The 72,089-nt window shown below is 37.3% G+C and overlaps 4 protein-coding genes and 1 non-coding gene across 6 annotated transcripts; 3 read left to right on the top strand and 2 right to left on the bottom strand.

Annotated features, from left to right (window-relative positions):
- Positions 1 to 9,280: 9,280 nt before the first annotated feature.
- On the bottom strand, positions 9,281 to 9,388 carry LOC112753741 (small nucleolar RNA R71). Its single transcript, XR_003178111.1, has one exon. It is a non-coding gene; the product is annotated as a small nucleolar RNA R71 (small nucleolar RNA).
- A 37,025-nt stretch (positions 9,389 to 46,413) lies between these two features.
- Positions 46,414 to 47,034, top strand: LOC112748372 (uncharacterized). The gene is made up of 2 exons (XM_025796600.1): positions 46,414 to 46,623; positions 46,675 to 47,034. Exons 1-2 carry the CDS (start codon positions 46,414 to 46,416, stop codon positions 47,032 to 47,034), a joined length of 570 nt encoding a protein of 189 aa, XP_025652385.1.
- A 1,555-nt stretch (positions 47,035 to 48,589) lies between these two features.
- LOC112748371 (uncharacterized) lies at positions 48,590 to 49,264 on the top strand. The gene has a single exon (XM_025796599.1). It carries the CDS (start codon positions 48,590 to 48,592, stop codon positions 49,262 to 49,264), a length of 675 nt encoding a protein of 224 aa, XP_025652384.1.
- Positions 49,265 to 50,041: 777 nt separating this feature from the next.
- On the top strand, positions 50,042 to 52,254 carry LOC112748370 (eukaryotic translation initiation factor 5A). The gene is made up of 5 exons (XM_029293073.2): positions 50,042 to 50,233; positions 50,672 to 50,794; positions 50,939 to 50,995; positions 51,683 to 51,757; positions 52,017 to 52,254. Exons 1-5 carry the CDS (start codon positions 50,111 to 50,113, stop codon positions 52,116 to 52,118), a joined length of 480 nt encoding a protein of 159 aa, XP_029148906.1. The 5' UTR covers positions 50,042 to 50,110; the 3' UTR covers positions 52,119 to 52,254.
- A 172-nt stretch (positions 52,255 to 52,426) lies between these two features.
- On the bottom strand, positions 52,427 to 57,680 carry LOC112750238 (isopentenyl phosphate kinase). 2 transcript variants are annotated; one of them, XM_025798864.3, is made up of 11 exons: positions 57,112 to 57,680; positions 56,648 to 56,745; positions 55,777 to 55,819; positions 54,793 to 54,854; positions 54,648 to 54,704; positions 54,101 to 54,136; positions 53,944 to 54,021; positions 53,513 to 53,579; positions 53,371 to 53,424; positions 52,978 to 53,081; positions 52,427 to 52,876 (listed from the first exon to the last, which is right to left on the bottom strand). In XM_025798864.3, exons 1-11 carry the CDS (start codon positions 57,407 to 57,409, stop codon positions 52,781 to 52,783), a joined length of 993 nt encoding a protein of 330 aa, XP_025654649.1. In that variant the 5' UTR covers positions 57,410 to 57,680; the 3' UTR covers positions 52,427 to 52,780. The 2 variants fall into 2 exon arrangements, with proteins under 2 accessions (XP_025654649.1, XP_029148905.1); XM_029293072.2 differs by lacking the exons at positions 55,777 to 55,819; positions 56,648 to 56,745 and having other exon boundaries at positions 57,112 to 57,649.
- Positions 57,681 to 72,089: the final 14,409 nt, after the last annotated feature.

Raw genomic sequence — 72,089 nt, 5'->3', positions numbered from 1 at the left:
CTAAACGTTAACACCCCTAACATCTTGAGCTAAAGTCTCTGCCCACTTCACACTTTCTCTCTGCAAGTAAAGCCAAGCCCAAATAAAGAAGAGAACTGCTTCAAACTCAAGATCCAAAGGCCCAAGACTTGAAGAGTCAACTAGAAGCTGAGAAAAGTAGTATATATAGGAGTAGCTTTGAATTGTTGAGGGGTTCAAAAAGTTGGAAAAGAGAACTACTCTCTGTATTTTACCTTCTCTACATTTTCTAGTTTTATGATGTATTCTCCTTCTTTGTTTTCATTTTCTAGAGCTATGAACAACTAAATCCCTTTCATTGGGTTAGGGAGCTCTGTTGTAATTTGATGGATCAATACTAATTTTCATTATTCTTCTTCTATCTTTTCTCTTGATTTTACTTGAAAGCTTTCGATCTTCATCCAATTGGGTAGTTATCTTGGAAAAGAATCTATTCAAACTTGGATCTCTTTTGAACCTTGAAAGAGGAATGAAGAGATCAAGCTAGAAATGCTTTCTCATGCTGGACCAAATTGGGTTTGGATGGGTATGTGACTATAACCCTCTCAATACTTGATTTGGGAAATGCATGTGGTATAATCAGTGACCATACTTCATCTCTTCTCATGAGCAATTGACCAAGGAATTGGCTATTAATCAAGATTTGAGAGATTGAATTTGTAATTCAATCAATTAAGATTGCCAAGGAGATCAATGAGTGCATTGATTGAGGAAGAGATGAAAATGAACTTGATCCGGAGGATTGCGATATCTCCTAAGCCCAATGAACTCCCCATCTCTGATCTTACCCATTCTCTTTAATTTTTGCCATTTACTTTTATGAGCAAATCCCCCATTCCCATTTACGATTCTGCAATTTACTTTCAGTCATTTACTTCCAGTCCTTTAATTTTAGCATTTACTTTTCTGTTATTTATATTCCCGCCATTTTATTTTCTGCAACTCTCAACCCAAATTCTGGATTCGCTCAACTAGAACATTCTTCTAATTAAAGTTGCTTGATCAATCAATCCCTGTGGGATTCGACCTCACTCTATTGTGAGTTTTTACTTGACAACAAATTCGGTACACTTGCCGAAGGAAATTTGTTGAGAGACAGTTTCCACCCGCATCAAGTTTATGGCGCCGTTGCTGGGGATTGATTGTGCATCAATAATGATTAAATTGGAAGATCACTAGATTGAGCATTTTTATTTTGTGAATTTCATTTTCTGTTTGAGTGATTTACTTTCTGTTTTAGTTAAACTTCTTCCCTTCCCCCTCTACTCTTTTGTTTTTCTTTGTTATTTTCAATTCTGTTTGCTAACCCACTAACTGTTTGATATATTGCATCACCCACAACTAACAGTAATTCTGACAAAAAATACTTTCTGCACCTAGTGAATTACCTCACTCCAACAATGTATGCTTCCTTGCTTTTGTGTTTTCTTATCTTATGGTGTTCTTTTCTATTTTTCATGATTGATGCACCGCAAGCAAAAATAGCAGTGGAAGAAAGAACACGCAGCAAACCGGTTGATCTACCAGCTGAAGGTAGCAATCCAGAGAGTCACCGTACCCCCTTGCTCATCTTTGAGTGCACCGAGGACGGTGCAAACTTTTAAGTGTGGGGAGGTCGTCTGACCGATCGGCGATTTTGGGTAATAAAATTCTAATCCCAACACTTTTGCATTTCATTTTAGGTTTTTAGGATTTTCTATTTCATTTTCTTATTTTTGCATATATATACATAAAAAGCTTAGTCAAAATAATGAAATTTTTCAAGCATTTCTATCTATAGGGCACCAATTAATTTGAGTGAAAACTTTTCATAAAACTTGCTTAAATCATATATATATTATGGAACATGATTTTTGAGCTAAGAACACAAGCTTGTGAGATTTGAGCCTAATGGTGTGGTTACATCTTATAACCACTTATTTTCCATTCTTGTGTGTAATTGTTCTCTTTCTATGATTGTAATATTTGATTTGTTTGATTCTCTGTGTCCATTATTTTGTGTATTCATGCATTTATATGATTGAGACCATCATTTCATTTAGCTCACTTACCCAAATAGCCTTACCTTTTATCTTCCATTGTTAGCCACTGTGAGCCTACGATTAACCCATTTGTTCTTAATTTAGCACATTACAAGCCTTAAAGCGGAAAACAATAAAAGTCCTTATTTGGATCTTTGATTAGCTTAGGCTAGTGTGTGTGTAACATTCAAGTGTGGGAAAACTTGGGACATTGGTTGAGAAAAGGGGTGGTTTTGTATTTTTGTTGTAAATATTGGGAATTGGGTGCATGCTCATGTATTGATCAAAAGTAAAACCTTATGCATTGATGTTCTTGTATATAGTTTGAAAGAAAGAAAAAAATGAGAAAAACAAAAGAGAAAGAAAGAAAAAGAAAAAAAATAATATAGAAAAGAAAAGAAAAAATTAAAAAAGGGAAAGAAAGAAAAAAAAGAAAAGAAATAAAAAGGGGATAAAATGCCCCCAAAGCAAAGCTCAATAAGGGTCAATGCATAAGAGTTGTGAAATGAAAAGAAAAGGCATGAGTATGTTAAAAAGTGAAAAATGGATAGTTAGGTTAGTTTGAATTGTATAGGATGTCATAGGTTAGATGGGAAGTCTAAGCTTATCAAAGATTCAAATTTCAAGCTCACTTGACCAAATATGCATCCTACCTTGACCCTAGCCCCATTACAACCAATGAAAAGACCTCATGATAGGTGTATGCATGTATGAAATAAATATTGATTGTTAGAAGAAAAACAAATCTTGGAAAGCATGATTAGGGGAGAATTAAGTGAATCAACCCTAAACACTTGAGCAAATAGAGTGTAAACACTACCGGTGAGGGTTCGATTGCTCAATTACATGTTTTTCACCTATGATCATTAATCTTCATGCAAGTTTGTAAAAATATTTAATAGCTCAATTCAATTATGGTTTGGCATGGTTGTTAATACTCTTAGCCCTTGTGCATATATGTATTCTTGGGAATTGACTTATTTTGACCAAGCAATTGCATTCATGTAGATAGTTGCATATAGGTAGGGTGCATTTAGTTAGATTTCATTGAATAAATGTTGATATCCTTTGCTTTCTCTTGGTTTAAGCATGAGGACATGCTTAGTTTAAGTGTGGGGAGGTTGATAAACCCCATTTGTAGGGTTTATCTTGTGTTGAATTTAGAGGATTTTATCATCTTTTTCCACATTTATTCAATGAAATAGCATGGTTTTATAACTTCTCCTTTAATTGTGCTTAAGAGTGAAAACATGCTTTTTAGGTCTTACAATAGCTAAATTTAATTTATCTTGATTCCATTAGATGCCTTGATATATTTGTTAAGTGATTTCAGATTTAGGAGGCAAAGATTGGATCAAGGGAATGAAGGAAAAGCATGTAAAAATGGAGAACTCATGAAGAAATGAAGGAATCGCAAAAGCTGTCAAGCTGACCTCTTCGCACTCAATTGACCATAACTTGAGCTACAGAGATCCAAATGATACGGTTCTAGTTGCATTGGAAAGCTAACATCTGGAGCTTCAAAGTGATATAAGATTTGCTATAGTTGCATCGTGGATAGAGGCGCGCACGCGCACGGTACGCGTACGTGCCGATTTGCATGTGATTCATTAAATGCAAATTCGTGGCCAGCGAATTCTAAAGCCTTGTGGGCCCAATCCAACTCATTTCTGATGCTATTTAAGCCAAGGATTGAAAGGGAATTGACATACTTTACATACTTTTGATCATTAGTCATAGTTTAAGCTTTAGGAGTAGTTAGAGTTAGTTTCTAGAGAGAGAAGCTCTCACTTCTCTCTAGAATTAGGATTAGGTTTTAGATCTAGATCTAGTTCTTCTTCTCTCTTCTAATTTTCCTTTCCTTTCCTTAATTATTCTCTTGTAGTTGTAGAATTCTTCTTCTCTTGTAATTCATTTGTATTGTTAGTTGTAGTTTATGAACTTTCTTTTGTAGATCTATACTTCTTCTTCAATGCAAGTGGTAAGTTCTTTGTTGTTTCATGATTGTTTTCCTTTTCTATTGTTGATCTCTTGCTATTCTAGTTAGATCTCTCTTTAATTCTTACAATTCATGTTGTTTACTTTTATTGTCTTCTATGTGTTTGTTAAAATGCTTCTTTTAGTTATGAGTTTACTTTTCTATTGTTTTGCCTTTCTATTGTTAATCTCTTACTTTTGTAGTTGTAGATTCCTTTAATTCTTGCTATTTACTTTGCTTTTCTTTTCTGCCTTCCAAGTGTTTGATAAAATGCTTGGTTGGATTCTAGAGTAGAATTTTATGCTCTTGGCTTGGGAAGGTGACTTAGGAACTCTTGAGTTACTAATGTCCAAGTGATTGACGATTGGGAGCCATTAACTCTAGATCTCACTAATTGATTTGATGGAGAACTAGGACTTATGGACTTGGATTGATATAGCTCACTTGACTTTCCTCTACTATTAGTTAGAGGTTGACTTAGTGGGATTGATCCTTGCCAATTCTCATGCTGTGGTTAGTGATAGGGATAGAGATCCTTGACCACCAAACCTTGCCAGGACCTTTTTAGCTATTAGTTTACTTCCTTGTCATTTATCTTTCATGTCTCTTATCAAAAACCCCCCAAAACATACCTCATAACCAATAAAAAGGCACTTCATTGTAATTTCTAGGGAGAACGACCCGAGGTTCAATACTTTGGTTTATAAATTTAGGGGTTTGTTACTTGTGACAAACAATTTTTTGCATGAAAGGACTATTGTTGGTTTAGAAACTATACTTGCAACGAGAATTTATTGTGAACTTCTAAACCGTCAAAAGTCCATCTCATCAGTCCTCCAAGAGGAAGACCTCTAGCTCTTTGTGTTCCTTCATCTTCTCACCATGATAAAGCTTTAAGTGATGTCCATTGACCTTGATGAAATTGGAACTTGAAGGATGACTCAGGTGGAAGACTCCATATGGCTCTGCTTTCTCCACTCTGTAGGGACCTTCCCATCTAGATCTCAGCTTGCCTGGCATGAGTCTCAGACAAGAGTTGTAAAGGAGATCCAGATCTCCAGGTCTGAACTCTCTTCTCTTGATATGCTTGTCATGCACAGCCTTCACCTTCTCTTTGTATAATCTGGAGTTGTCATAAGCTTCGAGTCGAAGGGTCTCCAATTCTGCTAGTTGCAGCTTGATGAGTGGATAATTTATACACTTTTTGGCATTATTTTTCTATGATTTCAGGTATTTTCTGGCTGAAATTGAGGGACTTGAGCAAAAATCAGATTCAGAGGTTGAAGAAGGACTGCAGATGCTGTTAGATTCTGACCTCCCTGCACTCAAAGTGGATTTTCTAGAGCTACAGAACTCCAAATGGCGCGCTCTTAATTGCGTTGGAAAGTAGACATCCAGGGCTTTCCAGCAATATATAATAGTCCATACTTTGCCCGAGTTTAGACAACACAAACTGGCATTCAACGCCAGTTCCATGTTGCATTCTGGAGTTAAACGCCAGAAACAGGTTGCAAAGTGGAGTTAAACGCCAAAAACAGGTTACAAACTGGCGTTCAACTCCAAGAGAAGCCTCTACACGTGTAAAGCTCAATGCTCAGCCCAAGCACACACCAAGTGGGCCCCAGAAGTAGATTTCTGCATCATTTACTCATTTCTGTAAATCCTAGTAACTAGTTTAGTATAAATAGGACTTTTTACTATTGTATTTACATCTTCGGATCATCTTTGATCAGTTTTATGCTATCTTAGACCTTTATGAGGGCTGGCCACTCGGCCATGCCTGGACCTTGCTCTTATGTATTTTCAACGGTAGAGTTTCTACACACCATAGATTAAGGTGTGGAGCTCTGCTGTTCCTCGTGAATTAATACAAAATACTATCATTTTTCTATTCAATTCAAGCTTATTCCGATTTTAAGATATTCATTTGCACTTCAATATGAATGTGATGATCGTGACAGTCATCATCATTCCCAACCTATGAACGCGTGCCTGACAACCACTTCCGTTCTACCTTAGATTAAATGAATATCTCTGGGATTCCTTAATCAGAGTCTTCGTGGTATAAGTTAGAATCCATGGACGGCCATTCTTGAGATCCGGAAAGTCTAAACCTTGTCTGTGGTATTTCGAGTAGGATCTAGGAAGGGATGGCTGCGACGAGCTTCAAACTCGCGAGTGCTGGGCGTAGTGACAGACGCAAAAGGATCAATGGATCCTATTCCAGTATGATCGAGAACCGACAGATGATTAGCCATGCAGTAACAGTGCATTGGACCATTTTTACTGAGAGGACAGGATGTAGCCATTGACAACGGTGATGCCTAACATACAGCTTGCCATAGAAAGGAGTATGAATGATTGGATGAAGACAATAGGAAAGCAGAGGTTCACGAGGAACGAACGCATCTCTATACGCTTATCTGAAATTCTCACCAATGAATTACATTAGTATCTCTATCTTTAATTTACATTTTATTTATATTATAATCATATTTTAATTATCAAATATCTATAACCATATGAATCTGCCTGACTGAGATTTGCAAGATGACCATAGCTTGCTTCAAGCCGACAATCTCCGTGGGATCGACCCTTACTCACGTAAGGTTTATTACTTGGACGACCCAGTGCACTTGTTGGTTAGTTGTGCGAAGTTGTGATAAAGAACTAAGATTATGAACGTGCGTATTAAGTTTTTAGCGCCGTTACCAAGGAATGAACCGTCACGATTTCTGCGCACCAAGTTTTTGGAGCGTTGCGGGGGATTGTTCGAGTTTGGACAACTGACGGTTCATCTTGTCGCTCAGATTAGGTAACTTTATTTTAATTTTAACCTTTTTGTTTTTATTATTCTTATTTTCGAAAAAAATCAAAAAAAATAAAAATATTTAAATATTTTCAAAAATATATTTTTATTCTAAATTTTTAAGAATGAATTCTAGTGTTTCATGATGATCTGTTGAATCCTGGCTGGCTGTAAGACATGTCTAATCTTTTGGACCGGGGTTTCAACTTATCATCACAAGAGCTTGTTGATCTTCAACTATTTGGCAGTTACACACATAGCTGTTGTATACATGGGAGGTATCAATATCTGCTGAAGCTTGGCTGGCCATTGGCCATGTCTAGTGTTTTGGACCGGAGCTTTCACTGAAAGCTTGGCTGGCTAGTAAGCCATGTCTAATTCCTGGACTGGAGCTTTAGACTAACATTGTAAGATTCCTGGAATTCCTATTAAAAATTTTTGAAATCCTTATTTTCCTTTTCAAAATAATTTTCGAAAAAATATCCAAAAAAATTAATAAAATCATAAAACCAAAAATAATTTTATGTTTCTTGTTTAAGTCTTGTGTTAGTTTTTAGGTTTGGTGTCAATTGCATGTTTACATCTTTCTTGCAATTTTCAAAAATTCATGCATTGCATTCTTCATGATCTTCAAGTTGTTCTTGACAAATCTTCTTGTTTGATCTTCATATTTTCATGTTTTGTGTCTTTTCTTGTTTTTTATATGCATTTTCAATTTGTTAGTGTCCATACATGAAAAAAATTTTAAGTTTGGTTTCTTGCATGTTTTTCTTTTCTTAAAAATTTTCAAAAATAAGTTCTTGGTGTTCATCTTGACATTCAAAGTGTTCTTGGTGTTCATCTTGACATTCATAGTGTTCTTGCATGCATCATGTGTTTTGATTCATAATCTTCATATTTTGAGTCTTTTTGTTGTTTTTCTCTCTCTTCATTAAAAATTCAAAAATCAAAAAAATATCTTTCCCTTATTTCACTCATAATTTTCGAAAACTTGATTTGATTTAGTCAAAATTTTTAAAAATTTAGTTGCTTCTTATGAGTCAAATTCAAATTTTCAATTTAAAAATTCTATCTTTTCAAATCTTTTTCAAAAATCAAATCTTTTTCATTTTTTTCTTAATATTTTCGAAAATTTCAATTTGATTTTCAAAATATTTTTCTTATTTCTATTTCATATTTTCAAATTTTTTTACTAACAATTAATGTGATTGATTCAAAAATGTTAAGTTGTTACTTGCCTATTAAGAAAGGTTCAATCTTTAAATTTTAAAATCATGTCTTTTTAGTTTCTTGTTAGTCAAGTAATCAACTTTGATTTCAAAAATCAAATCTTTTTGAATTTTCTTTTCAAATCTTTTTCAAATTAAATTTTCAATCATATCTTTTCAATCATATCTTTTTCAAACAAATCTCTTTTAATCATATCTTTTTAACATGTGATTTCAAAATCTTTTCTAACTTCTTATCTTTTCAAAATTAATTTTCAAATCTTTTTCAATTAATCCTATCTTTTTGTTTCAATCATATCTTTTTCAAAACTACCTAACTAACTCTCTATCTCTAATTTTCGAAAATCACCTTCCTCTTTTTCAAAAATTCCTTTTTAATTAATTAATTGTTTTAAATTTAATTTAATTTAATTTTTCTTTTTAATTTTTGAATTTTAATTTTAATTTTAAATTAAAAACATAAATATTTTTCTTTTCTTTTCAATTATTTTCGAAATTCTCTCATCTCTCATCCCCTTCTGTTTATTTATCCATCTACTAACACTTCTCTTCCACCCAAAATTCGAACACCATCTTCCTCTCTGTGTTCGAGTTTTTCTCTTCCCATTCTTTTATTCTTCTCTTCTACTCACATAAAGGAATCTCTATACTGTGACATAGAGGATTCCATATTTTCTGTTCTCTTCTTTTTCATATGAGTAGGAACAAGGATAAGAACATTCTTGTTGAAGCTGATCCTGAACCTGAAAGGACTCTGAAGAAGAAGCTAAGGGAAGCTAAAGCACAACTCTCTGGAGAAAATCTGACAGAAATTTTTGAAAAAGAAGGAGACATGGCCGAAAATAATAACAATGCAAGGAAGATGCTTGGTGACTTCACTGCACCAAATTCTAATTTACATGAAAGAAGCATCTCAATCCCTGCCATTGGAGCAAATAACTTTGAGCTGAAACCTCAATTAGTTTCTCTGATGCAACAGAACTGCAAGTTTTATGGACTTCCATCAGAAGATCCTTTTCAGTTCTTAACTGAATTCTTACAAATCTGTGATACTGTTAAGACCAATGGGGTTGATCCCGAGGTCTACAGGCTCATACTTTTCCCGTTTGCTGTAAGAGACAGAGCTAGAATATGGTTGGACTCTCAACCTAAGGATAGCCTAAACTCTTGGGATAAGCTGGTCACGGCTTTCTTAGCCAAGTTCTTTCCTCTTCAAAAGCTTAGCAAGCTTAGAGTGGATGTTTAAACTTTCAGACAGAAAGAAGGTGAATCCCTCTATGAAGCTTGGGAGAGATACAAGGAACTGACCAAAAAGTGTCCTTCTGACATGCTTTCAGAATGGACCATCCTGGATATATTCCATGATGGTCTGTCTAAATTATCTAAAATGTCATTGGACCATTTTGCAGGTGGATCCATTCACCTAAAGAAAATGCCTGCAGAAGCTCAAGAACTCATTGACATGGTTGCTAATAACCAGTTCATGTACACTTCTAAAAGGAATCCTGTGAGTAATGGGATGCCTCAGAGGAAGAGAGTTCTTGAAATTGATACTCTGAATGCCATATTGGCTCAGAATAAAATATTGACTCAGGAAGTCAATATGATCTCTCAGAGTCTGAATGGATTGAAGGAATCATCCAACAGTACTAAAGAGGTATCTTCTGAAGAAGAAGCTTATGATCCTGAGAACCCTGCAATAGCATAGGTGAATTACATGGGTGAACCCTATGGAAACACCTATAATCCCTCATGGAGAAATCATCCAAATTTCTCATGGAAGGATCAACAAAAGCCTCAACAAGGCTTTAATAATGGTGGAAGAAACAGGTTTAGCAATAGCAAACCTTTTCCATCATCCACTCAGCAACAGACAGAAAATTCTGAGCAGAACCCATCTAGCTTAGCAAATATAGTCTCTGATCTATCTAAGGCCACTGTGAGTTTCATGAATGAAACAAGGTCCTTCATTAGGAATTTGGAAGCACAAGTGGGCCAGCTGAGTAAAAGAGTCACTGAAATCCCTCCTAGTACTCTCCCAAGAAATACAGAAGAAAATCCAAAAAGAGAGTACAATGCCATAGCCTTACATGGTGTGGCCGAACCCAAAGAGGAAGAGGAGGATGTGAATCCTAGTGAGGAAGACCTCCTGGGACGTTCAGTGAGCAATAAGGAGTATCCCTTTGAGGAACCAAATGAATCTGAGGCTCATCTAGAGACCATAGAGATTCCATTGAACCTCCTTCTGCCCTTCATGAGCTCTGATGAGTATTCTTCCTCTGAAGAGGATGAAGACATTACTGAAGAGCAAGTTGCTAAATACCTTGGTGCAATCATGAAGCTAAATGCCAAGCTATTTGGTAATGAGACTTGGGAAGATGAACCTCCCTTGCTCACCAATGAACTAAATGCATTGGATAGGCAGAAATTGCCTCAAAAGAAACAGGATCCTGGCAAATTCTTAATACCCTGTACTATAGGCACCATGACCTTTGAGAAGGCTCTATGTGACATGGGGTCAGGAATAAACTTAATGCCACTCTCTGTAATGGAGAAACTTGGGATCTTTGAGGTGCAAGCTGCCAAAATCTTATTAGAGATGGCAGACAACTCAAGAAAACAGGCTTATGGACAAGTAGAGGATGTGTTAATAAAGGTTGAAGGCCTTTACATCCCTGCTGATTTCATAATCCTAGACACTGGAAAGGATGAGGATGAATCCATCATCCTTGGAAGACCCTTCCTAGCCACAGCAAGAGTTGTGATTGATGTGGACAGAGGAGAGTTGGTCCTCCAACTGAATGAGAACAACCTTGTGTTTAAAACTCAAGGATCTCCTTCTGTAACCATGGAGAGGAAGCATGAAAAGTTTCTCTCACTGCAGAGTCAACCAAAGCCCCCACAGTCAAACTCTAAGTTTGGTGTTGGGAAGCCACAACAAAACTCTAAGTTTGGTGTTGAACCCCCACATTCAAACTCTAAGTTTGGTGTTGGGAGGTTCCAACCTTGCTCTGATTATCTATAAGGCTCCATGAGAGCTCACTGTCAAGCTATTGACATTAAAGAAGTACTTGTTGGGAGGCAACCCAATGATATTTAATCATATCTATTTTATTTTCTTTTTGTTATTTCGTGTTTTATTAGGTTGATGATCATGTGAAGTCATAAAAACTACTGAAAAATCAAAAATAGAATGAAAAACAGCATTGAAAATAGCACACCCTGGAGAAGAGCAGTCTGGCGTTTAAACGCCAGAAACAGGCACCAAGCTGGCGTTTAACGCCAGAAACAAGCATCTGTCTGGCGTTAAACGCCAGAAACAGGCTATATTTGGGCGTTTAACGCCAGAAATAAGCAACAATCTGGCGTTAAATGCCAGGATTGCACAGCAAGGGCGTTTTACACGCTTAATTGGAGCAGGGATGTTAAGTCCTTGACCCCACTTGATCTGTGGACCCCACAGGATCCCCACATCTTCTTCTCTCCTCTTCACACCTTTTCATAACTCTCTTCCCCAAATACCCTTCACCAATCACCTCAATCACTCTTTCCTATCACTTCTTCACCACTCACATCCATCCTCTCTTCCTCATAAACCCCACCTACCTTCAAAATTTAAACTAATTTCCCTCCCAAACCCAACCCTAATGGCCGAACCCTACACCCCCCCCCTCACTCCTATATAAACACCTCACTCCTTCTTCATTTTCACACAACACAACCCTCTCTTCTTCTCCTTGGCCAAATACATCTTCTTCCTCCATCTCCTCCATTTTCTTCTTCTTCTACTACTTTCTTTCTTCTTTCGCTCGAGGACGAGCAAACATTTTAAGTTTGGTGTGCTAAAAGCATAGCTTTTTGTTTTTCTATAACCATTTATGGCACCTAAGGCCAGAGAAACCTCTAGAAAGAGGAAAGAGAAAGCAATTGCTTCCACCTCTGAGTCATGGGAGATGGAGAGATTCATCTCAAAGGTCCATCAAGACCACTTCTATGAAGTTGTGGCTAAGAAGAAAGTGATCCCTGAGGTTCCTTTCAAGCTCAAAAAGAATGAGTATCCAGAGATCCGACATGAGATCAGAAGAAGAGGTTGGGAAGTTCTCACCAACCCCATTCAACAAGTCAGGATCTTAATGGTCCAAGATTTCTATGCAAACGCATGGATCACTAGGAACCATGATCAAAGTGTGAACCCGAATCCAAAGCATTGGCTCACCATGGTTCGGGGGAAATACTTAGACTTCAGTCCGGAAAATGTAAGGCTAGCGTTCAACTTGCCAATGATGGAAGAGAACGCACGCCCCTACACAAGAAGGGTCAACTTTGATCAAAGGTTGGACCAAGTCCTCATAGACATATGTGAGGAAGGAGCTCAATGGAAAATTGACTCAAGAGGCAAGCCGGTTCAATTAAGAAGGCATGACCTCAAACCAGTGGCTAGGGGATGGCTAAAGTTCATTCAACGCTCAATCATTCCTACTAGTAACCGGTCTGAAGTTACTATAGACCGGGCCATCATGATCCATAGTATCAGGATTGGAGAGGAGGTGGAAGTTCATGAGATTATACCTCAAGAACTTTACAAGGTGGCTGACAAGTCCTCCACTTGGGTAAGGTTAGCCTTTCCTCACCTCATATGCCACCTCTGCAATTCGGCTGGAATTGACATAGAGGGAGACATCCTCATTGAAGAGGACAAGCCCATCACTAAGAAAAGGATGGAACAAACAAGAGATCATGGACCTCAACAAGAGTATGAGGAAATTCTTTACCATGAAATCCCTGAGATGCCTCAAGGGATGCACTTTTCTCCACAAAAGTATTGGGAGAAAATCAACACCTCCCTAGGAGAATTAAGTTTCAATATGGGACAACTAAAGGTGGAGCACCAAGAGCATTCCATCATCCTCCATGAAATTAGAGAAGATCAAAGAGCTATGAGGGAGGAGCAACAAAGACAAGGAAGAGACATAGAGGAGCTCAAAAGCACCATTGGTTCTTCAAGAAGAGGAAGACGCCACCCTCACTAAGGTGGACTCATTCCTTAATCTCCTTGTCTATTTATTTTACTGTTTTTCGATTTTTGAGCTTTATGTTTTATTTATGTTTGTGTCTTTACTAGATGATCAGTAGTGTTTAAGTGTCTATGTCTTAAAGCTATGAATGTCTTATGACTCCATCACCTCTCTTAAATGAAAACTGTTTTAAAAACAAAAGAACAAGAAGTACAGGGTTTTGAATTCATCCTTGGAACTAGTTTAATTATTTTGATGTGGTGACAATACTTTTTGTTTTCTGAATGAATGCTTGAACAGTGCATATGTCTTTTGAAGTTGATGTTTATGAATGTTAAATATGTTGGCTCTTGAAAGAATGATGAAAAGAAGAAATGTTATTTGCTGATCTAAAAAATCATAAAAATGATTCTTGAAGCAAGAAAAAGCAGTGAATACAAAAGCTTGCAGAAAAAAAAAGAGAGAAAAGAAAAAAAATGGCGAAAAAAAAAGCAAGTAGAAAAAAGCCAATAGCCCTTAAAACCAAAAGGTAAGGGTAAATAAAAAGGATCCAAGGCTTTGAGCATTAGTGGATAGGAGGGCCTAAAGGAATAAAATCCTGGCCTAAGCGGCTGAACCAAGCTGTCCCTAACCATGTGCTTGTGGCACGAAGGTGTCAAGTGAAAACTTGAGACTGAGCGGTTAAAGTCAAGGTCCAAAGCAAAAAAAGAGTGTGCTTAAGAACCCTGGACACCTCTAATTGGAGACTTTAGCAAAGCTAAGTCACAATCTGAAAAGGTTCACCCAGTTATGTGTCTGTGGCATTTATGTATCCGGTGGTAATACTGGAAAACAAAGTGCTTAGGGCCACGGCCAAGACTCATAAAGTAGTTGTATTCAAGAATCAACATACTGAACTAGGAGAATCAATAACACTATCTGAACTCTGAGTTCCTATAGATGCCAATCATTCTGAACTTCAATGGATAAAGTGAGATGCCAAAACTATTCAAAAGGCAAAAAGCTACAAGTCCCGCTCATCTGATTGGAGCTAAGTTTCATTGATATTTTGGAATTTATAGTATACTCTCTTCTTTTTATCCTATTTGATTTTTAGTTGCTTGGGGACAAGCAACAATTTAAGTTTGGTGTTGTGATGAGCGGATAATTTATACGCTTTTTGGCATTGTTTTTACATAGTTTTTAGTATGATTTAGTTAGTTTTTAGTATATTTTTATTAGTTTTTAAATAAAAATCACATTTCTGGACTTTATTATGAGTTTATGTATTTTTCTATGATTTCAGGTATTTTCTGGCTGAAATTGAGGGACTTGAGCAAAAATCAGATTCAGAGGTTGAAGAAGGACTGCAGATGCTGTTGGATTCTGACCTCCCTGCACTCAAAGTGGATTTTCTGGAGCTACAAAACTTAAAATGGCACGCTCTCAACTGCGTTGGAAAGTAGACATCCAGGGCTTTCCAGCAATATATAATACTCCATACTTTGCCCAAGTTTAGACGACACAAACTGGCGTTCAACACTAGTTCCATGTTGCATTCTAGAGTTAAACGCCAGAAACAGGTTGCAAAGTGGAGTTAAACGCTAGAAACAGGTTACAAACTGGCGTTCAACTCCAAGAGAAGCCTCTACACGTGTGAAGCTCAATGCTCAGCCCAAGCACACACCAAGTGGGCTCCAGAAGTGGATTTCTGCATCATTTACTCATTTCTGTAAACCCTAGTAACTAGTTTAGTATAAATAGGACTTTTTACTATTGTATTTACATCTTCGGATCATCTTTGATCAGTTTTATGCTATTTTAGACCTTTATGGGGGCTGGCCACTCGGCCATGCCTGGATCTTGCTCTTATGTATTTTCAACGGTAGAGTTTCTACACACCATAGATTAAGGTGTGGAGCTCTGCTGTTCCTCATGAATTAATACAAAGTACTATCATTTTTCTATTCAATTCAAGCTTATTCCGATTCTAAGATATTCATTCGCACTTCAATATGAATGTGATGATCGTGATAGTCATCATCATTCCCAACCTATGAACGCGTGCCTGACAACCACTTCCGTTCTACCTTAGATTGAATGAATATCTCTGGGATTCCTTAATCAGAGTCTTCGTGGTATAAGTTAGAATCCATGGATGGCCATTCTTGAGATCCGGAAAGTCTAAACCTTGTCTGTGGTCTTCCGAGTAGGATCTGGGAAGGGATGGCTACGACGAGCTTCAAACTCGCGAGTGCTGGGCGTAGTGACAGACGCAAAAGGATCAACGGATCCTATTCTAGTATGATCGAGAACCGACAGATGATTAGCCATGCAGTGACAGCGCATTGGACCATTTTCACTGAGAGGACAGGATGTAGCCATTGACAACGGTGATGCCTAACATACAGCTTGCCATAGAAAGGAGTATGAATGATTGGATGAAGACAATAGGAAAGCAGAGGTTCAAGAGGAACGAACGCATCTTTATACGCTTATCTGAAATTCTTACCAATGAATTACATAAGTATCTCTATCTTTAATTTACGTTTTATTTATATTTTAATCATATTTTAATTATCAAATATCTATAACCATATGAATCTGCCTGACTGAGATTTGCAAGATGACCATAGCTTACTTCAAGCCGACAATCTCCGTGGGATCAACCCTTACTCACGTAAGGTTTATTACTTAGATGACCCAGTGCACTTGCTGGTTAGTTGTGCGAAGTTATGATAAAGAACTAAGATTATGAACGTGTGTATTAAGTTTTTAGCGCCGTTACCAAGGAATGAACCATCACGATTTCTGCGCACCACAGGTTCCTTTCAGCGCCAGCTTTCTCAAATCCCATGTTGCACTCCCTCACATCCCAGAAAGCCTTGTGTTCCACCTCCACCGGGAGGTGACAAGCCTTTCCGTATACTAAGTGGAAGGGACTCATCCCAATGGGTGTCTTGTACGCTGTCCGATAAGCCCAAAGCGCATCGGCAAGTCTGGTGCTCCAGTCCTTCCTATGAGGTTTTACTATCTTCTCCAGAATGCACCTTATTTCTCTGTTAAACATCTCTGCTTGCCTATTGGTTTGGGGATGGTAAGCTGTTGCCACTTTGTGAACAATCCCATGCTTCTTCAGTAAACCTGCTAATCTCCTGTTACAAAAGTGAGTGCCTTGATCACTCACGATTGCTCATGGTGATCCAAAACGACAGATAATATGGTTTCTAACAAAGGAGACAATAGTGTTAGCATCATCAGTGTGGGTAGGAATTGCTTCCGCCCATTTAGAAATATAATCTACAGCTAACAGTATATATAAGAAACCACCAGAGTTTGGGAATGGACCCATGAAGTCAATGCCCCAAATATCAAAAATTTCACAGAACAGCATAATCTGTTGGGACATCTAATCCCTCTTAGATATATTTCCAAACCTTTGGCATGGGGTACAAGATTTACAAAAGGCAGCAGTATCTTTAAAAATAGTAGGCCACCAGAATCCACAGTCTAAAATTTTTCTAGCTGTTCTTTGAGGGCCAAAATGTCCTCCACTCTCAGAAGAGTGGCAGGCCTCTAAAATGGACTGGAATTCTGATTGGGGCACACACCTTCTAATTACCTGGTCAGCACCACACCTCTATAAACATGGGTCATCCCATATATAATGTTTGGATTTGCTTTTTAGCTTGTCTCTTTGATGCTTAGTAAAATTAGGAGGGAAAGTATGGCTAACTAGATAATTAGCTACAGGTGCATACCAAGGAACTACTGCAGATACTGCATGCAAGCTATCAAATGGAAAAGCATCATTGATAGGAGTGGAGTCATCCTTGATGTGCTCAAAGTGACTCAAGTGGTCTGCCACTAAATTCTGGGAACCACTCCTATCCTTAATTTCTAAATCAAATTCTTGTTGCAACAGTATCCAATGTATTAGCCTTGGTTTGGACTCTTTTTTAGCTAATAAATACTTTAGAGCTGCATGGTCCGAGTATACTACCACCTTAGGACCAAGTAAATAGGCTCAGAATATATCCAGAGCAAAAACAATAGCTAGAAGCTCTTTTTCAGTGGTAGTGTAATTAGACTGAGCAGCGTCTAAGGTCTTAGAAGCATAAGAAATTATGAAAGGATCCTTACCTTCGCGCTGAGCCAGCGCCGCTCCTACTGCATGGTTGGAGGCATCACACATAATCTCAAATGGCTGGCTCCAGTCTGGTCTTCTCACAATCGGAGCTTGAGTTAAGGCGATCTTCAGCTGATCAAATGCAATCATGCAATCCTTACTCAGCTCGAACTCGACATCTTTCTGTAGCAGTCTAGATAAAGGCAATGCTACCTTACTGAAGTCCTTGATAAATCTCCTGTAGAAACCTGCATGGCCAAGGAACGAACGGACTTCCCTCACAGAGGAGGGGTAAGATAAACTAGAAATGACATCTACCTTTGTTGGATCTACAGAAATACCAGTATTAGAAACAACATGTCCTAGTACAACACCGTGTTTTACAATAAAGTGACATTTTTCAAAATTTAAAACAAGGTTTGAACTAACACACCTGTCTAATACTCTAGCTAAACTATCCAAGCAAAGGCTAAATGAATCACCATATACGCTAAAATCATCCATGAAAACTTCCATACAGTTCTCAATAAGATCTGAGAAGATACTCATCATGCATCTTTGGAAAGTAGCCGATGCATTACATAAGCCAAAAGGCATCCTTTTGTATGCATACATTCCAAAGGGACATGTAAAAGTAGTCTTCTCCTGATCTTCAGGAGATGAATTTAAAAATAGCATGTATAACCATCTAAAAAGTAGTAATGTGATTTACCTAACAGGCGATCAAGCATCTGATCAATAAATGGCAAGGGGTAATGATCCTTGTAAGTAGCTTGGTTGAGACGCTTGTAATCAATGCAAACTCTCCATGAATTCTGCACTCTAGTTGTCAGGAGCTCTCCATGCTCATTCTTTACTGTTGTGACTCCAGACTTCTTGGACACCACTTGTACTGGACTGACCCATTCACTATCTGAGATGGGGTAGATGATATCTGCTTCAAGTAGCCTGGTCACCTCTTTCTTGACAACTTCTAAGATGGTGGGATTTAGTCTCCTTTGAGGTTGACGGATAGGCCTTACTCCCTCTTCTAAAAATATCCTATGCTCACAAACTTGAGGGCTGATGCCTACTATATCCGCCAAGTTCCACCCAATTACTTTCTTGTGTCTTCTCAGCACACTGAGCAGCTGCTCCTCCTGTTGGGAAGTGAGTTCCCTTGCAATGATAACTGGGAGCTTCTAATTATCCTAAAGGTAAGCATACTTGAGATGAGGTGGAAGGGGCTATAATTCTAATTTCTGCTCATGGCGAGGCACTTGATCATCTGGAGCTAGTGATGGTTGTAACGTGTCTTCATCTTGTCCAGGGGATGTCCCCACACTTGCATCTTGTTGCATGTGCCTCTCTTCTACTTCCTCCTGGTGAACTACAGCTACCGTCTCATCAATGATGTCGCACTGGAAGATGGAATGATCTTCAGGAGGATGCTTCACAGCTTCATCCAGATTGAAGCTCACTACTCTGCCATCTATCTCAAAAGAGTAATTTCCTAAGAAGGCATCCAGCTTGAACTTTGAAGTCTTCAGGAATGGCCTTCCAAGCAGGATGGATGATGGTCTTCCTGAGTATTAGGGGGCATCTCCAAAATATAGAAGTCAATAGGAAATGTGAGCCCCTTAATGCTCACCAGCACGTCCTCAGCAATTCCAACCACAGAGATAATGCTTTTATCTGCTAAAACAAAATGAGCTACCGACCTTTTTAAGGGAGGGAGCCTCAAAGCATCATATACAGATGACGAGAGGATTTTTGCCAGTAAAGAATGTCATAAAAACAGTCGCGTTGTAGATATAGTCTCTAAACCGAAAGAAATCCCTTCGTACAAACATTTTGGTTGTCACAAGTAACAAATCCCTAAATAAATTGATAACCGAAGTATTCAAACCTCGGGTCGTCTTCTCAAGGATTTGCAGGGAAGTATGTTCTTATTATTGGTTATGGAGATTGTAAATTGGGGTTTTGAGAAAGAGGAATAATTATGAAAGATAAATTAATAATAAAAATAAACTCTTGGCAAGGTATGAGAAATTGGAAGTCCAGTCTAGTTATCCTTATCAATGATGATGAAAATTGAATCTTAATTCCACTTAGTCAACCTTTACTAAAGTAAAGGAAATTCAAGGGATTAATTAGTTTGATCTTCGAATCCTATTTATTTTCTAAGAAAAGATTGGGATTATTGAAGTTCAATTCAATTGGTAAGATAACAATTATCAATTATGCTGTTGAATTGGATAACTCCTGAGTTACTGATTTCTTAACCAAAACCAAGAATGTAAAAAGCTAAATATAAATCACAAATCTGAAAATACCTTAATTGCATTAATAAAGAAAATCATAACATGAAAGCCATAAGCCAATTATTCAAAAGATAAATATCAATTAAAGTACTAAGGTGAATAAAAATGGAAACGAAATTAAACAGAAAAGAACATTAAACCTGGGATCGAGAGTTACTCCTAAAACTAAGAGAAGTCCTAAATCCTAATCCTAAGAGAGAGAGAGAGGAGAGAACCTCTCTCTCTAAAACTACATCTAAAACATGAAAAGTGAATTATGAGAGCCTCCCTATGAATGGATGCAATCCCCCACTTTATAGACTCTAATCTGTGTTTTCTGGACCGCAAACTAGGTCAGAAACAGCCCAGAATTCGCTGGATAAGAATTCAAACACGCTGATTTCCGTCACTGCGATGCGGCCGCATGGAGCACGTGGTCGCATCACCTAGCGTCAGAGTAACTATAGCATATTATATATCAAATCGAAGCCCCGGACGTTAGCTTTCCAACTCAACTGGAACCGCGTCATTTGGATCTCTGTAGCTAAAGTTATAGCTATTTGAGTGCAAAGAGGTCAGGCTGGACAGCTTAGCAATTTCTCCAACTTCTTGTATTCCTTCCACTTTTGCATGCTTCCTTTCTATCCTCTGAGCCATTCCTGCCCTATAATATCTGAAATCACTTAACACACATATCAAGGTATCTAATGGTAATAAGAGAGGATTAATAATAAGCAAATATAAGATCAAAGAAGCATGTTTTCAATCATAGCACAAAACCAGGAAGGAAAATGTAAAACATGCAAATAGTATGAATAAGTGGGTAAAGAGTTGATAAAAACCACTCAATTGAGTACAAGATAAACCATGAAATAGTGGTTTATCAACAGACAATGGCATTATACTAACACACGCTCCTAAATCACACATACGGTTAAAAAATTTCACACCATCTATAGTAATAGTAACCATGCATGGACCTGGGTCACTACATTTTTCAGGTATATCACCCACTAAAGCAGAAATGGAACTACCTAGAGGAATAGTTTCTAAATTCTGTAATTTATCTTTATGCATGCATAAATCCTTTAGAAACTTAGCATATCTAGGTACCTGCTGAATGGCATCAAAAAGTGGAATGGTTACCTCAACCTTTTTGAATATTTCTACCATTTTAGGGTCTAGTTCCATCTGCTTTCTAGGCTTCCTAGCAAGGTGTGAAAATGGAATAGGAATGGCGCCACTTGCAGCTTCTACGTCCCTTGGTGCTTCATTCCTTGGCTGAGCTGCTTCTTCTTCAACCATGTCTTGTACTTCATCTTTCTCTTCAACATCCTCCACTTCAACCATGTCCTCAACTGGGGCATTTCCTTGCAAGCTTGGCTCCTCATGATTCCTCTCTTGTAGTGTGGTTCCGGACCTCAAAGTGATGGCATTGATTCCACCTTTGGGGTTGGGTATAGGTTGAGAAGGAATTCCACTGGAGCTTGAAGGCTGATTATTGGAAGTATTCATTGATCCAATCTGTGAGGCGAGAGCTTGTACAGTAGAGGTCAGACCGTTTAAGGTGGAGCTAAGTTTACTCTGCATGTCTTGCTGTCCTTGTGCAAGAGAATGAAATATCTCATCGGTAGAAGAGGAAGGGGGTAAGTGATTTGAGGGGTCTGCTGTTGGTTGTTCTGAGGCGCTTGGGACTGCCTTTGGTGAGGTGCTCTGTAAGGCTGGTTTTGGTTCTGCTGTCTGTTGTTGTTCCACCTCTGATTTCCATTGTTGTTTTTGCCTCCTCTGTTGTAGTTGTCCCTCCATCCTTGGTTGGAATTATCTCTCCATCTCTGGTTGGAATTATCTCTCCACCCCTGGTTGGAGTTGTCTTGCCAACCTTGATTGTGGTTTCCACCTTGGTTGTAATTGCCGCCTTGTTGATTGTATCCTTGATTCGGGCGGTCATAGAAATTATGAGTAACTGCCAAGGTGTTGTCTTCTTGTTGGAGCTGCGGACACTCATCAGTGTAATGAGTGTAATCAGCACATATTCCGCATACTCTTTGAGGAATCAACTGTTGACTTTGTTGTGGTGAGGGAGGCTGAGGTTGTTGCTGATTTAGCTGTATCTGCTTCAGTAGGTTGGTCATCTCACATATAGCCTGTGTGAAGGCAGTAGTCTCACTACTAGAGAAAACCTCTGCAACAGCCTTGGGGTGGTTGTTCCTGTGCCTGTGATTCCGAGTGGACTCAGCTAGGTCGCTGATCAGTTTCCACGCTTCATCTGCGGTCTTGTACTTTTTTAGAGAACCATTACTTGCACCATCCAATATAGTCTTATCCCGAGGCTTCATGCCTTGAGTGAAGTAGCTGATCAACACCAACTTATCAATCATGTGATAGGGGCATGCGTCCAGAAGATTCTTGAAGCGCTCCCAATACACATGAAGAGTCTCTGATTCGTCTTGAATAATGCAGGAGATCTCTTTCCTCAGTCTATCTGTAACTTCAGTTGGAAAGTATTTTTCCAAGAATTCTCTCCTGAGCGTATCCCAGTTGGTAACAACTGCTTCAGGTTGAGTGTAGTACCACTCCCTTGCCTTTCCCTCAAGAGAAAATAGGAAGGCGGTTAGCAGAATAGAAGTTTCATCTGTACCATGACGCCTAACAGTAGAACAGGCTGTCTGAAAATCCTTGAGGTGATTGATAGGCTCCTGAGCAGGTAAGCCATGAAACTTAGGCATTAAGTTGATTAGCGCATTCTTTAGTTCAAAATCTGCAGCCAGATTTGGGTGACGTACTTGATACGGTTACAGAGTAAAGTCTGGAGCTCCAACTTCCTGGATAGTAATCCTCCTGGGCTCCACCATGTTACCTGCACGTAAATCAATAGTATCAGTAGAAAAGGAGCTTGTTTCTTCCTCAGATGGCGCTTCAGACTTGCCTTCAGAAGATACTGGTGAATTGGTAGTAACCAGTTCACCCCCCTTAGAGGCTAACCGACGCCGAGCTTGCCTAATATATGAAAGAGTTCTTTCAATTTCAGGATCAAATGCGGCTAAGCTCAGATCAGGCAGTGAACGCATCATTCAACGAAAGAAACATATAGCTCATGGTAATAAAATAACATAAAATATGCAAAAATTAAAAATATATACACCAACTAATAATTTAGCACGCTATTCCAACTCCCCAACAATGGCGCCAAAAATTGATGCGGGCGAAAATTGGCCGATTAAGAAATTATAGTAAGAAATACGTTGCGAGTACAGTTCTTAACCAGCAAAAATCCGCTTATCAATTTAGAAAGGTTGTCACAAAATTAGAATAAAAATACTGGGAGTATGAATCCCAGGTCGTCTCCCAACGAGTTGACAAAAGGGTGCTATCTTATTAATCAGGAGTTTTCTGAGAAATTTTGAGAGTTGAAAAATAGGAATATAAAGGATTGTGAATTAAAGCAATGCAAATTAAAAGAGATTTATGTATTCGGAATAAAAAAAGCCTTGACCGGGGGTATGCTTAATTGGAAGTTCTATCCTTGTTGGATTTTCTCAAGTGTAGTATCAAGAGGTTGTTATTTTCACTTAGTTAACCCTTACTAAATAAAGGAAAGTCAAGTGATTGAGCTAACTCTTTTCGCAAATCCTAATCCTCTCCCTTGGGAAGGACTAGCGTTAGTAAATAGAGAATTAGCCAACAACTTCCAATTTAACTAATCACTTGAGCATTCCAACTCTAGGGTCTCCATTTAATCAACCCCCAAGTCAAGTTGGGAGTCTACTCTGTCAACATGAATACCATCTTCGTGGTCTTATAAGAGAGGTAAAAGGGAACATGGTAATTAAAACCACTTGGAAGCAATTAAACAAATAATAAAATTTAAATGGAAAATACTTCTTGCATTAATGAATTCTAAAAATAATCCAATTGTAACTCTGAACAAAGATTAAGGATATGGAAGAGTAAGAGAATAAGAAAACAAACTAGAATAGCAAATTCAATAGAGGTAATGACTCTTCTCAATATCCAAAGCAAAAGCATAAGCTATAAAACTATGAATGTGTAGAAAACCTAGAGGAAGAGTGATTTTTCTCTAAGATTCCCATCTAAAATTCTAAACTATGCTAAATGAGAATGTGTCTTGAGTCTCTACTCATCCCCTGGCTCTAGTCTGTGTTTCTGGGCCGGAAACTGGGTCCAAAATCGGCCCAAAATCGCCCCCATCATTTTTTGCCATTTCTACGGATCGCGCATGTCACGCGTACGCGTCAGTCACGTGTGCGTGTCGTTTGGCGATTTTCCTTGTCACGCGTACGTGTCAGGCACGCGCACGCGTCGTTGTTTGAACTCCAATTCACACGCACGCGTGAGCCACGCGTGCGCATCGCTCTTTGCTGATTGTCTCCTTTATTTCTTGTGCTCCTTCCATTTTTGCAAGCTTCCTCTCCATCCTCTAAGCCATTCCTGCCCTATAAAGCCTGAAACACTGAACACACAGATCACGGCATCAAATGGTATAAAGAGGGATTAAAATACACAAATTAAAGGTTTAGGAAGCAAGTTTTTAACCATAGAACAACACTAGGAAGGAATTGTAAAACCATGCAATTTGTATGAATAAGTGTGCAAAGACTTGATGAAACCATTCAATTGAGCACAAGATAAATCATAAAATAGTGGTTTATCACTCCACATCAATTATAGCCCTTGTTGTGGCTAAAAAGGGTCTCCCCAAGATGATTGAATTGTGTCCTTCTTCTTCCATGTCTAAAATGACAAAATCAGCAGGAAATATGAATTCTCTTACTTTCACTAATAGATTTTCCACAATTCCATTAGGTATTTTAAGTGATCTATCATCCATTTGTAGTGACATTCTGGTGGGTTTGACTTCCTCTATTGCAAGCTTTTTCATTAGTGAGAGGGACATCAAATTGATGCTGGCTCCTAAATCACAGAGAGCTTTTTCCAGGGTCATGTTGCCTATGGTGCAAGATATGATGAAACTTCCAGGATCTTTGAGTTTTGGAGGGAGGCCTCTTTGAATCACTGCACTGCACTCTTGTGTTAAGATCACAGTTTCCTTCTCATTCCAGCTTCTTTTTTTGTTGATGAGCTCCTTGAGAAATTTAGCTTATAGAGGCATCTGCTCCAATGCTTCAGTAAGAGGGATATTAATTTTCAGCTTCTTAAAAACTTCCAGGAATTTGGGAAACTATTGATCCTTGAGCTCTCTTTGCAATCTCTGAGGGTATGGCAAAGGAGGGATGTAGTGTTTAACTTCCTTCCTCTGTTCGTGTGGAGGCTCTATCATGATTTGTTTTCCCTTCTTTGAAGCTTGTGACTCTTCATCCTTCTTTTAAAGTTCTTCCTGGTCCTTTTCTTTAGTTGTCACTTCTTCCTTGACATTGGCCTTATCATCCTCTACTGGCTTCTTGTTAGCTTCTTTGTTATTCTCCAATGTCTTTCCACTCCTAAGCTGAATTGCTTTACATTCTTCCTTGGGGTTGGGAATAGTGTCACTTGGCAAGGCATTGGTTGCTCTTTCATCTACTATTTGCTTGGATAGTTGTCCAATTTGTCTTTCCAGATTTCTCAGGGAAGCTTCATGGTTCTTGTTGGCCAATTCTTGATGCTTGATCATTTTCTCCATCATCATCTCCAAGTTGGAGATTCTTTGAGATTCTTAGGGTGGTTGTGGCTGAGTGTGAGATGTAGATGGGGATGAAAGTTGTTTTGGTTGGTTGATGGGTTATTGGGTGGATAGAAGTTGGGTTGTGGTTGATTGTTTTGTGGTTTTCTGTATGAATTTTGGTTAGTGTTTTGATGGTTTTGGTTGTTTGTGTTGCGAAGGTTATTTTGGTTGGAGTTTATCTGCCAAGGTTGCTGGTTCTGGTTCTCTCCCTATTTCAGATTGGGATGGTTTCTCCAAGATGAGTTGTAAGTGTCTCCATGGAAGTCATTTGGTCCAGAACCTTGATTGTGCATGTACTGCACTTGTTCAAGCTGCTGTTCTTCATAGCTTTCCTCCTGCTGTTCCCACACCACTGATGGTTGGTTAGTTGTGCTCACTGCTGCAAGTTGTAATCCATCCATCCTCTTTGTCATCATTTCAATTTGCTGTTGAAGTTGTTGGTGCATGAGTTTGTTCTGAGCTAATATTGTATCAACTCCTTCAAGCTCAAATACACCTTTCTTTGAAGCTGCTTGTCTTTCAGAGGAGTAAAAGTACTCATTGTTGGCCACCATGTCTAAAAGATCATATGCCTCTTGAGCAGTTTTCATCATTTGTAAAGATCCCCCTGAAGAATAATCCAAATCTTTCCTTGAAGGTAATGACAAGCCTTCATAGAAATTCTACAACTCCACCCATTCACTGAACATTTCTTCTGGACACCTTCTGATCAAAGCCTTATACCTCTCCCGTGCTTCATACAATGATTCTCCTTCTAGCTGTCTGAAGGTTTGCACATCAGTTTTTAGCTTAATGACTCTCTTGGGTGGATAGAATTTGGCTAGAAATTTGCTAACCAAATCATCCCAATTGGTGATGCTTTCTTTAGGGAAGGTTTCTAACCAATGTGTGGCTTTGTCTCTCAGTGAAAATAGGAATAACAAGAGTTTGTATATGTTAGGGTGGACTCCATTGGTTTTGACAGTGTCACAAATTCTCAAAAACACAGAGAGGTGTTGGTTTGGATCTTCAGCAGCACTTCCTCCATACTGACAATTGTTTTGAACCAGGGTAATCAATTGAGGCTTGAGTTCGAAGTTATTGGCATGGACATTGGGGGTTAAGATACTGCTCCCACAATTCCTTGGGTTGGGGATAGTGTAAAAGGCTAAAACTCTTCTCTGAGGTTGGCCATTGTTGTTAGCCACATCCTCAGGTGGATTTGGGATGTTACCCTCCATTTCTTGATCCTCTTCTTCTGATTCTTCTTCTCCTACAACTCCCTTTTCTCTTGCTTCTCTTCTCAATCTCAGAAGTGTTCTTTCTGGCTCAGAATCAAAAGAGGTAAGTGCACCTCTTCTTTCTCCTGGCATACAACACAAACAAAATCAGAAAACTAAAATAAAACACTCTACTGCTAGAGTGTGGTTAAGGTTAGTTGAAACAAAATCTCAAAGAAAAAGTGCTTAATCTAGATTATCACCTACTTAATCATTGTCAGTCTAAATCAATCTCCGGTAATGGTGCCAACAACTTGATGAGGGAAAAATGATTCCACACAAACTCACCGGCAAGTGTACTGGGTCGCATCAAGTAGTAATAACTCACAGGAGTGAGGTCAATCCCACAGGAATTGATGGATTGAGCAACTTTAGTTTGGTGACGAATTTAGTTAAGAAAATAGTTGATGATTTGAGTGAAATTCGGTTAACAGAAGTGAATTTGCAAGTAAACTAAAGAGCAGAAAGGAAATTTGAAGAATCTTAAATGCAGAAGAAGTAAAATTGCAGAAACTTAAAGTGCAAGAAATTAAAAGAGCTGAAACTTAAATTGCAAGAAAAGTAAATAACTGAAACTTAAAGTGCAAGTAATGTAAATTACTGAATCTAAACTGCTGAGAAACTTAAATTGCATGAATAGTAAAGGATTTTGGTGTTGGGAATCAAAACAGAACTGGAAAAAGTAAATTGCAGTAAACTATAGAATGCTCAGATGAAGAAATTTAGAAAACAGATTAGTTAGGATTTTAGTACCAAAATAGAAATGGAAACAGAAGAGTCAAAGCAGAATGAAAACTTAGATCGATTCTAAAATCTTAAAAGAGAAATTGACAACTCCAGAAAAATAACAAAACAGAAAACAGGAAATTGCAAATGAAATAAAAGTGGAAGGAAAGCTAAGATCAGATCTCCAATTCTTCAAAATACAAAAAGGAAAAGTAAAAGATAACTTCAAATTGAAGGAATTCAGAAGAATTCTCCAATCCAAGTTCTCATATCCAAAATAGAAAGTAAAAAGTTGTAGAAGAGAAAACGAAAACGGAAAGCAAAATTCAGATCTGATCTCAATTCTAAAATTCTAACATGAAAACTAAAAGAGAGAGCCTCCTATTAAATCAAATTCCTATCTATTTATACACTTTCCAATTGAAGCATCCAGTACTTGGAGTGGGCTTTTTGGCCTATGAAGAAGTGGATCAAAATGGCTCCTGATTGCTACTCCCAGTGGAACGTTGCGTTCTCTAAGTCAACGAAGCGTTCATTCATCCACGCGTGCGCGTCTCAGATGCGTGTTCGCATCTTTTTTCCTCTTTGCTCACCGACGCGTGCACGTCATGTACGCGTGCGCATTACTGATAAACCCATATTTCCTGATATATTTTGTGCCCAATTTAGGTGATTTACTCAATCCTTCACTCACTTATTCATGTAAATTGCATGGTTTTACTTTCCCTTCCTTATTATGTGATATATGTAAAAAACATGTTTCCTATGCTTTAAAAATAATTATTTTAATTACCTTTTATTACCATTCGATGTCGTGATTTGTGTGTTGAGATCTTCTAAGGCAGGAATGATTTAAAGGATGGAAAGGAAACATACAAAAATGGAAGGAAAGCACAAAATGGAGTTTTTGAAGAAACTGGAAGCGACGCGAACGCATGGACGACGCGGCCGCATGCCCAGCGCGAAAAGGCTGTGACACGAACGCGTGACTGACATGGACGCGTGCCTTGAGCAGAACGCAGATGATGCGTACACATGACCGAATCGAACGCGTGACAAGGAAAACTCCCAGATGACGCAACCGCGTGACCCACGCGGACGCATGACAGACGCCACGTGCAGAAACTGCAGAAAACGCTACCAGCAATTTCTGAACCCCTTTTTAGCCCAGATCCATGTCCAGAAAGCACAGATTAGAGGTTATAAAGTGGGAGAATGCATCCATTCAGGGGGAGGTCTCCAATTATTCACTTTTCATGATTTAGATGTAGTTTTTAGAGAGAGGTTCTCTCATCTCTCTTAGGTTTTAGGATTAGGATTTCAACTCTTCATCAGGTTCAATATTTCTTTTATTTTATATTTCTCTTTTACTTTCGGATACTTTAATGCTCTCCTTTAATTACTTATGTTGCCAAATTGGCTTATGAACTCTTTATGTTTAGATTGATTTTCTCTTATTAATGCAATTGAGGTATTTCAGATTTATGATTCTTATTTAGCTTTTTATATTCTTGGCTTTAATAGATTAACTGGAGGCTCTTGATTTATCAAACTTATCGTGATTGTTAATTGTTATTTTTGCTAATTGAATTGAATTCCACTAACTCTAGTCTTTCCTTAGGAGTTGGCTAGGACTTGGGGATCTAACTAATTAGTCCACTTGACTTTCCCTTGCTTTCGTAAAGGTTAACTAAGTGGGATTAAACTCAATTCTCATAAGGATAACTAGGATAGGACTTTCGAATTTTCATACCTTGTCAAGAGTTTATTTTACAGTTATTTATTTATTTTACTTGTCATTTAAATTACTTGTTCCTTACTTTCAAAACCCCCAATTTACAAAACTCATAACCAATAATAAGAACACCTCCCTGCAGTTCCTTGAGAAGATGACCTGAGGTTTAAATACTTCGGTTATCAATTTTAAAGGGGTTTGTTACTTGTGACAACCAAAACGTTTGTAAGAAAGGACTTTTGTTAGTTTAGAAGCTATACCTACAACGAGGATTTATCTGCGAATTTCTAGACCATGCAAAAGTTCTCTCTTCAAAATGGCACCGTTGCCAGGGAATTACAAACGTGTGCCTTATTATTGGTTATTGTAAATATTTTTCTTTTAATTGTTTATTTGTTTTTGTTTTCCCCTTTTATTTCTATTAGCTACTATGAATTCTCACCCCTCTCGCTTTGAGTTTGGTTCTAATATTGTTGAAGGGAACGAAAGCTATAGCAGGAACATGCATCAAGGTCAGAGCAATCAAAGATGGAAGGAGCCACGAGGACTTGATCAACCCTTTAGGCAACAACACCCTCCAAGATATCATGGGCAAGGACCACCCTACAATGCATACCAAGTTGATAGATATGGTGGACCCCCTTGTAATTACTGACAAGCCCCACCCTGTGCTTATAGACCATCCTCTCAACGTAGCTTTGGACCACCACACTCACAAGTTCCTTTTCACCATTCACCACCGTATGACCCTTATCCACCACAATCTCAATCCAATTACTCCTAGGAACCACCACATTCTTATTACGAACCCTCTCTCCCAACCAATGAACCCTCATACCCACCCCAACCTCCAATAAATGACAAACTTCGTGTTCTTCTTCAAGGGCAAGCAAGGATGCAAAAGGGCATACTGGAACTCACTACTGCCTTAACTGAGGTAGTAAATATAATAGCTTCCCGACATCTGAGCGCTCAAAATACTCCCATGGCTACATGTGTAGAATCTAGAGAAGAGCGTAGCATGAAGGAGACACTAGAAACTTCAGTAGACAATGAGGAGCATGGCTTTATATTGGAACAAGTGGAGGAAGCCATGATAGTTGTAGAGGAAGAAGTGGTTGAAGATTTAGGAGATACTGAACCTCCATGGGAATCAAGAACTGTAAAGAATTCCGCTGAGAAGTTCGAGATTAATGCCAAAGAGGATAGTGCACAACCTCCAAAGCATATACCTTGTGAAAAATTGGACGGAACAGACCAAGAAGTTGATTCCATAGGCAGTGATGATCATGAATCAAGCTCTCCTAGTCATGAACTTACATCCGCAACTGAACTCCGTGAGCCTGAAGAACCTTATCCAAGTGAATACGAAGATGATGTCGAGGTAGATTTCTCTCAACCTCCAACGTATGACTTGAGTGACGAGGAAGACATAGAAGACTTTGATCAGGACGCAGTTGCAGTTGAGGAATTTTGCAAAGAAGTGGAGGAATTCACAGAAGAATACAAGGGAGTAGAGCTTACAGAACCACTGAAAATACCTATCCCAAGGCCATTACCACCTAATACAAGCTTCAAGTGGGTACAATCCTTAACCTTTATCTTTACTTTTCCACTTGAATATGGTTTGCTTGAAACAGATGGCCAGCTTAGAGCTCTCTGCGGCTTTAAGAGTAAGAGGAAAATGGCTCGTACTCAGAGCTGGTGTGCAAGATTCAATAAGGTTCCACGCTTCAATTCGAAGAGCACGGATTGGTATCATGTTCAATTGAATGGGTCTCGAAAAACGTTTGGTCATCTTGGTGAGAATCCAATTTCTAAACCACCCAGATGGAAGAATATAGATCAAGACGAAGGTGGATTTAAAAGCAAAGTTTGGGATCTGGAATCAATTCTGACATTCGTCACCCCAGGAGCCTGAGAATCTGTTTGAAGCTACTCAGAAGCTTTACATGCCTAGTTTGGGACCCCGGAGGCTGTTGGCATTCCAAACATTGGTGGAGATTTCTGGATGAATTTAAGCATAAGCCACCATAACAGGAAGCTCATCCAATGTCCAACTTAAGGACTTTAACTAAAAGTGCTAGGTGGGAGACAACCCACCATGGTATGATCGTTCCTGTTTCAGTTTTATTTCATTTTGTTTATTTTTACATTGTTTTATTTTCATTGAACCTAGATATTATTCGTAGCATTTGCATTAGCATTGCATACTGCATAATTGCATAAAAAAATGCACGCGATGCGTAAGCGTCGCTGACGCGTCCACGTCACAAGTGCATTAGGAAAAAAAGGAAAGTCCACAGAAAGTCACGTGAAAGCATGGCTGGAGGCATGCCTTTCGCACGAATTGTTCCACACTGACGCGTTCGCGTCAGTTGCGAAAAATACCTCCCACGCGTCCGCGTCACTCACGCGAACGCGTGATCTGGAAATCGGTGTAAAAATCCAACGCCCAGAAATCTGGGCTAAAATCGTGTGCCTGGTGTGCGTTTAGCACAAAACGGCCCACGCGTTCGCATCCCTGACGCAAAAGCGTGAGCGACGCGTCCGCGTCGCATGGATATTATGGTCCCCTAAATGGAGATAGAGAGTTGCGTTGAAACGACGCTGGAATTGTGCGTCTAGCACAATTTCAAGCGACGCGGCCGTGTGCCTTACACGTCCGCGTCATCCATCTTTTACCCATTCCATGCGTTCACGTCAACCACGCGATCGCGTCAACCCCATTTCGCCCTAGCCACGCGATCGCGTGCTCCACGCGTTCGCGTGGATTCAAAATCACTAACCCCCTATCACGCGATACCCTACCCGTCGCGCCCCCCGTACCCCCTTCTTCTTCCTCTCTTCTCTGCAACCCTCCCCCCTCCACCACCCAACCACTAGCACTTCCAGCCACCACCGCCGACCACCGCACCACCCCCACCATCACACCCCATCGCCAAAAACCACCCCCTCTCTCCTTCTCTTCTTTCTTTTCTTCCTCCGCCACTGCCCCTCCACCGCGCCGGCCAGCCACCACCACCACGCTACCAGCGCAGTCCCTCCCTCCCATTCCAACCCCCTCCAACCCATAACCCTCGTCGTCCCTCCCACCATCACAACCCCTCACCTAACCCAAACCCCACCCTCCAACCCAACCTGCTCCACCACCACGCCGCCCTGTTCCGCCACCGCGCCGCCGTGCCCCCTCCCAGCACTGCCACTTCACCACCACCATCTCTCTAATCCCTACCTTAGTTCATACGCATACCAGGTTTCGCCGAACGCCACTTTTCTTTCATTCATAGTTAGTTGCATATTTTTCAGTTTATGTTCAAAATTAGGCTAATTAGAGATGCATGTTGTAGTGGATTCTAAGTGGTTAGGTAGCTAGGATGTGGTTAGTGGATTTAAGCCTGATACTTGCACTGTACTTGTTGCTTGTTTTACCTATTCTGCAATTTTGGTCTGGTTGTGATGTTATTACTGTTCATATGCTGTTCTTTACTGTTTCATGCTGCTGTTACACTGTTCTTTCATGTTCATATTACTTTTGTGTATTTGCAGCTTTATTTTAATTTATATGAACTGTTTTGCTTGTTGTTTATTTCTGGGATCATCCAAATTTTAGCCAGAATGCTGCCCATTTTTTTTGCAAATTGTTTTCATGTATTGAGTTTGGTAATTTACTATTTTGCCTTACTTGGCTACAACCAAACCAATTCATGCCTAACCGGGCCAGCATTCTTATTCCTTTTGATCCCCTAGTTAATAACTTGCACTATTGATGATTTCATGTTAGTTTTGCAACTTTTCTATCCTTCTAACTTATCATCAATACACTGAAATTTTTGCTTGAATTTGAGTTTATTATCCTTTAAATTTATGAATTTCTTTTTACCTAGGGAACATTTATCATGCCACTCACTTTAATTTTCTAACTCACTGATTTCTACTTTCTAACCTCTTTTCACTTTTAACCACTTTTAACTTTCTGACTTCTCCCTTTGCTTTTTAACTAACCCCTTCAACTTTTTAACTCATGGCATGTTTATTGTTTCTCCTAATTAACAGGTATTCTACCTATAATATATTTTGGATTGTGATTTCTCATCTCAGATTTTTAACTCCGAAACAATCCAAAATGCACATTTATTTAACTCATTTCATTATTCTACTGCTCCTTTACCACTATGTTCCTATATTGTTTTTATTCTATTTGCCTACTTATTTTCCTGTTTTTATTCTGCAATTATATCCTGGAATCTCTACTTTTCAGGATGTCTGACCCTCAGCGCAAAGGAAAGGGCAAAGCAACCACTGGCAAAAGGAAAAGAGGCGAATCCTCTATGTCTATCCTGGACATTATGCATGATGACTCCTGGAGGGAAAAGTACTTTACCCCGCAGGAGAAGGCTGACCAGCTCCTCACTGCCACAAATCCAGTAAAATTTGCAAACAGATACTGTGAGCTTAAGTATCCCGTGTTTGCCACCTCCAGAAACCTGTACCTGGAGAGATCTCTGAAAATTCCAGAGGAACTACAGCAGTACACCTCCGATCAGATCAAACAGAGAGGCTGGTTCTTCTTGGAGAGAAACTTGACAGAGGTCAATGCTTCCTGGGTAAGAGAGTTTTACTGCAACTATTTCAAGACTTTCCTGGATGCAGTGCACCTCAGAGGGAAACAGATACTGGTCACTGAGGAAGCCATTTAGGATATTCTGCAGCTTCAGCCTAAGTCAGATCAGTCTGACGGTTACCAAAAGGCTGAAAAGGATATGCGTTTTTTGAGATTTGACTGGGATGCTGTCAAGCAGAGGATAGCCCTTGATCCTACTTTCCCATGGGTCATGGGGAAGAACACAGCGATGCCTAAGGGTATCAAGCTGATGTATCTGAATGATGAGGCTCGGCTCTGGCACCAGATCCTGAGCAACTTTGTTATGCCGAGCACTCATGAGACGGAGCTGCCTGCTGCTATGATCACCCTCCTCTGGTGTGTGATGGAGGGTAAGGACCTGTATCTTCCATGATTCATCCAGCACTATATGGCCAGGGTCCATGTCAGAGGCACTCTCCCTTTCCCTTATCTTGTTACCCAGCTCGGCCGTCGAGCTGATGTGCCTTGGGACCTTGCTGATGAGAAGCCACCTGCTGCAGATTGCAAGAAGATTATCCCTTACAGCAGGAAGTTTCAAGCTTTGGGTTACAGACCCCCATTCCTCACCGCTTCTGATGAGACAGCCATACCTTCAGCCGCCCCTTCTTCATCTACTGCTGCCCCAGCTACCACCACTGCACCTCCGCCTGTCCCTGAGCCCATTTATCACTTGGTGCATCGACTCTTCGCCCGCTTGGATTGTATGGAGCGTCACAACAAGCGAAGCTATGAGCACTTCAAGTTGATGATCCGATCCGGCGGCGACATCCCCTCTGAGCCTGACACACCATCAGAGCCATCTGAGGAGGAGGCGGACGAGCATGCGGATGAGACACATGCACAGAGAGAGGCTGAGCAAGCAGGACCAAAGCAGGCTGCGCCACAGCAGAAGGAGCCACACCAGATTCAGGCCGCAGACCCAGAGATTCCTATTCAGTCAGAGCCTCCCCTCCAGCAGACAGATCCTCCTACCCTCATCCATTCTGCAGACCTTCAAGCCACCTCAGAGACTCTAGCAGCCCATCCTTCCGGTGATGACACTCCTTCACACCCAGCTTGAGTGAGCATCGAGGACGATGCTTTATTTTAAGTGTGGGGAGGTCGCCATCCCTGGCGTAAATTTTTGGTGAACCACTACAAACTCCTTTTTATCTTATTTTGTTTACTTTTCTGTATTTTTATCTTTATTTTTATTTTTCAGTACTTGCACATTGTTCTTTTGCTATATTTTTACTTTATTTCCACATTTTGCACTTTAGTTCATATTTTAGCCATTTAGTTTTGTTTGCAATTCTAAACTTATTAATTATAGAATATGTGGATTAATTAGTATAGTTTATCTCTTTAGCATATAATAGTTTGGTTCAATTGAAAATAAAAGGAGTAAACTAGAAATCTTAGTAAATTAAAACAATCCACACACCTTGTATATATAGCATTACATGTTAGTTAGTTAAACAACATTTCATCAAGGAACAACACTAAGATTTTAAAGGCCACCCTAAGATTTACATTGAGAATAATGGGAAATCTTAATTTTTACTTGCATGACATGTATGACTGATATAGGATTTTTGAGCTGGAGAACACACAGCCTGTGAGTTTTGAGCTTAATTGTATGGTTGCATTTAAACCATAAAATTTATTCCTGTGTGTTTTACCCTTCTTTTTCATTCTGATGTTCTTTACTTTGTTTTAATCTATATGTCCAATATAGAATATAGATACATACTAAAGAAATGATTGAGGCCATCATTTGAATTTTTCCTCACTTATCCCAAATTAGCCTACCTTTTACATCGCCCTTGTTAGCCCCTTTGAGCTTTTTAATCCCCTCTTGTTCTATAAACCACATTACTAGCCTTAAGCAGAAAAACAAAATAAAAATCCCAAGTTGAATCCTTGGTTAGCTTAAGATAGATATTGTGTACAATTTAAGTGTGGGAAATTTTATGGGAACATGGGATGATAGAAACAAAGTAGGAATTTAAAAAAGAATAAGATGTTTCAAAATAAAAATTTGGGAAGCATGCTCATGTGAAATCAAAACAATTGAATTACCATGTGCATTGAAAATAAAATAAAATAAAATTTTTCAAGTATTTAAATAAAGGGAATACAAAAATTCCCCAATTGCAAAATAAAAAGAATCAATACACATGGGACAAAATTAAAGTTAATGCATGAGCTTGCAATACAAAGTGGAAAATTTTGGGCAAATAGGTTAAAGAAGCTTTGATTTATAAAGTATGTATGTTAGGTGAGATCTTAGACTAATCAAGGATTCACTTATTAGCTCACTTAGCCCTATACATATACCCTTACCTTTACCTTGGCCCCATTACAACCTTGGAAAAGACCTCATGATTTTTGTATGTCTGTATTCCATATTTGTTGATTGGTTAGATGAAAACAAAGTTATAGAAAGTAAGGATAGAAAAAGAATAGAGTGATTAACCCAATAAACACTGAGTGACTAGAGAGTAAACACAAAATCCAGTGAGGGTTCAATAGCTCATCACCATATATATCTGCTTAATTGTTAATTGTCTTGCAAGTTTGTGAAATACTTTTACCCATCTCAATTGTAAAGGTGCTTTAACATTATCTAGGGTTTGGCTATGTATATATGATTCCTTGATGATATGAATTAATTTGACCACATGTAAGCTTTATATACAAGTGAATAATAATTAGAATTGCATGATTTATTAGGTAGTTGCAGTTAGAATAGAATGCATTGCATGAGATTCCACCACTTTAACCTTACCTTATTCTTTATCTTGGATTTAGCATGAGGACATGCTATTGTTTAAGTGTGGGGAGGTTGATAAACTCATATTTCATGATATAATTCGTGCTCAATTTAGGTGATTTACTCAATCCTTCACTCACTTATTCATGTAAATTGCATGATTTTACTTTCCTTTCCTTATTATGTGATATATGTGAAAAACATGTTTCCTATACTTTAAAAATAATTATTTTAATTACCTTTTATTACCATTCGATGCCGTGATTTGTGTGTTGAGATCTCCTAAGGCAGGAATGATTTAAAAGATGGAAATAAAACATACAAAAATGGAAGGAAAGCACAAAATGGAGTTTTTGAAGAAACTGGCAGCGACGCGAATGCATGGACGACGCGGCCGCATGCCCAGCGCGAAAAGGCTGTGACGTGAACGCGTGACTGACGCGGACGCGTGCCTTGAGCAGAACGCAGATGATGCGTACGCGTGACCGAAGCGAACGCGTGACAAGGAAAACTCCTAGAAGACACGACCGCGTGACCCACGCGGATACATGACAGACGCCACGTGCAGAAACTGCAGAAAACGCTACCAGTGATTTTTGAACCCCTTTTTGGCCCGAATCCAAGTCCAGAAAGCACAGATTAGAGGTTATAAAGTGGGGGAATGCATCCATTCAGGGGGAGGTCTCCAATTATTCACTTTTCATGATTTAGATGTAGTTTTTAGAGAGAGGTTCTCTCCTCTCTCTTAGGTTTTAGGATTAGGATTCCTCTTAAAGGATTTTGGATTTCAACTCTTCATCGGGTTCAATATTTCTTTTATTTTATATTTCTCTTTTACTTTTGGATACTTTAATGCTCTCATTTAATTACTTATATTGCCAAATTGGCTTATGAACTCTTTATGTTTAGATTGATTTTCTCTTATTAATGCAATTGAGGTATTTCAGATTTATGATTCTTATTTAGCTTTTTATATTCTTGGCTTTAATAGATTAACTGGAGGCTCTTGAGTTATCAAACTTATCGTAATTGTTAATTGTTATTTTTGCTAATTGAATTGAATTCCACTAACTTTAGTCTTTCCTTAGGAGTTGGCTAGGACTTAGGGATCTAACTAATTAGTCCACTTGACTTTCCCTTGCTTTCGTAAAGGTTAACTAAGTGGGATTAAACTCAATTCTCATAAGGATAACTAGGATAGGACTTTCGAATTTTCATACCTTGCCAAGAGTTTATTTTACAGTTATTTATTTATTTTACTTGTCATTTAAATTACTTGTTCCTTACTTTCAAAACCCCCAATTTACAAAACTCATAACCAATAATCAGAACACCTCACTGCAGTTCCTTGAGAAGACGACCCAAGGTTTAAATACTTTGGTTATCAATTTTAAAGGGGTTTGTTACTTGTTACAACCAAAACATTTGTAAGAAAGGACTTTTGTTGGTTTAGAAGCTATACCTGCAACGAGAATTTATCTGCGAATTTCTAGACCACGCAAAAGTTCTCTCTTCAGTCACTATCAGTCTTCAGCTCCAGCATGCTCGTGCGCTTTCTTCCACACGTACGCGTCATTGATAGCGTTAACTTAGTGAGCACTACGTTGGCTTAGTGAACGCTGCCCACGCGTGCGCATCCTCTGCGCGTGCGAATGGGTAGCAAAATCTCAATTCTGGCTTCAGCACCAGCCTCGCGTGCGCGTGCTTCATACCAGGTGACCCATCGACATGTGCGCGTCGATTTCAAAACTTTGCCTCCAATTTTGAATTTTGCCCGAAAGCGCTGAGTAAGTGAACGTAGCGCTCTCTTTTGAAACGAGCGCCAAACACTTCCACGCGTACGTGTGGGTCTTCGAGTTTTGCCCCTGATGCGTAAGCGTACAATACGCGTGCGCGTCGCTGATAAACCACTATTTTATGGTTTATATTGTATTTAATTGTGTGGTTTTATCATGATCCTTACCCACTTATTCATTAAATTAGCATGCGTTTAGATTTCCTTCCTGAATTTATTACATGTTTGAAAACTGCTTCCTAGAGACTTTAATTATTTATTTTTAATTCTCCTTTATTCCATTCGATGCCGTGATCTGTATGTTAAGTGTTTCAGACTTTATAGGGCATGAATGAGTTGGAGATTGGAGAGGAAGCTAGCAAAAATGGAAGGAACACAAGAATTTGAGGAGATAACCAGCGAGAAGTGACGCGGTCGCATGGCTCACGCGACCGCGCGAAGGAGCGCAAATCGCAGTGACGCGGTCGCATGGCTTGCACGGCCGCGCGGACTGGAAAGCGCAAGCGACGCGGTAGCGTGGACGACGCGAACGCGTGGAGAGGAAAAAAGCGCAAGCGACGCGTCCGCATGGATGACGCGATCGCGTGACATGTGCGATCTGCATAATCTGCAGAATTCGTTGGGGGCAATTTTGGACCTTATTTCGGCCCAGTTTTCGGCCTGGAACAGCAGACTAGAGTCAAAGAATATGCAGAAACAACACACACATTCATTGATTTTAGATCTAGTTTTTTTTCACTCTCTTAGTTTTTTTTTCCTCTCTAGTTTTTAGAATTTTGATTTTCAATTGGTCTTAGCATTGGAACATTGAGAAGAGTTATTTCCTCATCGAGACTTCATCATTCTAGTTTGTTCTCTTAACTTGGTTTTATTCTTCCATGTTCTTTGTTATGTTCAATTTTGTCATTCAGATACTTTTATGATTAATTAATGCAAGGATTATTTCTTTTTAATTCAATTTCAATTCCAATAATCATGTCTTCTTTTAATTCCCTTTCATGTGCTATGGATTCTTTATTTACAATGCGTGAGTAGTTTCATTACTTGATGGGGATTGGTTAAAAAGGAACTCTTGAGTTAGAAGGATTGAAGGAGAAATTTGTAGTTGGGTTAAATGTTGGATTGCTATCCTGTCACCAACGCCAATCCCTTTGAACTAAGTGGGTTGCAACTCGTGAACAGATCTGGCATTCCAACTTGTTTGACTTTCCCTTACCTAGTAAAGGATAACCAAACAGAGTAACCGTTAATTATAAATCAATCTTAAAAATCACTCCATCAATGATAGAGATTCTAACTAATCAATTCCCAGTCAAGGCTTTTATTTATATTATTTAAAATTCCTCAATTTAAATTCGAATTTACTTAGCTCAACTTCTTGGAACATCTGATTAATAAAACAGCACACTTTTCTGCAACTCGTTGGGAGATGACCTGGGACTTAAAACTCCCAGTAATTTTAATTTAAACTCTTTGTGACATATTTCTAAATTGATAGGCAGATTTTCGGTGAGTTAAGAACTATACTTGCAACGTAACCATTTTAATAAATTTTTAATTCACCAGCTTCTGCTTCCCATCAGTCGCAAGTGAGCGTGGCATTCATTATTTGAACACAACGCTATACTATATGGCTTCTTCTTTTCCTCATTTTTCACTTGAAATTAACCAAACAAGCAATCAAAGTTTCACCAAAATCACAAGAATTTGCATCAATCATAAAAATCACTTAGTTCTTGCATAAATCTCATGATTTTGTATAAAATAAATGATGTTTGATTGAATCACAATAATCATGAAATTTCATTCCAACCACTTACTTGTTGTGCAAGAAAGGGCATAAAACCTAATGAAACAAATGAAAATTGCTTGTGAAACTAGCATAAGATGACTTGTCATCATCCTTAACCATGTTCTTGTGGCGTGAAGGTGTCAAGTGAAAAGCTTGAGACTGAGCGGTTAAAGTCGTGATCCAAAGCAAAAAGAGTGTGCATAAGAACTCTGGACACCTCTATCTAGGGATTCTAGCAAAGCTGAATTACAATCCGAAAGGGTTCACCCAGTTAAAGTGTCTGTGGCATTTATGTATCAGGTGGTAATATTGGAAAATAAAGTGCTTAGGGTCACGACCAAGACTCTGAAAGCTGTGTTCAAGAATAAAAAATAACTGAACTAGGAGAGTCAATAATATCATCTGGATTCTAAGCTCCTAACGAGACCAACATTTCTGAGTTTCAATGGATAGTGAGATGTATTCAGAAGCAAAAAGCGACTAAGTCCCGCTCATCTAATTGAAACTGAGCTTCATTGGAAACTTTTAAATTTATTGTATCTTACTTTTCTTTTTATCCTACTATATTTTTAGTTGCTTGGGGACAAGCAACAGTTTAAGTTTGGCATTGTGATGAGCGGATATTTTATACGCATTTTGGCATAGTTTTCATATAGTTTCTAGTATGTTTTGTTTAGTTTTTATTAAGTTTTCATATGTTTTAGTGTTAAATTCATATTTTTGGATTCTACTTTGAGTTTGTGTGTTTTTGTACAATTTTGGATATTTTCTGGCCGAAATTGAGGAGCTGGAGCAAAAGTATGATTCAGAGACAGAGAAAGCACTGCAGATGCTATCCGGATCTGACCTCCTTGCACTCAAAAGAGATTTTTTGGAGCAACTGAAGTCCAAATGGAGTGTTCTCAATGACTATGGAAATCTGACTTCCAGAGCTGTCCAGTAATGTATAATAGTCCATACTTTGCTTCATATTAGAAGGCCCAAAACTAGCGTCCAACGCCAGCATCCTGCCCCTTTTCAGGCATCTAGCGCCCAAGGAGAAGAGACCAGTGTCCAAACGTCCAAAGAGCCTAGCCAGCGTTCAATGCCCTGGAGGCCTCCTAGCACGTGGATCTCATCAAATATCAGCCCAAACACTCACCAAGTGGGCTCCAGAAGTGGATTTTAGCACTAAAAATACTATTTTACCCTTACTAGTCATTAGTTTAGTATTTAAAGTAGAAGATCACTCTTTGTTAAGGATCTTCAGCCACTTTTACACTATTTTTTCGTTTATCATTATATTTTCTTATCAGTATGAGTTTCTAAACCTCCTAGGTTGAGGGGAGGAGCCCTGCTGAGTTCTATGAATTAATAAAAGTATTACTATTCTTCTTCAATCCGTGTCTGATTCAATTTTAAGATGTATATTCATTCTTCAACATGGTGAATGGGATGATCCATGACAATCAGCTCCGTTCATCATACTAGAACCGCGTGTCTGACAACCACCCGTGTCTACTTGGATTCATGTGAATACGTGACTGAAAAGCATGAACCGCTAGCTTGATTATACATCTCTCAGACGGCTAATCCACAACCTCGTTGGGGACTTCTCGAGACACCAGTTTAACCGAGGTTTTCGGAGATTAGGGTCTCTTTGGTAGAGGCTAGAATCCAAAGGTACAGCATTCTCTGATCCAGAAGATCCGACCTTGTCTGTGGCGTTTTGAGTAGGATCATTAAGGAGAATGGACTGCAGGAGCTTCACCCTCAATCAGACTGGATGCGTATTAACCCTGGTGTTCAAATCTGGAGGAGCATTGGTGACCTCTCAAGAAAGGCGTTGATCACATACAGCCTGCCATTGAAGGAATCATTCACAAGCAAAGAAGACAATAAGACCAGAGTTAATCCAGAAGGACAAAGCAACTCCAAGCCTCATCCATCTAAGTTTTAAGATTATCATTGTAAACATATTAACCTAATTCCATCTTCCAAATCAAAACCAACAACTTCTTGATTTCGCCTGACTAAGACCTGCAAGATAACCATAGCTTGCTTCAAACCACAATCCTCGTGGGATCGACCCTGACTCGCTCAGGTATTACTTGGACGACCCAGTGTACTTGCTGGTACAGTTGTACGAAGTGTGGAGATTCATGCACCATTCACTGTTCTTTGCTTCTACTTCAAGATTCACAATCCTCCCAATGTTTGATTGATCTAATTAGAGATTCAATTAGATGTTGCTTGGTCCAATTTGTTAATCCTCGTGGGGATGATATCCACTCATCGTGGTATTACCTGGAGCGATTTAATGCACTTGCCAATATACAAGCGTATCAATTTTGGCTCATCACTTCAAATTGGCCTCGGGGTGGTATTTTTTCAGTGTGGCATATATCCTTATAGACATCGACCAAGGAAACCTGTAACGGAGTGTAGGTGTAGTACCTCCTAAGTCTGTCCGAGTTGTACTCTTTCTTTTTCTTCTGGTCTTTCTCCTTGTCTTTCTCCTTATCTTGAGACTGATATTGGTTGCTTTGTCCAGTTGTGGGTTTTCTCAATTGAGCAGCCTCTTCCATGTTAATATACTTCTCTGGGTTGCATATGAGGCATTGGCAAAATACATTCGACTTTTGAAATTACTTAGGTAATGGTAGGGTTGATCGTGCTGTCAAAAAGGTCCATGTCTGGGCTCTTGAAATTCCCAGGGACTTTTGCTCGCCTGATTTTCTCTGAGAATGAGTCTAGGGTGTGGCTTCCCAATCAGTTTGAGGTCGTCTACCATGCAGATCAGACTCTAATCTTTTCAGTTTTTTCTCCAATTCCCTATGTTGTCCTACCACTCTTCGTAGGGCCCTCTCGGACTCACGTTGTCACTCCAGCTCGATCTCGAGCTATTCTAACCGACCATGGTGTTCATGGACTAGCCTCATTAATCTGTTGCATCTCTATCTCTTGACCCTTTAGGCCTATGAACTTTAGATCCTATTCTTCGTCCCTCTGGGTAATTCCTGTCTCTTCCTTCATCGGTCCCCCTACCTTTTGTGGTGGGATCACGATTGTTTAGTCGTCATTGAGCTGTTCTTTCTCTTGAAGTTCTAAATCGGATGCCGTTTGTCCATTTTCTGGATGATCGTTCACCATGGTTGGGTGTTTAACTCCAAGTCCCCAACAACAGTCCCAATGTTCCAGGAATTACTTGAAACTAATAATTTGGACTTAAACATGAGGTCCAGACTCCTTCTGACTGGGAATCCAATGTCTCCTCCAACATGGAGCTGTTTGAGTTCTTTAAGGGAGGATAAGGGGTGGTACCTACAAGAAACTCCGATGCCTAAGTTAGCAAGGATTTTAGGCAGGTTTAAGTGAGTTAGGATTCATAAATACATGTGTAGAGTAGGGTATTCCTGCAGTAGAAAGATAATCTTTGTTATCTTTTTGTAACTTACCCATCGATAATTTTTATTTATGGACAGAGCAATGAGAGACAGAGAGGCTGTAAAATAATTTTTATTTAGTACGAGAGGCATACGGTTAACAGAAAAGGATCCTAGAATTTGGAATCGGGAGGTATATCAACGCTTGGAAAATGATTCGTTCTCTGTGTTCGTGGATAATTTACCGGTTGATATCTCAAGGAGAGAATTATATCACTTGTTTTGTTGGACAGGAAGAATTAATGACATATATCTTGGCCGGAAACGAAAGAGTGGATTGATCTACCTGTTTGCCTTTGTTCGTTACACAACAAAAGGGGGCGCTCTTAAGGCAATTTCAGAAATGAACCAGTGGAGATTACGGGAGAAGGTAATTACCGTCGGTGAAGCTAAGTATAGAAGACAATCTCAGATGATGGGTGGAACAGTGCGGAAGGAAATCACAAGTCAGATTGGAGGTGAAGCAGAGGATTCTTATCAGAGGAACGGGGTTGCTGCGGACAAAGTCATGGAGGAACAGCCAGTGCGAGACCATAAGAATGCCACAAAGGGGAGTGGACATATGAAAAGAATTGATGTGCCGTTAGTTGAAGCGAATATGGAATGGTTGGCAAGGAGTTTAGTGGGACAAACATTGCACCCAGTGGACCTCAGATCAGTGAAGAAGGTGGTCGCAAAAAATCTATCCCACATTCTGGATGTCAGGGAGATCGGGGCGTGCAAAGTGCTGTTAATATTTGATACTGTGCAGCATGCGGAGGGAGTGTTTACATTCAAGATGGATACTTTGTTGCAAGTCTTCCATCGGATCTCGCGTTGGGAAGAATCGGAATGTTGTACTACTCGAAGAACGTGGCTGGAGTGCTACGGAATTCCTTTGCATGCATGGTCGCCAGAAACGTTCAAGAAAATAGGAGGGCAGTGGGGCAACGTGCTTCAGTGTGATGTAATGACAGGGGAAGGAGCATCGTTTATAGCGGGAAGGATTCAAGTTGAGACGGGGGTGTTCGATGTAATCCGAGAATGGATGCAAATTGGTGTTGGGAAGACGGTGTTTGGGGTTTTTGTGAAGGAGGTAGGATCCTAGGAGGGTGGTGCAGTCAGTAAGGAGAGAAGCAGAAGTGTAAATGTAGATTCTGACACCGCTGGCACGGCCCTGAAGAAGGGGGACGGAAGCTGGGATCCGGCGGCGGAACTGGTTGACGGCAGGCATACAGAGGCTGCGCACGGAGACGACAGAATAGTAATTTCTGATGTGTTTTTGAATGATGTGAACGTTGACTATTTGAATTTCAAAAAGGATACGGTTGTACCGGATTCAGCTAGTCCCAAGGACGGTGGAGTAGCGGATTCTAAGGGATTTGAGGTGGTTCATGAGGGGGAGTCGAAGAATACGGTCACGCAGATATGTGGAGGTGTGAGAGGAAATTATGCAGAGTGGGCTGGTCCATTTGGTATGCCTAAAATGGGCCATCCGGTTTGGTACCAGGCTGGGACGTGTGTGGGCTATTGTAGCGGGTTGGGCTTGCCTTCAATTGGCCCAACAGCAAATAAGGGAAGATGTGGGAGGCTGACCGTGGATGAAACGCGCATAGAAAGGGAGCCAGATGTTGGGTTGGGCCAGGCTGGCCTACTGAATGCAATGGACCATGGACCTCTCTCCAGTGGGAGCAAAGACGGGTCAGGCGGGCTGAGGATCCGGAGGGCTCCACGGGATCTGTTTGCTACGGCGCCATTGGAAGGTTTGCGGGAAGGGCTGGGGTACCCACCAGAGGAGGATGATCCTGCGGCGGGAGGGTTGATGCATACAGCCGGGGGTTCGTTGGCGGATAAGGCCCAGGAATTAAAGGAGACTGTGGAGGGAAGAGGACCGATCGGGGGGCAGGTGTTGAGCTTGACTGTGGAAGGGTCGCGCAGGAGAGGATGAGAGTGGGGGAGGCAGTACGCCGGCAGGAAGAAGGGGAGCAGTACGGGGTGAGTGAGGCCAGTATCCACTATGATGGATCCCAAGCGGGCCTGAGCCAGCAAACGGGGAAGGATGGAACCTCAGGAACAAAAGGCAATGTAGAGGGGGACATACCGGGTGTGGCTGCCAGTGGCGATTCTCGGGGGGCAGGAGCAGGGGCTAAACTGGGTACAAGCGGCCATTTAGAAGGCGAGGAGTACAAGGGGATGCAGGAAGAACAGAGCCAGGAAAACCAAGCAACCTGGGCATTGGCTGTGGAATCGGGAGCGATTTTATACGATGAGGAAGAAGATATTATGGCGATTTTGCAAGTACAAAATGAGGAAATAGCGGCGAAGAGAAAGCTGGCGAAGCAGAAGGAAAAGGCGAGACGAAGTCGGCCAAAAAATCAAAATAAGGTGAGCAAAACTTTGTTTAAATGATTGTGAGCTATTGGAACATTAGGGGGTGGAGGGGGGACGGTAAATTGAGCATGCTGAAATCTTTGAACAGTAAATATAACTTAAACATGTTGGGATTGATTGAAACCAAAAAAAAAGTGATTACTAAATATGAGGTTGCAAGGCTTTGGGGATCTAGTACTGCTGGTTGGGAGTTTGTGGAATCTGTAGGAACGGCGGGGGTCTGTTATTAATTTGGGATGATGGAGTGTTTCAAGTACATCACAGCTATAAAGGTGAGAGGTGGCTGTGTGTTGAAGGCGTTTTAATAAGGACCAACTTCCGCTGTGCTTTTTGTTTGGTGTACAGGGCGCATGGGAGGGAGGCAAAGAGGGGGGTGTGGGAGGAACTGAGTTATGTGGTGGGATTGTGTCAGGTGCCTTTCTATTTTTTAGGGGACTTTAATAAAATTTTACAAGTTGAGGATCGCAAAGGAGTTACTAGCTTGCCGGCGTCATCGGAAGAGTTTAAGGGATGGGTGCATGACATGCAGTTGATAGATTTGCCTCTTACTGATAGGAAATATACATGGTTTAGGGGGCGTTCCTGTAGTCGGATTGATAGGGTGATGGTTAATATTGAATGGACTGAGAAGTTTCCGGATATTAGGATAAAAGGTGGCCCAAGGGGACTGTCCGATCACTGCCCGGTGATCTTGGAATTAACAAGATTAGGGGGGCCCCTAGACCATTCAGAAGTTTGGATTCCTGGTTTACGCATGAGGGATTTCTGAGAATGGTGAAGGATGAATGGCGAAGCCTCGGAGAAGCGCAGTTCACGTGCAAGCTGAGGGCTTTAACAATACCACTGCGGAAATGGCACAAGGATAACTTTCGGGACATGGATAAGAGACTCATGAGGTTTGAGGAGGAGCTCACCAGGCTGGACAATTTAGTTAGTGATGGGATTTATGATGGTACAACGGAGGCTAGAAGGAAGGCGCTTGTGAGCTTTTGTTCAAAATGGTATATTAGAAAGGAAATGCACTGAAAACAGATGTCTCGGTCTAAGCATGCTGCAAACATAGATAAGAATACCAGATACTTTCATAACATTGCTTCGGCCAGAAGACGGAATAATAGGATCAATGCACTGATGATACATGGAAGACTTGTGCGGAATCAGGCGAGAATAAAAGGTGCGATTAAAGGGTTCTACAAGGATTTATATAGACAGGAATATGTTCCGAGGATTGGAATCAGGGATGGCTTAGTAAAGTGTATCCATAGGGATGAGGCTGAAGCTTTAGAAGTGATGCCGACGGATGAGGAAATCAAGGAGGCTGTGTGGGACTGCGAATCTTCCAAGCCCCCGGGCAGTGATGGGTATAACATGAACTTCATAAAGAAATGCTAGGAGGACATTGGGCCAGAATTCATTGCTGCGGTAATGGGGTTCTTTCAAAGTGCGAAGTTGCCAACGGATGTCAATGTAACGTGGGTGACACTAGCTCCAAAGTTTGAAGGTGCAAAGGAGGTGAAGGATTTTCGGCCGATTAGTATGGTGGGGTGTGTATATAAAGTGATCTCGAAGGTGTTGGTGAGAAGAATGCGATCTGTGATGCCGGGTTTGGTCGGAGAGACTCAGACTGCATTTGTAAAGGGAAGGAAAATTCATGATGGCGCACTCATAGCCTGCGAGACAGTTCATTGGCTGAAGACTCGGAAAAGGACAGCAGCCATTATCAAATTAGATTTTCAAAAGGCCTATGACAGAGTAAGATGGAGTTTTGTTGACATTGTGCTCCAGAAAATGGGCTTCGGCCAAAGATGGAGGAGTTGGGTGAAGGAGTGTGTTAATATGGCTACCATGGCAGTCTTGGTAAACGGGTCACCTTCCAAGCCATTCAAGATGGAGAAGGGGCTAAGACAAGGGGACCCACTTTCTCTACTATTGTTTGTATTAGTTGTCGATGTTTTGCATAGGATGTTGGGGAAGCCGTCAGGAACGGCCGCATTGCTCCACTGCTGGTAGGGGGAGATCATATTGAACTGTCGCACCTACAATTTGCATATGACATTGTTTTGTTCTTCCCGCCGGAGACTGAAACAATTGTAAACTATAAGAGACTGTTGCGGTGCTTTGAGTTGATGTCTGGGGTGAGCATCAATTTTGATAAATCGAATCTAATATCGGTGAACTGTGAGCAAAGATGGATTGATCAGGCATGCGGACTACTGGGATGCCAACAAGCTGCTCTACTGGTTAGATACTTGGAAATTTCTCTAGGTGCAAATCCGCGCTTGGTGAAGACTTGGAAACCAATCATTGATAAGGTGGAACAGAAGCTTAGCTTGTGGAAAGCCAAGGTTTTGAATAAATCAGGTAAGATGGTCCTTATCAAATCGGTACTGAATAGTCTCCCCATATATTACCTTAGTCTGTACAAGATGCCGAAGGCGGTGGCGGACAAGCTGATCGCTTTACAACGGAACTTTATGTGGTGCAAGGAGAACGGGAACTATGGTATACCTATGGTAAAGTGGGAGCTAGTTCAGGCTCCAAAAAAGGTTGGGGGCTTGGGGGTTGGTGATGCAATGCTGAGAAACACAGCGCTCCTGTTTAAGTGGTGGTGGCGGTTTTCAAAGGAGGATTGCCCGCTGTAGAAGAAAATTATTTGTTCGTGTAACAAGTTGAACCCAGATGTAATGCTAGCAACTCAGCCTTTACCAGTAAAAGGAGGGCCTTGGAAAGACATATGTCAGCTGAATATAAAAGAACCACGGATTCGAGATAAAGTGGTAAGTGGCCTGGCAATGGAAGTAGGCAATGGTATGCAAACCCGGTTTTGGGAAGATAACTGGGTTCAAGGTGGTGTTTTCAAAGGAAGTTATCCGAGACTCTACTCTATCTCAAGCCAGCAAGGACTTCTCATTGGGGATTGTGGTTTTTGGGATGGGCTTGATTGGATATGGAATTTTCAATGGAGGAGGGAGTTGTTCCAATGGGAGTGGAACTTGTCAATCAGCTTCATGAGAGGTTAAGGCCAGTGAGGTTGTCATCAGGTAGGGAGGATAATGTGGTGTGGAAGTTTGAAAATAAAGGTATTTTCTCTACTAGTTCTGTGATACATGCTATACAAGCGGAGACACTGTCAACTGAGATAACGAGTTATAGCTTCACGAGTTCCATTTGGAAAGGTTTCGTACCTCCGCGAATTGAGCTCTTTGGGTGGTTTGTGCTAGTTGGTAGAGTTAACACCAAGGAGCGGCTGACTAAAATAGGAGTCAACATTCTGGGTGATAGTATGTGTGTACTGTGTACCAAGGAATTAGAATCTGTTGAGCATTTATTCCTTAAGTGTGAGGTAACATGGCAGGTGTGGTGCAAGTGGTTGAGGTCACTAGGAAGAGAGTGGGTGACTCCCGAAACCGTTAAAGAATTGTTCGAGAGTTGGCATGGCATGCATAATAGACAACAAGGGCAGAAGATGTGGATGACAGTGTTCTTTGTAGTGATTTCGAACATCTGGTTGGAAAGGAATGCACGAATCTTTAAGAATGCAAGAGCAAGTCTGGAGGTCATTCACACAAGGACGGTGACGAGTTACACAGAATGGAGTGGTGGTGATCCTGGGGGAGGCTGATGATAGTACTGGGGATGCTAGGGGTTGGTTTATTTGTTGGTAGCTCGTGATGTGTCTTCTTCTTTATTTTGTATGCTCCACTTTAATGTGTTGAGCTTCCTTTGTTTCAAAAAAAAAAACCTTACCCATCGATAATGTTGGGTGGTTACTTTCCTTTTTGTATAGAGGTTATTTAGATCTCATATTTGAATTGTGAAGCTGAATTCTCGATGCAGTTAAGATTCTGCACACAGGTCGGACACATGGATTGATGAGTCCGTTCCCCATGTAGGTCGGGCAGATGAGGGGAGGTTTCCTGAACCTTTCTTTTATAGATTGGGTTTGTCCACTTTAAGTCTGGCTTCGTTTTTGGACTTGAATATGAGCAATTTTTATCTATGAAAAATATTATGTTGACTAATACTCGTGCTATTACATTAAAAAAATTAAACCAACAAAATTCAATAAAAATCTTTTCTAAGCAGCTAGTCTTTTTTATTTGTTAACTTTGTTTTTAAGTAAAGAAATGTTTGAAAAAAATATAAAATAAACATCTAATTGATCTCTAGTGTGTTTTGGATCACAAGTTGAAACTTATGTATGCTTAACAAAAAAATTTAACAAATTTTATTGTAAGACAATTAAATTTTAAACAAATATGATAGTAAAATAAATTACTTTTCTTTCAAAATATGACCAAAATTGTTTAATCTGAAACCAGTTGTTTTTACTAAAAATATATCTATATAACAAGATCTAGATCCACACACTTAAATTCATCCTATTTTTTTCGAGCTCTGTATCTTTGTTTGTGAACAGAGAAGAGTTCAATTATCCTAATCTGAGTTTTGAATAATAAGAAAAACAATGTCTGATGAGGAGCACCATTTCGAGGCTAAGGGTGATGCAGGAGCATCAAAAACATATCCACAACAAGCTGGAACCATTAGGAAGAATGCTTACATTGTAATCAAAAACAGACCTTGCAAGGTCCCGTCCTCTCTCTCTTTTCTATTTTCTACTCATTCATTTCTTTAATTCTTTTCTCTCGGATCCCTCTTGTAACCCAATTTTATACCTTTTCTTTTTTTCTATATTAGAATAATAATGAAAATGTAACATATTTTAGTTGAAACATGCATCAATTATTCGTTGAATATAATGGTGGTCACATACAAATTGCATGAAGAATTCTACCGACTCACGATTGCATGAGCAATATTTGTTTAACATAAATAAGATAAAAATTTAACACACTAATCTGGAAGGTGAAAATGACCTTAAAATTACCGTTCTAAATCTTAAACTCTGGATTATGATATTAACTTATAATCCTAAGCGTTGTATGTTTATATTTCTCTCGACAATTGTGGTTTAATTGATTGAAACCAAGGTGATTCTTTGAAAAAAAAAATTATATGATGACAGGTTGTAGAGGTTTCAACTTCGAAAACTGGGAAGCATGGACACGCGAAGTGTCACTTTGTTGGTATTGACATCTTCACTGGGAAGAAGCTTGAAGATATTGTCCCATCTTCCCATAACTGTGATGTATGACACTCTGGAATTTTACTCGAATAAGATCATGTCATGTTTATTTACGATTTTAGGGTGGTGGTGGTTGTTATTATTATTATCATTATTATCATTATCATTATTCAATAAATTACAAATCCTTGCATTGTTTTGTTTTAGGTTCCTCATGTCAACCGAACTGACTACCAGCTCATTGATATCTCCGAGGATGGATTTGTATGATTGCGCTTTTGACTCCTTAATCTTGTTTCCTCGCTCCTTTCGTTTTTGGTCACACTACACTCTACATTGCACTTATATCATTAACTTTGAGGTTAAGTTTGATGTATAGTGTCATCCAATAAATTATTATTTACTATTTTTTATGACTATTTAAATAGTATAACGAATTTTTTTTTTTTTCAAAGAATAAATGATTTTTCATAATACACATAGTTGTAAGAGACAGAAGATATAATAAAAAACTGAATTTGTAATCGTAAAATCTGAACGGAGTAGAATTTTACTTTGTAAAGATAGTAAAACCTCTCATTAAAATACATGATTGAACTCTTAAATTTTGATTTTCACAACAATCATTTAGAGATACCTTAAAGATCAAGGAAAATGCCATTAAATGATGGAACTAACCATTTTTAATGTTGAAGAACTCATTATGAGTAGAGTTTTCTTTCTTTAATTTTCATGAAACTGTTTGGAAAAATGTTAGATAGTCATCAAAATTTATTGCTTTTAGCCATCAGATAACTATCAATGTTTAAAAATATGGAATAAAATATATTGTTGAATTACTAGACTAAAGAAACTAGATTAAAGAAATTAAGTTGATGGATAAGTAATGAACAAAAATAATGAATTATGATGTTCTCCTAGTATTTCTCTATTTTTATTTGAATATGTTAGGTGAGTCTGCTCACTGAGACGGGTAGCACTAAGGATGATCTTAAGCTTCCAAGTGATGAAAGTCTGCTTTCACAGGTTGGTATGCTTGACCTTTCTACATTGAGAAGTGATTCTCGTACATATTTTTTTTTGTAGACTGAGTCAACTTTTCTCCACCATTGAATGGGGGTGCAAGTCGTATACTTTACAGTATTGCACCACATCCAATGGTGAAGAAGAGTCAGCAAAATGTGTGTGAATATTTAATAACATTTCAGTTTCACCAGTTATTAGTCACATTATTGAAGATGAGAATATTAGATATTTGTCTTTATTAGAATTAACTTGTATGCAGATCAAGGATGGATTTGCTGAGGGTAAGGATTTGGTCGTGTCAGTTATGTCTTCCATGGGTGAGGAGCAGATTTGTGGCCTTAAGGACATTGGCCCCAAGTAGTAGGCCATGTTCCATACTTCCATGTCACTTTAATGCTGGAACTGGAAAGCATAAGTTGCAAAGAAGATTATAAATAGCAATCTTTCTTTTTCCTTTTAATTATACTTATATGGTTTTATGTGCTAATTTATGCCAAAATGTGTACCATTCTTGAAATGTCTAGTTGTCTACTTTGTGACTTTATATGTACAGGAGTTCTTAACACACACACATTAGTGTTCTCAATATTAGTATTGTTCTAACCAAAAATAAAGATAGAAACCAGACAACTTTAAGCTACGTTCTAAATCAAGAACCAAAAATGAAAGTTGCTCGAACAAACAATTGCAAAACATCCATAAATTCTCCTGAAGTAATCTCAGAAGCATCCAAAGGGTAAAAAAAGTCAGAACAATACTTCTAGTTTAAACTGTTTGAGTGATGCGCAAGATGAACAATATAACGTCAATACATGGAAAATATAAAACATCATCGGTGACTCAGTTCTCAGCTTGTATAATATACTGAACATCACTGAAATATAGGCAGTGAATTGAGTAGTTTTTGTAAGACATATGTTAGAATATAACTTATTCAGAATCATGAGGAGCCCTAGAAATCACTAAATCACGTTTGATGATTTGGAGTGAAGCAAAAGTTCGTGTTATGGCAGATTTATTGACTTATCTTGAAGATCGAACTACTGTCCCAAGCCAGTCATTGGGAATGCTGCTTCTCAGAACTCCACTTAAAGCCCTTAATGAGTGGCTGGTTGCTGCCTGAAAATATTGCAGTTTCAACATTACGAGCTCTAAGATATAAGACAAAACGATGATAAGAATAACAAAGTTTTATTTATATATTTTGAAAAGGAGTTTACTTTTACAATGTAGACATCAATTCCAAGCTTTGCTATCATTGCAGCTTCAGATATCTTTGTTTCCATTCCACCAGTTGTATCATGAGCGGCAACAGTCAACTCAACTGCAGCGGGAAACAAGCCAATAAAATTAAGTTCACATAATCAACGCCAAACATACATGTAAAATTAGTGGTTTAAAGAGAAGTAAACATAAGAACTTCGTAAATTCTTAGAATTGATCATTAGTCATAAGTGGTAACCAGGGACATATCCATTTTCCACAACTAGGGCATTTGCCTCTACCAATCTTTTTTTTTAATATAACATTATAAGTATATAATTGTAAATTGTGCATGCATTTTGTCACCATTACTTAAGGTTTTTCAGTAATGATTTACAAAATCTGCTTACCCGAGTTCTGCAACTTTGGATTTATGACTGACCAGCTTCCATCTTCAGCGACAGCTGTCATAGTTGAAAAAATCGGCAATGAGACAATCAACCACCAAGGTATCCGCCCATATGGAATATCAAGTTTGTAACAAGTGCTCACCGATTTCCTTTAACAGCATTGCATCAGGTTCTGTTGGTGGGCGATCATATACGCCATATACATCTGTCTTTTATCCATACTTGAATGAAAACATTTATGAATGTTTCATAAAATTTCAGATATATAATAATATTGTGATGGGCTGCTCCAAGACTCCAATGCAGTATTGAATATTGATTCATGCAATCTATCTTACATATGCATACATGCTAGTAGTTAAGTGCATTTTGCTTCGGATTTCACCCAACACAGTCATTCTCATGCTTTTGAACTAACACACTTTTGTTAGACAAACAGTTTAGCCATTACCCTCATGATATTTGTCACTGCAAATACTCTAATCACAATTTTTTGCTTATTATGCTCGGAAGAATTTAGTATTTCCAGCTATTCAAGGATACATATGGTTATATATAACATATAATGGATACCATGAAAACAACATATTTAGGCTTTGAGTATGCTGCCAGATGACTAATGATAACATCTCCACTCAAAATACTGCATCCCTGAAAGCATGTTAGTATTAAAAATTTCGTATCTGTAATTGATAAATGAACAATGAAGCAAAATGAATTGAGTCACTACTTGAATATCATCAAACACAGCATCTCCATGTAGAACCTACACAACCAACAATCCCCACGTTACGAGAAGAAAAAGGAATAAAAGTACAATTACAGAATCAGAACCTTCAAAGTAAAACTGAAAGTTAACATACTCATTCTGTGCAAAAAATGTAAGAGTTCAATTTAAGACTGTAAGGATGAAAATTAAGACGATGCCAATTTAAATTATGACTTTATAAAGAAAGAATGAAAAAGTCTTTTTGTATTCCATTGAAAAAGAAAAATATAGTGTTCAAGAAAGAGTGTATAGTTCGGAACTACATTAGTTTGGAAGTCTTCTTATATTTCTATACATAAATCATTCATGATTGTCATTGATAAACCATGATTTCAGGATTTCTCACCTAGTTTATCATCTTCCATTCCTACTAAAATGAATAGAAGTAACAATATTAAAAACATTCACACAAGACAAAGAAAAGTTGAAGAATGGTAGAAAAGGTTGAAGAATGGTAGAAACATTTTTGAAAGCTTCAAACGATATGGATTAAGGAATTCAATCTTACAGGAGTAAATCCTGACTCGATTGCCTTAGCTACTGAAGATAAATCACCTGAAGATATCTGCACATGTTGAATATGAATATAGACGAATAACTTCATATGAAAAGGAAGAGAAAAGAAATCTATAATCATTAACAAGTTCACTAACATGTTTCTCCTTGGTAAACCATCCACAAGAGAAAGGTGACATTCCAATTGAAGGTATGCCCTCTGCATAAAAGAAACAAATATAATTTTATAATGACATTTCTACTTTTGAAGCGACCATGTAGCGAAAAAATTGATGAAAAACCGCTGCAACATGTATTTACTTACAGTGCAGGCTGTGCAGCATATAGCTCATAAATTTGTTTACAAATAGAGATAAGTTTCAAATATGTTTTACATGTTTCTTTCTTTTTCACTAACAAAAACAGAAGATAAGCCGAGAAAGATAATTACCAAGTGACCAAATCTCAATATTACTGACTAAGTTGTAGGTATATCATGCTTCTATCATGAACATAATAGGATAAAAGCCTAAAACAAAAGTTAGATACTGTTCATACCATGGCCCAAATAAAGCCATGACCAAAAGGTAGCTGGACCCAATGGAAGCTATCCAGATCCAAAGAGATCATTCCAAGAGCTACACTGGTTGACCTATCCGACCTACTTGGGGCACGGATACCATGACCCGTGCCCGACCCGACTTGAGTGGCAAGTAATAGCTTGTCACTCCACTACTTCTGATATATCCACATATCAGTAACCACCTTTACGTGAGGGTAACTTCCCAAATATTGAGTAAGAAACCATCCACTACTACAAGAGAGAAGATTCAAAAGTAACCTCTATAAATACCCCATCAAACTCCGATATTTCTCAATCCCAATTTATACAAACTTGCTTAAAACTTTTGCTAATTTAAGTATCGGAGTCCTTTGCATGTATCCCCCACCACCTTTTCAGAGCTGACGTGAAGGAGACCATTCAAGACCTTCACCACCACCTCCGACCTCTTACTCTCAAGCCCAAAATACCTTACAGCCCGTTTCAGATACGCCTTGGAACATTGGCGCTGTTGTCGGGGAAAAAAAATAAACTTGTGCACGCACAAACAAGAAGAAGCATAAGATAGTTATCACACTACCTCGGGCCAGTGCTCTAACTATTGCAAGATTGAGAGTAGTTACCTGAAATTGGAAATAAATGACATGATAAGAATGGAGGAGATCCACATTCTGTGAGCAATTTGTACTAAAGCAATTGTCTTCAAACAACAAAAATAGAAGGCAGTGCATATTTGTTTTTAGGATTTTTAAAATATCAGCAAAACTGACCTAAGTGGAAACAACAATAACTAATATATCAAAAAAAACTCTAGAGCTATCACTTGGCCAACTTTTGCTGTATAAATTTGGTGCAACAAAACACCCTAATCATCAGGTCTGTCACATTTTCAGTCAATTTTTTTATTAATCTCAAGTGGGAAAATATACTTGATATGTATAGGCTACACTTTGAGACTATGAAAATGATATGCCATATTCCAAATTGCACCAATCAATGTCATTTCTAAGGCAATCCAGTGATATTCTCCTCTACTTCAAAGTTAGTAACTATGACTTTTATGCATAAACTAGACTTAGAAGGCATCGTTTTGGAGGACTAGAGGAGTGCTTTAATTTTGTATAAATATTAGTAGATTTAGATAAGAAAATGCAATGCTAAACTTTTGATGTTTGATATTGATTAGGAAGCATTTAACAAATCCAAAACGGTTACAAATTTGATAAGAAAATTTCTCCAAAAAAGGAATACAATATCAGCATATAAACTGGATTCAGAAACAAAGGTATGCGAGTTTCATATTGAGATTGATTAGCACTAATTTGAGTTTGGATTAGTGGTTAACATCCAGCTGCACTAGTATAACATTCAAAAAATCAAGTTTCCCTTTACAAGTTTTTTAATTACAACAGCAGAGAGATCTTATAAAAAGTTTTCCAATGGTTACTTACAGAAATTCTGGTAGCAACGAAACCACCCTTGACAATAGGTTTATTCAGTTGTCCTTTGTGGACACCAGATTTGCTAGCTTGGAAATGCCCAAAAGAACCTGACAGAACCATCGACCCTATTATGAACTAGCTCTATATCATGAAGAACTAAGATCTAGTTTTTAAACACCAAATATAATGTACCACAGGTAAAATACAAAAACATTATTAACTCAATCCATTGAAGCAATGGAGAAGGAAGAATATTATACCTATAAAAGTTTCTGTTTAAATTTCTTATTCGTATAACAGTTAACTGAGTAAAAAGTTTTGGACATGGCTAGAATAGGTGAGTTCCATTTGTTCAATGTGATAAAATTGCCATCAAATGGATTATTGAAAAGTTAAACTGACCTAATTTAATGTGTAGAGAGCAAAATGGATATTTAATAACCAGGAAAAGAATAAAGGCAGAATAGAGGAACCTGCTCCATGAACAACAATGAAAGGGCTACAATCAATGACGGAATGATCTTTGAATTCATCGGGGTTGCAACAGATTTCTGAGGCACGATGTCTCTTGCTCCAATCCATCCCAGGAGGCTTCTGAGAAGATGAAATCATTGCCTGCCTCAGCTGTTCAGACACCTTGTGAAGAATCTCGTCATTTATCATCTCTAACTCATTTTTACAAGTAATTGCAGCACCTCCGAGTTTAACTATACAGCGAATTGGTTGAGCGAAGGGAGAATGGGGCAAGGTCTGTTGCTCCTCCAAATCCATCAAGGTGACAGGTGACTCTGGCTAGGTCTACCCAAAGTTGACCAATGTTATCATGTAAATGTGAACTTCACACACTGCGCTATTGTTACTTATGAGTGGAATCTCTTTTCCTGTGAGACATCCTTCAGACATGACATGGTTAGAGCTATTGAGCCATTTGCCCATTTCCTTTATTTTTTTTAAAAAAAAAATAAAGAAAAGAAGTTTGGAGAAATGCAAAAAAAAAAAAAAAAAAAAGAAAAAAGAAGAAAATCTATCCATGCTTCGCTCCTGTGTTGCACAAATTAATTTTAATATGAAGGTAAAAAAACAATAATATTCTGTAAAAATAATAAATAGAGAAGATAAATAGTTGTAGAAATAAAATAGATAATATATTCTTAATTATAAGATAACATATATATATTCTAACGTTGGTTTATGCTTTTTAATAATTTTGTTATGTTTACGATCTCATGGAGTGGTGCATTTTGATTAAATAATAATAATATTTAAAGAATTAATCTTTATATACAAATCATTTAACTAAATAAATCTAACAAGTCATTTACACTCACACGTTTTTACTATACGTTTTTTCTTCTTCTCCTCCTTCTTCTTCTTCGTCACTCTTTCGTTTTATTCTTTTTCTTCTTTTTCTTTTTCGTTATTTTTCTCTTTCGTTATAGTCGTCACCAATACTATCTCCTTTTCTTCCTTCTTTTTTTATTGGACTTTTTTCTCCTTCTTCCTTTTCCTCTTTTTCCTCCATCATCTTCATCATTATAATCATCATCGTTATAGTCATCATCGTCTTCTTCTTATACATATCATCATTATTGTTATTGTTATTGTAGAATTTTTGTCATATTAATGACGTTGTTTGATCCAAAATTTTTGCCATAGAATTTTCTCAAATTTCTTCTTATAATAAAAACAAAAAAATCAGAAAAGGAAGAAAAAACACATAATACTACAAAATTATTTGGAAAAGGATAAACCTACGTTCATTCAACTAAAAGAAAGAAAGAAATAAAAAAAATGCAGTATTAAAGAAAATATTTTTGTGTATTTACAACAAATTTTGGTATAAAACTAAGACATTTATGTGTATTGTTTAGAAATTTCGGTGTATTTATACTATTAAGTTTTGCATATTTCAAAACTATTCCTCTTTCTCCTCCTCATCTTTTGCTGTTGCTTCTTCTTTTTTCATCATCATCATCATCATCATCATCTTCTTCTTCTTCTTCTTCTTCTTCTTCTTCTTTTCTTATTCATCTTTTTCTTGTTTTACTTTCTCAAGTTCTTCTTGTTTTACTCTATTAACAAGAATAGAAACAAAAAAAAAATCAAGCAAAGAAGAAAAAATACATAATGCTACAAAATTACTTGGAAGAAGATGAACCTACATTCAATCAACTAAAAGAAAGAAAGAATTAAGGGAAAAAAGAAGAAAAAAAATACAGCATTAAAGAAAAATATTTTTGTGTATTTGTAATAAATTTCGGTGTATTTATACTGATAAGTTTTGCATAATTTAAAACTCTCCATTTTTTCCCTCCTCATCTTCTACTTCTTCTTCTTTTTCTTTTTTCATCATCATCATCATCTTCTTCTTTTTTCTTATTGATCTTTTTCTTCTTGTTTTACATTCTCAAAGTTGTTCTTGTTTTACTCTCTTAACAAGAATAAAAATAAAAAAATTAAATAAATAAAAAATATATAATACTGCAAAATTATTTAGAAGATGATAAATCTACATTCACTCAACTAAAAGAAAGAAAGAATTAAAGAATAAAAGAAGAAGAAAAAAATACAGCATTAAAAAAATATTTTTGTGTATTTGTAGTAAATTTCGGTGTAAAACTACATATTTATGTGTATTATTAAGAATTTTTGGTGTATTTGTACTAATAAATTCTGCATAATTCAAAAATCTTCCTCTTCCTTCTCCTCATCTTTTGCTGCTTCTTCTTTTTCATCATCGTCATCATCTTCTTCTTCTTTTTTTCTTATTTATTATTTTCTTCTTGTTTTATCTTCTCAAATTTTTTTTGTTTGTTTTATTTTCTTAACAAGAATAAAAATAAAAAAAATCAAACAAAGAAGAAGAAGAAGAAACACATAACCCTACAAAATTACTTGGAAGATAATGAACCTACATTCATTCAACTAAAAAAAAGAAAAAAATAAGAAAAAAAAGAAAAATAATGCAATATTAAAGAAAATATTTTTGTGTATTTACAACAAATTTCGATGTAAAACTAAGACATTTATGTATATTGTTAAAAATTTTCGGTGTATTTATACTGATAAATTATGTATAATTCAAAACGTTTCCTCTTCTTCCTCCTCATCTTCTGCTGTTACTTCTTCTTTTTTTATCATCATGATCTTCTTCTTCTTTTTCTTTTCTTATTCATCTTTTTCTTTTTGTTTTAACTTCTCAAGTTTTTTTTTTTGTTTTTACTCTATTACAAGAATAAAAATAAAAAATTAAACAAAAAAATACATAATGCTACAAAATTACTTGAAAGAGGATGAACCTACATTTATTCAACTAAAAGAAAGAAAGAAATAAGAAAAATAAGAAAAAAATACAACATTAAAGAAAATATTTTTGTATATTTATAGCGAATTTCGGTGTAAAACTAAGACATTTATATATATTGTTAAGAATTTTTGGTATATTTGTACCGATAAGTTCTGCATAATTCAACATTCTTCATCTTCTTTCTCCTTATCTTCTACTGCTTCTTCCTCATCTTCTTATTTCATTTTCTCATAATTTTTCATGGGAGGAGAAAATTAAACAAGAAAAATATATAATATAACAAAATTAATAGAAAGAGAATGAGAAAAAAAATGCAGCAACAATAGCGGCAATAAAAAGAACGACGAAGAGAATAAAACACGCGAAGAAGAAGAAACGCGAAGAAAAACAAGGAGGAACAACAAAGAAGAAAGAAAAGAAGGAAGAGAAAGGAGGATACAAATATTAAAAGAGAAATGGCATGATTTCATGTACACTTTATATAAGTGGGTTTTGTTTGAACTTATTTGATAAAAAAAAAACTTGTATAATTGAACCCAATAATCTTAAACTTTTAAAATAATTTCAACCTACAGCTCCATAAATTATAAAAATATATTTTATAAACCTTATCCTAATTAAACCCCACAGAAAAAAAAATTAAAATAGATTGACACGTGACTAAAATTTTAAAGTGGTCTTTGAGATTGGGCGAGTTACCCATAATCGTCCTTGACTTTTAAAATTCCCTAACAGTATCCCTCACATTTAGCTCCGGGACCCATAGTTACCCTGCGACCCTTTTCGGTGCACAGTCAGCAAACGGATTAATGATCTGGCACCTCCCATGCCATGCTGGAGCCAAGTGAAACGACACAGTATCGATTTGGTGCCCAATAAAAAAGTAAACGACGTCGTTCATGCATTGGAGCCCTTGAAAACGGTTTACCTTCACCATATTTGTTTGAACACTCTCACACTTCGTCTCCTCTCCTCCATGCTCAGTCTTCGTCTTCCCATTCTCTCATCAATAGCACCGAGTTAGCTTCGTCTTTCCCGTCTCCTCCACTGTCACACTTCGTTTGAAGAGTTTGGTGTTACTTTGGAGGTAAGTGGTTTCTCTGTCTTCTGCGTTGTTGAAGGTATGTGTTGATTGAAATAATTTTTGAATTTATTTCCTGAATCAATATATGATGAAGGTGTATCATTGTGTTGTTAGTGTGTTGAGTTGTCCTAGAGTTTTATGGTTGCATTACCCTAAAGGATTGTATTTAAGGATTTTTGTTAGGACAAAGGGTTTGGTGTGTATATGCTCTGTTTTTTGGCAATAAAATAGAGATTTTTTTAATATTGGGTTAATGCATGGTGGTGACTGTGATATAAATTTATAGGTTTTTAATATGATGTTGAAGTCCTCTGTTAAGATTGTGTGTGATTTAATGGTTTTGAGTTGTTGGTACAGATGGATGTGTTATTAGATATAATGTTTCATCATGGAGGAAACTTTGAGAAAGATGGTGAAAAAAAATTGAGGTATACCCCTGATAACTTAACTTGCCTAGGTGATCTGGATGAGGATACCTTGGACGTTTTCTTCATAAGGAATTATTACAAGGAGTTAGGCTATGACAAGATCCTTCATTGTTAGTGGCTAGTCCCCGGGAGGACATTAGAAATTGGATTAAGGAATCTAAACAGTGACGACGAACTTAGGGAGACGTGTTTCCTTGCTCACAAGAATAATGGATTGGTGGATGTGTATTTTGAGTATGGGGTGTCATCTCCAGATTATTTACAAGATCAGGAGGAAAAGGTAGGCATGGACAATACAGGAGTGGATGTTGCAGAAGAAGAAGGTGCTACGGTCACTCCTAATGACAAAATGAGGAACCCCAGCAATCAATCCCCCCAAAACAAGCCAACGCCTGTCAACACCATTGACATTCCGAACCCTCCTATTAATCCAATACCTCCTACTAATCCAACACCTCCAACTAAGTCAGAATCTCTCACGAATCCAAAACCTCCAAGTCAGGAGAAGCCTCTTGCCAATTCAAATGATCAATCTCAGGCAAAGCCTCCTAATAATCAAAAGCCAAAACCTCCCACTAATCCAAAGCCGAAGCCTCCTACTAATCAAAAGCCAAAACCTCCTACTAATTCAAAGCTAAAGCCTCCTACCAAGCCTATTCTCCCTAAAAGTGTGTCAATAGCAACACCCAACTCCACATCTAAATCCACCCTCAAGAAGAAAATGACAACAACCACCCATAATTTTAGGCCTTGTACGAGGAGTGTTGCTAAGGAAAAGGCAGTGATGCAAGCACGACATGAGGGAGGTGATGCACTATCCTCTTATTCATATGATAGTGACAAAGATAGTTTGTATAATCCAAGGATCGAAGATAGTTCTTCTGATGATGATGATTATGATAATGATATTTGTAAGGCTAAGACTGTTAAAAAAAGACATCAGATTTAAACATGCTCCTGCTGCTATGTTTGCTAAGGATAAAGACCAAGTTACTGTTGAGGATGATGCATTTGTTGAGGAGGTCTCAGATGGAGATGTGGACCTATGCTTTGTGGGAGGAACAGGGGATGATGCATATAATGCATACAATCCAAGGGCTGACTCAGACGGAGCAAATTCATGGCATTCTGAAGAAATGAAGACTCCCCCAAATTCAGAGGATGAGGGGACAGATGAAGGAGTCCGAAGATGTTTGTCCTGTGTTTAGAGAAGGTATAAGGTTTGGAGAACTACAACTGAAAGTTGGCATGAAATTCAACACAGAATGGGACTTTAAGGAGGCTGTTAGGGAGTTCACAATCCAAGAGGGAAGACGGATTAGGTTCAGGAAGAATGACAATGTGAGGATGAGGGCTACTTGTAAAGTGAAAGGATGTCCATGGGTGGTGTATGTATCAATGGATCATGAAGATACTTGTTGGCAAATAAAGACCTTCGTTAATGATCATGCATGCCCAAGGGGGGATAAGAACAGGGCAGCTAACAAAAATTGGGTGGCGAGCAACCTAGTCAAGAAGGTTAGGAAGTACCCAAATTTTAAGCATTGTGATGCTGCCACTTACTTCAAGTCAAGGTTTGACTTGTCCTTGAACAAGAACTCAATATCAAGGGCCCTCTTTGATGCAAGAAATGTGGTGTTCGGGGATGAAAAGGAACAATACAAAATACTGAGGGATTATGGTCTTACACTTCTTAAGACTAATCCTGGATCAACAGTTGAAATTTGTTACACTCCCCAACCAGAATCTGATCCAGTGTTTGAGAAAATGTATGTGTACTTGAATGGATGCAAGAATGATTTCAAAGTCAGATGCCGACCGTTGATTGGACTGGATGGTGCTTTCCTGAAAACTTAATTTGGTGGACAAATTCTGTCGACAGTGGGGCAGGATGCTAATCACCATATGTACATCATAGCATGGGCAATTGTTGGCATGGAAAATAAGGAGAATTGGAAGTGGTTTCTTGAATTGCTACACCAAAACCTTGGAGATTATAGGCAACATGGATGGTGCTTCATATCTGACATGCAAAAGGTATTTTTTTTATTCATGAGTATGTAAGAAAAATGTGCATTGTTATCCATGAGTAGAGCTGAAAATTGTATACATTGTTATCTCTTCCATGTGTTGAACATCTATGTTGTTTATTCATCAGGGAATTGTATGCATTGTTATTCATGTCTATGTTGAAATTTAATATTTAAGATAAGGAACGATAGATATGATGGATCTATATGAGTATCGTTTATCAAAATCAGGGACTATTGTGTGTAAATTATCAAAAGTCAGGGACTATTATGGTGATCGTGAATGAGAGTTAAGGACTATTATGCTGATATGGTATATGGTTTTGTATAACATGCTTGTTGTGTTGGGAGTTATTTTGTATAAGACAAGTTGCAAGTAATTTTGTATTACATGCTTGTTCGGTTAGGTTCACTTTGTGTTTATGACTACTTTGTTACCAGACATATGGTTATGTTTATTTTGTTAGCAGCACCTTGCTTATGGCTTTGTAAGACAGTCAAAACTTATGACTCATGACTTTGTTGATTTAAAATGATTAATATATTTTGCTATTGCTATATATCCAGATTACCTTTAGTGATACAAAAACAGTTAATATCTCCAAAAGGTTGGCTAACACAGTTAGATGTTGAGCAACTTTTTTCATTCATGCAAATATTACACATATGATCTCAATCGCATCATTACTCAACATTGAGTTCAAAGTTTGCAAAATACCACTAGTAAGAACAACAGTATTTCAGAAACAATAATTTGATCATAAACTTTTGACTCCTAACATCAGATTCTAATTTTTCCAGCCTCCAACCTTCTGTCATCTTTTGGTCATCATTGTAGTTAACACTTTTTTTATTTTGCAGGCACAGCCTCTTGCCCAACATCTGCCCAAACAAACAAACTACACCGTCTTTTACCAATTGTCTGCAATCAACGAATGTTTCAATAACCAAATTAGAAGTTGGGGAACGAATGAAAAATTAGGAAAAACCAACAATTACAGCTAACATTATAATTTGGGCACCCAAAAAAGGGCTTATTTGGGTTGGAATTTGTCCCAGACCACCAGAGCACGGGTCGGCAGCCGCAACCACACCATTCTGGTACACGCATAGTCCTGCTACGGTTTTGGGTCTTCGCCCTGTATCCATTTATTGTTGACCGTGTCGAGCTCCCACTGACTTGCCCTTCACCTCCAAACATTGCTTCAGAGCATCAATGGAATCTCCGTTAAATCACAATGGTGGACCACAATTATGGGACGAAAGAAAAGGGAAGAAGAGATATTAACTATAATAATCATTCTTAGCTTTTAGGGTTTTAATGGGACCAGGATCACATTGGGTAGAAAATTAAGATTTGCCACGTTAGCTAGCCATTGCTGGTTCCAGCATGGCATGAGAGGTGCCAAATCATTACTCCGTTTGCTGACTGTGCGCCGAAAAGGATCGTAGAACAACTATGGGTTCCGGAGCTGAATGTGAAGGATACTGTTAGAAAATTTTGAAAGTCAATGACTATTATGGGTAACTCGCCTAATCTCAGAGACTACTTTGGAGTTTTAGTCCTTTACAAACCCTAAAAAGTCTTAGAATTGGCCTCTTCCTCCATGAGACCTACGCTGAACGTGAAACCTAATGCGGTGAACACGAATTCGTGCACTGAACGCGAATGCAGTGCTCTTCCTCCTCCCTGACGCGGTGCTCCTCTTCCTCCTTGGCTCCGTGACGCGATGTTCCTTCTCCTTCCTGCAATGAAGTTCTAAACTAGTGCTTTGGATCAATGATGACGAGGGTCACCAAGTTGTGAGGTGCTCGAGCAATGAGGCACTTCATCGTGCGAATTCGCTCGTCAACATTGAGTTCAGTTGGTTTATCATCTTGGTCACTGTGTTTGCGGTCTCTATGTACTTGGGTTTGGTGAAGCTTTATGGTGAAAAGGTGCAGTATTTTTCTCTGGGGTTTGATGTGGAGGATCAAGAGTCAAACGACGACGTTGAGTCTAAGAAGAAAAGCTTTGTTCATGCGGCAAAAGCGTTTTCTTCAGGTGCTCATGACATGGGAAGATAAAGTCATGAAATTTAATTAAATTAATTAAACAAAAGTGAGTTGATTATATTTGTTGGAAACTTGGAATGTAAATACTTGCAGTGATATATTAGGGTGGTGGGTTCCACCTTGTTATTGTTGTTTAGGTGTTAAATTAATTGTGTTGAGCTACCAATTATGAGGAAAATGTGCATGTCTAGGTACAAGTCATTTTTTTAATTTACAAGGTTGATTTCATATTTTCATTCGATTGTAGAATTGTGTGTATTTGGCTTATATTACCAGTTGTAAATTATTTTATTTAATATGAACAATGTACGTTATTGATATTTATTTTTTAACTTTTTAATTTTTTAATTTTTTTCACATAAAAAATTACAAAGGAATAGAATAAATGAATGACTTTTAATAAGTTTTATATGTGTTGTTGAGATAGAAAATAATATAAAAAAAAAAAACAAAATTAGGTGGTCTGTGAAGACATGAATTGATCTTAGAATTTTTAGTTCGTATAGATTTTTAATTTTGAGGGCTTTTTAAAAATTTGACTCTGTTAATTATAGAACTTTTTGTTCTTCTGACTCTATAAAATAGAGTCAAAATTTCTTTTTAGTTTTGTTTAATTGTAGTTTTAGTTTATAATTTCTTGTTTTATTATTTTTGTTTTTTAGAATTTTTTGTTACTTCCTCTAGTTTGTCATTTTTGTTTATAAAACCTTGTTAATTTCTTAATTTTCTTTAATAAATTTGATGTTTTATATTTTATTCTTGTTTATTTAAGATGCTATTGTTGCTTTCTTGAATTAAGTAGTTGTAGTTTTTATTATTCTTGTAAGTTATGATGTCTTATTTTTATACACACTAAGTGTTTGATAAAATGTTTCACTTAGTTATAGAGTAGTTTTACATTCTTGGTTTGGGTTGAAAAATTAGATAACCTTAAGTTATTAATGTCCAAGTTGTTTGATAATTTAGAGATATTAATTAATCTTCTTTCAACTAATGCTAATTTTTTACTTGAATTTTATGAGATAACCATCGATTGTCTCTTCTATGTCTCTCTTGATCATAAATAATAAATATATAGTTACTTTTAACTCTCTAAACTTTTTTTTAGTTGTACTCAATTATGTATCGAGTTTGGTTATAAATTTGAAAATCATGTAAAAGTATTTTTTTCATAAAAGAGGAAAAATATCTCATTTTTAAATACTCATTGCTAGCTAACTCCCTATCTTGACAGTAGATTCACCACTTTCTTCTGAGAATTTTGTGAGTGACTTTGGGGCCTTACAATGTTATCGACAGGTTATATGACAGATTAATTGCCCTTGTAATGTTATCGACACCTCAAGCAATTTGTTCAATTCTTGCATTATTATTCTCAATCACGGGATTCAAGACAGTAGCTATCTATTGTGTGAGTATATTAACTAAGTCATGGTAACTATCTTCAACATGTTGTCTAAACATAGTTAAAGACTTGATTGTATATATTAAGAGTCACTGTTTCAATAGAAATTCACCTCGACATTTTTGAAAAAATGGATCTTCTACCCCCTGTTATCGACACACCTTTCTGTGTTGACCCTAGGTCTTGTGTTGGAAAGACATCTGGCATAGTTAATTGCAAAGACATTAGTACAAATTCCAAATATGAAAGGTTATTCATTAAATATTGATAGACACTATAATTAAACTCATTAAAATTATAACATTCTTGTGCAGTCATTGGGAGTATATCAGAAATGGTAAAAAATTATAAAAAAGATTATTTTTCATTAGAGTTGTCTTCATAGGGTGAAGAGTAATTTGGTGACAATCCATAAGGAGGTCAAGTAGTAAGTATAGTAAATGAAATCCTTCTTGGAGCAACAACTAGGGTTGCTCTTCGACTTTCACTGACGGCTGGAGAGGTCGTTTCGACCTCTGTATAAGAGTGCTGATTTTTTTAAAATGTTCAATGTTTTCATTCGATCCCTCCATCGAAGTAGATGCTAATATGCTATATTAGACATACTTATTACTTTTTCATTACATAATCGCATGCAAAGTTAGGCACTAGACTTAGTCTCAAAGTCCCACTGAGTGCGCTAGTTTATTTTGCTTGATTTTTTTCAACTTCGACACAGTTGTCGATCAACCTTGTATCAATGATCTCAATTCGGGGAGTAGATATGAGTCCACTTAAAAAAGTGAGCTCGATACGGGACTTATCGATTTTAATGTCGAAATAAACTTTGCAACTAGTGACAAAAGTACTAGAATTTCTTGCATGAATAAAGTGTACAAATAAATGTCTAACATGAACTACAATAAAAGTAGAATCAAACACACTTAAAATAAATTAGTCATCAAAAAGAAGAAAAAAAATTTGCTTAAACAAGTAAAGTGAAAAGACAAAAGCTAGAAAGTGAATCAAAGAACTGAACTATAAAAGAAATGCTTAAACAAAATAAATAAATAAAATGAATAAACTCCTAATACTTACACGTACTTGTACTCCATGATCTTCAGTTGTGTTAATGTGATTGAGAATTTTGCAAAATTTTAGTGTAATTTTGTGGTGTTTAATGGAAGCTCCCTCTTAATTTGTTGATTATCCTATTTATAGAGAAGAAATGATTGTTTTACTGAGTTTTTTCTGACGGATATTAACCTTACCCATATTTTTGTTCTTACTTGCTCCTCAAGGACAACTACCTACGTTTTTACCACGACTTGAGAGTATACTTCATGTTCGAGTCAGACTTATCCATTAAGATCAAATTTATTTCCACTCATATTAATTGTGTCCCATTTTTTTGTATGACCGTCAAAATGAGCTAAACCCATCGAACTAACCCATTTACCCGTTTAAATAGAAAGGTTTTACATCTAATTAAGCCTGGTTAAAATTCAGGTTAAACGAGCTGAGCCTGATTAACCCGAAAAAAAGATGGGTTAAACGGGCTAGCTTGTGGGATAAACAAGCGGTCCTTTTTATTTTTTTTTACATTTTTTATAAAAAAAGTAATTTTTTTGCCATCATTTTTTTTGTTTGACCCAAAAACTTGACCCATTAACTAAAAAAATATTATTTATTTAAAATTTTTGAACTAAAAATGATAATTTTTTGTCAAAATATTTTTTTAAAAGATAAAAAAAGTAAACGAATTAGTCCGTTTAACCTGGGCTGGCCATAAACAATTCAACCTAAAAAATTATGACTTGTAAATAAAGTGGGGTTAAATGGATCAACATATTTAACCCACAAACTTAAATGGGTCAAACCTAAATGGACTAGGCTAACCCATGTAACAGCCCTATATTTTTGTCTTTTTGTTCGTCTATCCTGTTTTACCATTTATACTAAGTTCCTATCCGCTTCCTTTTGAATGTTTGGGTCGATAATTTAGTCAACATATTTTATGTCGATTGTTGAAGTTACTTAAACTTAGGGTGTGTTTGGAATTCACATTAGAAAAGAGAGAAGCACGTTTGAGTGTCTTGAACGTCTCATTTTTATTTTTGGCAATTTTGTGAAACTCTGAACCCAGAATTACTTTCACCTCTGAACATACGTTCATGTAAAGCAAAAAATTCTAGTTTCTGCATTTACGTTGGGAAGGTTGATTACAGTTGAGAAATTAGATGAGAAATTCATTCTTTTTCTACCAACTCTACCTTTCATTTTCTTCTATAAGAATGATGCAAGTAACCATATAACTTTTACAGTAATTCTTTGTGTATGTTCTTCGTTCCAAATTTTTTTCATCAAAATCTTTTAGATTTGTTTCAATCACACTAAGATAAATATTTTAACTTTTTTTATTATTTTAGTACTCTCTTTCATATTTTGATTTTTATGTTATTTATTGTATTTTTTATTTATATAATAAATATTTTATTATTATTTTTTATTTATTCGTTCTAATTTTTTTTCCATCAAAATCTTTTAGATTTGTTTCAATCACACTAAGATAAATATTTTAACTTTTTTTATTATTTTAATACTCTCTTTCATATTTTGATTTTTATGTTATTTATTGTATTTTTTTATTTATATAATAAATATTTTATTATTATTTTTTATTTATTCGTTCTAATTTTTTTCCATCAAAATCTTTTAGATTTGTTTCAATCACGCTAAGGTAAATATTTTAATTTTTTTTATTATTTTTAGTACTCTCTTTCATATTTTAATTTTTATGTTTTTTATTGTATTTTTTTATTTATATAATAAATATTTTTATATTTTTTTAGTGTTCTAATGTTATATTTTTATTGCATTATTTTATTCATATGATAATTTTTGTTAATATAAATTTTTATTTTTATTAATTTTGTTGATATTTTTATTATTTTTTATCCTTTATTATACTATATTTATGCTGTTTATATATTTTTTATTTTTTTATTTGATTTTATTCATATAAATTTTATTTACTTATTATAATTTTTTTGTTCACATGATATATGTTGTTAGTTGTAATCATTATATACTATGTTTTTATGAAATTTTTTCATTTTTTTCTTATTTTTATTGTATTTCTCACTGTATTTTATTTTTATTTTTATTATATACTAATTATAAGTAATAAAAAAGTCATAAATAATAAAAATTTATAGTCTAAAATGATACTAAATTAAAGAGTACTAATGATACTAAAAAAATTATAGAACATTTTTTTTGTTTGATATTATAAAATATATGGTACTCTTTTTTATATTTTTATTTTTTATTGTATTTATTTTATTTATATAATAAATATTTTTTATATTTTTTTTAGTGTTTTACTTTTTCATATATATTATTATTTTTTATTGTTTTTTAGTTCATCTAAATTTTTTTATTATATAAATTTTTTTATGATATTTTTATTATTTTTTATGTATTTTATTAGTGTTTTATCATTTAATTTGATATTTATTAGTATTTTTATGTATTAAAATATATTTTGTCAATTTTATATGTTATTTTAATTTAGTAAATAGATATTAATTTTATTATAAAATAATGTCTCTTAATAAGATCTATTCAAATATAAAGTAAAATGATAGGATAATATAAAATATTATTTAAATTGATATCTATTTTAGTAATTTTTTATCTAAAAGGTATTTTAAGTAGTATAATCCAAACAACATTCATTTTACTATAATCCATTTTAATATAAAGATTACCAAACATAAATCACGTTAACACAAACTTACTTCTCATCAAAATCAAGTTTGCAAAACTAAGTTTATGCAAACTCCCGTTTGCAAACTGAAATCCAAACACACTTAGTTTGATAAAGCTTTTACTTTTCAAAAGTAGCTTATGAAAACTAATTTTTAAAAGTTAGCTTTTTAAAAGTTGTAGCATATGCATGTATTTGGTAAATTAAATTAACAATGACTTTTAATAAGCACAAACAACAAGTATGTTTGGTAAAATAATTTTTAAAATTTAAAAATACTATAATAGACATTAGGTACTTTTAAATTTAAAATTTAAAAATATTATAATAATTTTTAAAATCAAGATATTAATTAATATATGAGACTATATTAGACTTTTTAATTTTAATAATCACAAGCTAATTTTAAAAAACTTCTCTTAGATGTTTTTAAAAGCATCCTTAATTTTTAAAAACTACAAACATAAACACATAAACTTTTAAATTTAGCAAACGTAAATGAGATGCTTGTACTTTTTTCAAAAAACCTTACCAAACCAAATTTTAGTGTAGTTGAACGTTTAGTTTGTACTAACACAACGAAATAAAAAATTTAATATAACTTTTGTTACTTTTTTTAAAACTGAGACAAAAAAAAACCCACAATTTTTTATCTCTATATTTATAGACATATCTACAAATACAAAACGCAGCCGTAAAATTCTGTCGGAATTCGAAAACACAGAATTGGATTAACATTATCGCAGTATCTCTAATTCACTATCTTATATTGAACCATCAACGCAGAGGAATCAATTGCACTTCTCTTATGTCTAAGATATTAGAGGAAAGAAGAATAAGAATCTCACTTATTCAGAAAGGGTTAAGTACTGAAATCGTCCCTAAGGTTTGGGGTGAAAATCAAAATCGTCTCCGGCCTTTTTTGTTATTAAAATCATCCCCAACGTTACAAAACGTTATAAAATCGTCCTTTTGTCCATAAATAAAATTTTTCAGACAATTTTGCCCTTAAACAAAAATTAAAAAGTTTCTTCCCCTTCATCACTACCCTCTGTATTATCATCAACCCTCTGCATTATCATCACCATCACGATCGCTACACCATAACCACCAACAATCCAGCAACACCAACAGCAACAATCAAAATCAAATCAACAAAAATTTCAAATTAAACAATTCATCAATCATCAACTATAATTTCAGATCCAAAATTAGCAACAACATAAATTAAAAAATTTAAAAAAGAAGTACAAGATGAACAAGAAACCAGAAACCAGAAGAAACAACAAGAAACCACAAGAAACCACAAGAAACCAGAAATCAGAAACCGGCGAGGAGCAGTGGTGGCTGATGCGTGAGCATCTTTTCTATCTTTTTCTAGTGAATTTGCA

This window comes from Arachis hypogaea, chromosome 15 (assembly GCF_003086295.3).
Source record: "Arachis hypogaea cultivar Tifrunner chromosome 15, arahy.Tifrunner.gnm2.J5K5, whole genome shotgun sequence".
In the NCBI taxonomy this organism is placed as follows: Eukaryota; Viridiplantae; Streptophyta; class Magnoliopsida; order Fabales; family Fabaceae; genus Arachis; species Arachis hypogaea.
The sequence above is the reverse complement of the archived record's forward strand: the minus strand, read 5'-3'. Positions and strand labels throughout refer to the sequence as shown.

Coding starts and splice junctions, on each gene's coding strand:
- LOC112748372 (XM_025796600.1), top strand. CDS start 46,414: ATGGTGAAGGATGAATGGCGAAGCCTCGGAGAAGCGCAGTTCACGTGC. Junction 46,624..46,674: donor AGGCTAGAAGGAAGGCGCTT/GTGAGCTTTTGT, acceptor CACTGAAAACAG/ATGTCTCGGTCTAAGCATGC.
- LOC112748371 (XM_025796599.1), top strand. CDS start 48,590: ATGGAATTTTCAATGGAGGAGGGAGTTGTTCCAATGGGAGTGGAACTT.
- LOC112748370 (XM_029293073.2), top strand. CDS start 50,111: ATGTCTGATGAGGAGCACCATTTCGAGGCTAAGGGTGATGCAGGAGCA. Junction 50,996..51,682: donor ATATCTCCGAGGATGGATTT/GTATGATTGCGC, acceptor TGAATATGTTAG/GTGAGTCTGCTCACTGAGAC. Junction 51,758..52,016: donor ATGAAAGTCTGCTTTCACAG/GTTGGTATGCTT, acceptor ACTTGTATGCAG/ATCAAGGATGGATTTGCTGA.
- LOC112750238 (XM_025798864.3), bottom strand. CDS start 57,409: ATGGATTTGGAGGAGCAACAGACCTTGCCCCATTCTCCCTTCGCTCAA. Junction 56,746..57,111: donor CATTGTTGTTCATGGAGCAG/GTTCCTCTATTC, acceptor TGGTTCTGTCAG/GTTCTTTTGGGCATTTCCAA. Junction 53,580..53,943: donor CTAAATATGTTGTTTTCATG/GTATCCATTATA, acceptor TATGGATAAAAG/ACAGATGTATATGGCGTATA.